The following is a 72,089-nucleotide window of genomic DNA, read 5'->3' as shown; positions in this document are numbered from 1 at the left end:
TCTAGTATTAAACTTTGATTGATTATCTGAAATATGCAAATCAGTAAAAAATACTTTTTTCACAGCTCCGTATCAATGCAACTTGTAAGTTAAGTTGGTACTCACTCCTTCAATTTAAATATTGTGACTTCTGGGCTACAAAAGTTAAGATTACGATGACCATCATACTAAACTTGAGGCTATAACAGGACCAAATCATGGATTTGCGGAAGGTGAAGTAAATTGTGTTAGTATTCCTGAGGCTGTCCTTCACCACAAAACAATGTAGCAGCCATACAAATAAATGCACATAAAATGTTTGCTGGTGTTGTCACCTTCAGACTGGGGTGAACTTGGCATGCTGGGAACCAAGAAAATTAAGCTTTATAACCTATGGTTAACTTTGTAAAAGGGTCCATTTTAACGGTAATCAAGTGGTTTTGGCGCCCAAACCTAACCACCAATGAGTGAAAAGGGAAGAAAAAAAATCTAGTAAAATTGTAAAAATACTTCCAGACAAGACTCTTTGTCCAAAGCCAGGTGTCTTTGTGCCACAGGCAAATTTGAAATGCTTACATGGTTCAAGTCACATGACCATTTGGTATTTCCACATTTGTGTTTGTGGGAGGTAAGACAAACCTAAGCCAACACTTTTGGTTTTAAAAAAGCATGGCACTTAGTGAAGCACTTAGTGAGTTACATGAATATGGTTAGTGAAGTGCAATAGTCATGGGTAGAATCAAGAAACCTTCGTGGTTAGAAAAAAAAAAATCCACGCTGACTGTTGATAGAAGACAGGACACAAAATGTGGTCTTCAGTATCAAAAATGACACATTTATCCAGTCACCTCAACCTCCTCTCAAACTAAAAGTATGTGACAATCCTCGTGCTGTTTCCAAATCCAGAGTGCTGTCATTATTCACATGGCCACAAGAGGTTTCTTGTCAGGAGGCATAAACACAGCCCATACCACCGCTCCAAACGGCTGCTTCGGCGCTTACTTATCAACTGACTTTTCGTCTTGTTTCAGCACTTGTGTAAACTGACATTTCAACAGTCAACAAGGTTTTAACAAAACATCACAGTTGTTTTCAGTGATTATACGTCACTGCTTTGACCTTTCCTGGCTGCTCAGTTTAACTGATGGTGTAACTACCTTAAAAGGCACATTCCAGTGATTTAAGTTGTAACGGATTAACAGACACACACCTCGTTGTAAAGTTATATTCAAGCTGCTTTAAGCACTTAATTTGCAGCCCAATAGAAACTCTTTTATATGCACAAATTTGACGTTTTAAGACATTTTAAGTAGCTTAAGCTGTCTGCATTTGCAACTTTGTGCATACTTGCTAGAATGCACATTTTATATTACATTGTCTGTCTTGTGTGTTTCATTGTCCTGCTTTTATGTGAGGTCACACTGTCCTTCAACTCAGTTAAATGTTTTTTCTGTCACCATCACTTATGCTGATCAGTGTCTGCAGCAAGGCAAACAAGACCGACAAGTGTGTATTTATTACATTTTGTAAATAATGTGATCCTGATTGTGGATTAGAATAGAATCAGCTGAATACCCCGTATTTTACTTAACACATAACACAACACTGTTGCGCTGTGCAGATCTGCTAAACACTGTTTACTTACACAAAGTATACTGATGAAAATAGCAACAGCTCTTTTAGTGCAACATGCAATTATACAGAGATTTTGTTGGATATGCTGGTTGTTTACTGCACTGCATGTTTGAAGGCTACAACAAACAGAGGGCTTGGCAAGGCTTTGCAGCAAACCAGTTAAAGATTCGCTTTTTGTAGAAGAATAAAGGTTTATTAGTCTGAAAGCTGCTATGGAGGAAAACACATCAGGGTTGATTTGCATCGTTAAGTGTCAGTCCCTTATTTAATCTAAACGTTGTTGAAAATGTTTTTTAAAATGACCAATATACCAATCATCCATTTTTTTTCTCATTTTTTTTTCTGTCTATTTCTGGGCCCTGAGAAAATCAATTTGGAAAGAAGACATTTTTTCCATAAAGAGGAGATATAGATTTTAATATTTAATAACTTATTAAATAACTTTGTGGATGGGACACTTTTTTGAGACAGTGCAAATTTATCTCCTTGTCTTGCGTAATATCTCAAATGCCAAAACTGAATTTAATAAAGTAAATACCGCCAACAGTGTCAGCTTGTAGAGTATATTGAGAAATTATTCCTCAAGCTATTTGGGGAAGCCATGCACAGTATTAATTCTAGGTATTTTTTTCTCTCAAGAAAAGCTCAGAGGTACTGTTTAATAATTTGGCAAAAGCAGCGAAATAGATTGTTCTTCTTCTTCTTCTGGACTTGGAGAAAAAACAAGAAATAATGAATGAGGAACAGAATTATTTGTGTTACTGATGTGCTTTGCAGTTTCAATTATCATGAGTTTACAAGTGGAAACATTTCAGGCCATCTATTTAGCGGATTCCCTGGTTTTAGGGCAATGTTTTCTACTATTAATGATACAAAGGTTTGACATCTACCTGACTTGTCTGCTCCAAGACTCTTTTGCTGCACATCATTCCCATAAACAGATAGGAAATGAAGGGCAGGATCTTGCCTGTAGTTTCATTTATATGTTAATCTATCTGTGGACCTTGGTTGGGATTTGAGTGATTCCAGCATAACGTTTGGTAATGTATTCAGCTGGACATATTCTGACAGCAGTGGAAAGCCTATACATCCTTGTAGTGCAGAAGCAATCTATCATTTGTGAGGTTTGGCTGCATGTCCGCCTTCCACTCTCCGTAACTGTTCCACTAGCAATAAATTGTTAGTTGAATATTGAATAGTAAGGGAAGCTGAGGTTACCTTGTGTCATAAATCCAAAATAAAAAGTAAGAGTTTGACTATGTATAATTCACAACACTTTCTTTCCATTCATTCCCATTGAAAACCATAAGTGCCAACTGTAGGCAGGAACGGAGGAACAATTTTTCATAGCCACTAATGCAAACACATGCCTGTTGAAAGTCATGGGAGTAGTCATATGATGGATGGACGCTATTGTCTGATGGGAAAAATAAAGGCTTTGGATTGAGCTGGTCACTCTTTGAAAATGTTGCATATTAAAAAAAATAAATACATAAAGTCTCATCTGGAACACAAGGTAGAATCTGTCTGAAGTGTGTTATAATTTATGGTGGACACTGTAGCATTATGATTTTAACGTGTTAGGATTTTGCAGTATTGCTGTACATCAAAGGTAATGCTTGATAAACCTACATAACAATCCTTCTAGGTAACAATCCAGTTGATTAATGCTGGGAGAAGTATATTTATTGTTATAAATATGAATACTTTGAATGGCTAAATTAATTGAAATATGGTTTTACTTTTTAGTCGCTGAACTCTTTGATGCATTGCATTGATACATACAGTTAGATCCATAACTTTGAGTAAGTTCAGACTTTTATCTTTAAGCCATTAGCCATTTTTATAAATTGAAGCTCAAAATTAACAATGAATTAACAAAAAAGAGAATCGACAGATTAGCAGTTAGGCCAGGTGAGGCCTGTTCCCTTGTGATTTCTTGACAAATGAGGCAAACCCAAAGTCTAAAGTAATTTTAAAGTTTTAAATTTGTATTTTGTAGTTTTTCACTCTAATTTTAAATATGAGACACACAGAAGGGTTCGTGCAATTAAAGAAGACCATTATTTTGACTAAAAAAACAAACTTTAGGGGTGGCCAAATAAACAGTCTGATAAGAATGAATTGAATGGCTAATTCAGCAACACCAAAGTCCTAACGTGCATGATCGCAGAATTATTTTCATGGGTAAGAAAAACAACTTCACAACTTCTAACAAAGTCAGTATCACTTTTTGGGAGATAGATGTATCATTGTCAAAAGCCTAGAGGCACATTGTTAAAGGAAATAGAAAAGATTTACAACACATTGGCTACACTCAAGTGACATATGTCATCTGGAGACAGTGTTGTGGTGCAGGCAATAGTACCAAATCACTGATGTTTTGTGATTTTGTGACTGCTGCTAGAAGTAGCAGGACAAAATATACAGTGCTGTACTCCAAATGCTGCAAAACTTACTGGACTGCACATCACAGTGCAAATGATCCAAAACACACTGCAAAAGCAACCCAAGAGCTTCCCATGTCAGAGAAATGGGATATTCTTCAATGGCGATGGCAGTCATATGATCTCAATCCAACAGAAGGCTTTTAAGTTATTAAATATAAATCTGAATGTTGAGACCCACAACCAAGAAGCAAGTGAAGGTGACTGCAGTAAAGCCCTAGCAGAGCATCTTGAGGGAGAAAACACAGCATATCATGATGTCCATGGGATTTAGACTTCGGGCAGTCAATGACTGCAAAGGATTTTTATTCAGGTGTTTAAAATTATGGTAGTTTTTCCAGTTATACCTGAGCCTATAAAAATGACTCCAAGTTCTATAAGTTTTTTTTAGTATAATTATCTTACCATCTGATGGAAGTCATTGGCTGACTTAAATTTAATCATCTATAGTAGATGATGAAATTTCACAGGACAAACAGAAATTTCGACATACTTGATAAAAAGTCAGTGACTCTTGAATGCCATTTTAAAAACTCTTCTGGGAACATTTGCACTAAACTTTATCCTTGATCCTTTAGCTGAGATGTTTTACTGGATCATGCATTTCATCACTTTAACATGCATCACATCATCAGCTTTTGGTAAATTGCATATGTTTTAAGGAATACATAAATGACATATGTGCAGTACAAATGAAAAAATATAACATAATCCCTTGTGCATCCTGCAATTTTTAGGGAAAGAATTCTTAGAAATATGGGATTATCATTAGCTTTACTGGAGAAACTCTTAGATCTCTTCCTGTTGCTCTATAAATGAGTCCATCCTGCACTCGCACCAGTTCTTCTTGGTCATTCATCGACAGACTCTCTCTTGGCGAACCGCCATGGTTCCTAATGAGGTCAGACTCCTGCCTGCTCATCTGCCCTGATCTGCAATATGTGTGCCATTATGTGAGGGTGTATGGGAGAGAAAGCAAGTAGAAAGCCTTTTGTGTGTGTTTTTGTTTTGTGGCAGAGAAACCCTGGGATAAAGAATTTATGTAACTATGTATATCTGACACGGTGTGCTTTCTGTGCCATAGGTAATGACCTTGAATAGGGTTTGTGCTAATGAGGAGAGGGAGAGAGCGGCAGAGAAATGTGAGGGGAAGTTTAGGGTTGCCAGGTCAGTCCTGATTTGAAATGTCATGCACTGGTTGCGCTGAATAGAAGTTGCTTTCAAGGTCTGGTGTCACACACAAAAGCTTGGCCAGTTATTTGAAGGCGGTAAGTGAATGTCTAAGGGGAAGAACCCTAGCAGCTACCACAACTAAAGCTTGGACTGTAATGCACACACAGGCTGCTGTGAACACCAAGAAGAAGTAGTTTTTATGATATTATGTTCAAGTCTGATTGGAGGAAACATGCCCAGCTGGTGCTCTTGTAGTGCAGGTATTACACTACAAGGTATTAGAGGTATTACAGTAATAATAATAATGGATTGGATTTATATAGCGCTTTTCAAGGCACCCAAAGTGCTTTACAATGACACTATTCATTCACTCTCGCATTCACACACTGGTGGAGGCTGACTTAAATTTAATCCACAGCTGCCCTGGGGCAGACTGACAGAAGCGAGGCTCCCATATCGTGCCATCGGCCCCTCTGGCCAACACCAATAGGCGGGAGGGTAAAGTGTCTTGCCCAAGGACACAACAATCCCCCAGAGACCCCGGAGATTGAACCGGCGACCTTCCGGTTACAGATGTGCTTCCCAACCCCCTGAGCCACGGTCGCACCCCAGTGTCTCTCTAGAAGAATCTACACAGATGCAGTTTGTGTGTGCATCTTGAGAACATGTTGCTATTACTGGATCCTTTTCACCAGGGATGCGTATTGTGTCAGTACTGATATTGCTTATTGATGCAAGACGTACTTTCCTATAATACTCTAACTGTTGGATGACGTTTTTAATCTCACTGTCACAGTAAACAGCTTGGTAACTTGAGCTAGCCACAAAACATTAGGCAAGTTTAGACAGTAGTGTCAGTGCTAAGATAGCCAGTTTAAATATTGCATTAAAGGAGACTTGCAATAATCTTTCTTTTGGTACTTTTTTTTTTTTAAACCTATGGAGATTTTTGTGAAGAATGTTTAGGCAGTGGACAACAGCTTTGGTACCCAAAGCTTTCTGGTTTCCATTTTGAATCTGTTCAAAGTCGCAGTGCTATCGACTAATAAGCCTTTAGACACATACATAAACAATGTGTTTGGAGTGTAAACAAAAATGATGTTTAAAATGCATTGGAAACCAACACTTCTCATATGAACACTGGGTCCATTAAGTCTAATGAACCTTCTTCTTCTTCTTACCTCTATTTTGACCCCTATCAAGTCTGAGGGGAGATTGCATAGGTGGATCATTAGTAACAAAATCCTTGACATTCATTGTTCACTACTTTACTCCAACATATTTCATCTAAATGCATCCCCAGACATTGAGGTACTTCCATCATAATATGGGGAAAACGATAAATTGGCTCTCATTACTGTCGCAAGAGAAACAGATCTGGTATAGCTAATCACTGGTGTTACCATTTGGAACCAAAGAACAATAGCCATTCTAGAAACAGATATCCCCACTACGGAGTGACTTCTATTCATTTTGTTGCATTATTGCCATGACAGAAAGACACCATTGACGTGTTTGTCCCAAAGATGCCAACAAGAAAATCACTTTCCTAATTTTTCACCTTTGTTTTGCTGTGTACACCGCAAAAAACACTATCCATCAAAGTCTTGAGACAGCTGATTAACATCTGCAGCAAAAGTCAAATCAGGTCAAATCTCCCTAGCACTCTTCACAAAACAAATATAAATACTGGCAAAAGCGAGAGGGAGCAAACTGATCGTAAAATTGAAGCCATGAGTCCACGGCTGTGCCAGTTTTTTTTTCATGTGTTCATGTGCAAAACATTGTTGAGCAGGAGCCATTTTTGAAATCATGTGGCATTAGAGTCTTAGCCCATGTTGTCATTTCAATATTTCTCTCCTATACGCCAGTGAAACCCAGAGAATGTCTTTGTTTTACCGTCACTGTTCTCCATCTGTCCCCGGGCCCCGTTACACCCAAGACTTTGATTCAGTCGACAAACGGTGTGTATGTGCAGCAGCAGCAGCAGCAGCAGAGCGGGGGCTTTTGTCCTGAGTTGAACTCTGCAGCAGCCGTGGCTGCTGCTGCTGACGGAGGGAAGAGACAGAGGGAGGGAGGGACGGAGGGAAGAGACAGAGGGAGGGAGAGCAAAAGACAGGGGAGGGTAAAAATCTGCCTGAAAGAAAAGACGAGCGACAAGAGAGCCAAAGGCAGAAAAACCAAAAACAGAATAAACAGCACGTGAGTGAGTGACACGAGGGGAGAGAATGAGCCACAAAAAAGAAGAACAATGGAAAAATTGTATGTAGGCACAAAAACAAGACAGGAAAATGAGAGAAAGCAATGGGACAAAGACAGGGGGAAGAAGAAAATACAGATAGGGACAGGCAAGAGAAAGGGGATGTTGCAAGCAAAGACATGAAAAATCTCAAAGGAGAATGGCCAAGACTAAGAAAGATAAAGCTAAACAAAAGGATGGGGGTAGGGGAAATACAGTGGTCTGGGAAAGAATGGCAGAAGAAAATTCAAACCGAAAGCAAGTGAGCAAGGCATCAAAACGGCAACAAAATAAATAAAAAATTTAATAAAATAAAGGAAACCGAGCCAAAGAAGAGAGAGAGCCAGGTATCCAGAGGGAGAGAAAGAGAGAACCCTTGCCAACTGTGAAATTTCCTCAACTCCTGGCGATAATAGCTCTGCATAATAAGCCGATTTAGCAGCTCAGTACCAATAAAACACCCAGGTGGTGCTCACTTTTCTCAGCTTGACGGACAAATGCTGTGTTTCAAGCAAATCTGCTTCTCATTGTTCTATTTGTGCTATGCTCGTAATGTTCAGCTGCTGTAAAACTGAAGAAAAAGGCGCTTTAGTTTAGGGTCACATGGTGTGAGTGATTTTTGTAGAGTAGATAAAGATTACATTGTCGTGCTGTGTTTATTGGCCTGCGTGCTTGAAATAGGTAGGACACTGAGATGCTGTTTAGAATGGACTTTTAACATAAATTTATGTGGTACTTCTTAATGTCAGCAACTCTAAATCTCCTACTTTTATTCCATTAGCATTATCATTTATGGATGCTCATTTTTGTTTTTTCATGTATGTAAATCTTTCTGTATATGAACTGGATAAAACACCTTTTTGAGATTCTTAAAGATTTCACTTCTGTTGTAAGGAGAGGGGATACTTAGACATGCATACAGTGACATGCTAATGTTTGGCAAGTATAATAGTTTTCATGTTAGTTTAGCATGCTAGCAAGCTAACATAATTGGGAAACAAACCATAGCTATTCGCTAATGATGGAGTCCAATGAAATGATAGTAATCATTTTTGAGATCAGGATGAACGTGTACTAATTTTCAGTGTTTTCCCATAATTGCTGAGACATTAAAATCTATAAATAGTTTTACTTTGTGGTTAGCCTAAATGAGGCAGACGATCACCAGTAACATTAAGACACCAGTGAACTGATTGGAAAGCACTGATGTATGTGCACGGTATTGTGACACTGCACCTAGTTCATGCTTAATGGAAATAGAAATTTTGACTTACTGGTGGCAGGAGATAAAAAGTTATCAAGACATCAAGTTTTTTTCTGAACAATTCGTCCAACAGCTGCAGCCTCAGTAGAGGCTTAGAGTAAAAGTAGAACCGGATCCTGCTTGTAACTGGGAAAAATCAGAGTTTGCTTGGTGACTGCGCTGAATTTATTTGGAGTCAGTGGTTGTAGGGACTACGTGGTTGCACAGAGGTTCAGTGTGCAATGCTCTCAACTTCTGGTGGGAGGCATCATATCTCCAAACAATCACAGTCTGACTGGGAATGACTGCAAATACTTTCAGATAGATCGTCAAAGGTCTACAAAGAATTGTCATCTAATTTATAAACTTTATATAAATTTATAAGCAGACAGATTGTCGACACATTCAATCCGAGTCAGTCTGCGTTGATGAGCTCCGTTCTTCTCTTTGCAATAGCGGACTCAAGTCAATTAGTCGCCAAAGGCTTGTACTCTGGTTACATTTTTACAGATAAATTTCTATCCAGTAGCATCTACCTAACTATTTGGAGAGAATTTTTTTTCTAATGTATGAGGTTCTGGAGTGAATGCAAGTAGTCATCACCATCAGGACTGGACTGGGACAACAAAACAACCCTGGCCAATATCATGCATACATGCATTATGTATATGTTTAATTTTGTTTGATTATTGATATTGAAACAGTTTTTCTTTTTTTATCAGGTTGGTACAGTTGTTGTTAGGTTAGTTCTTAGTTGCACTGCACTACAGCGTGTGACAAATTACACTTTAGCTGTTAGGAGTGACCCGTGATCAAAGCAGCCATTTATTTTACTTTAATCATTGACTCTCTCGCTTCCTAATTATGTCCCTGTTTTTTCTTACCATGGTAATTTCACCTTCCGGTGTCTCTTCCTCGCTCTCTTGTTGGGACTGCGGTCCTTCCTCCTGCGCTTCTCCACGGCTGGCGCTACCAGCAGCCTCCTGTGACTCAGAGGGCTTGTTACTAGTTGTTGCTGATACTGCAGGTGATGGTGCAGCAGCAGCCCCAACAGCTAACATGTCAGTTAATTTGACACATCTGCTGCATTTATTTCTAGCTTCTTTTTCTGTCCCAGCTTCGCAGCTCCACCTTTTCACCACTTCTGCCACACTAAACTCTGTTCTACGAGGTGCATGAGTGCGCAGCAAACATAGGGGAAGACCCGGTTGTGTTAAAGAGATTTGATTGGGCAATAGTGGATGTAATGACCCATCAGCCCAAAAGTGTGTCAGCCCATCTGGGAAATGCCAGATGAATAGTCCAGCCCTGATTACCACCATCACATTATAATCAGATTGCATGTAAATGTCAACTTGACCCCATTCAAATGCAAACTGATAGCAGACTGAATCCCATTTTATTGGCATCTTGAAATACCAAAGTTGCATTGAAGACAGCAACTGACAGACACAACAAGAAGAAGGTTGCAAAAAGTTTTGTTCATGCTGCAGCCTCCAAACCCTGTTTTCTCTAGTGTAACTAACAAAACAGCAGAAATGTTCATTTCCTAAAGAAATAGGGAAAAAAAGTAAGAGGATCACCAGAGTTGTTAGGGTTCATCAAATGGGTACTATAAACTGTGGAAAATTTGAAACAATTGTAGACAACGATGATGCATCAGCTCATTGGCACTGCCTTTTATAGAAAATCTTGCTGTTAACATATGTTAAAAAAAAACATTTTTCTTGCTGCAATCTTTATAAATATTCCTAATAAAAACCTATTTACTGTACCTTGTTCTAAAAATCAAATGTAATTCTGCTTAGCACTGCACACTCTGCCCTCGGAAAATAAGCTTTTAGTTACTTTGTCCCTTAGAAATGGAATAACAATCTGCAAACTGTTGAACTTGGCAAACTTGGTTTCTCACAGTTTGTCTCGACTAATGAAACACAGCCTCAAGCTAAATGTGGCTGAATACATGTTTAAATCCCTTTTGATTGTTTAACATTTATACTGTATTCACTATTTACTTTGTAAAATTTGTTGTAGCTCTCATAACGACGCCTTGTTTTACTAAATATTGTTTCATATATTGTTTCACTGTGTCACAGGGTAGATATTTTGGTCTTACAATTCCCAGCTGTTTCTTACAGATTCCACGTTCCCACATATCACCACTGCCTGATGCAAACCTCTTAACTCCAACAGGGATGAATTGTAACATTACATGCCCCGAGTGGCCTGGGAAAGTTCACCGACCTCCTGGGTTTATTAAACCCTCACAAAAGCACCAACTGTTCTCAAAAATGTCTCGTCTTCATGATGTAAACAATGTCATTTTTCTTACTTCCTCAAAAGCTGACATTTTGGAGATACGCGGTTTGCATCTGAAAGTGACTATGATGGAAAGAGACCACAGAGCTGTGAAATCCTGAGTTCTCTGCTTAACAGACAACTGCTTTTGTCTCATACCTGAGTATCTCAGTCTGTGAAGCTATCGTCTTTTTTATTATGTAGAAGCTCCATTTATTGTCCTTGGCTTCAACCATAATGATTAATGATGCTTAGTATGGTGGCGCACTATTGTAAACTCACCCAAGCTCAAAAGACAGGTTCTTTAGGGTTTTTGTGTCCTCGCAGCCAGACATTTCAACTTTAGATTGTACCATCAGGTGTGTTACTTATCCTGTTCAGAGTTTAGTGAAAGTGGAACACCTGTGTTCACGCTGGACCAGTGGGTTGAGTTTCAAAGAAGAAAACAGGTTTTCCGGCGAGAGTTGATGAAAGCTTTTCATCCACGATCCTTGATGAGAGACTGCGGGGATTATGTAAACAGGCAACAAAGAGGAATACAGTATGTCAGTAATCTCTCATTCTGCAGCTTTGTTGGCCATGAGTTGGCGCATTGTTGTTGAGCGGAGGCTGCTTTGAAAGCTGCCTGTTTTTAAGCGCAGGCTTTTATCTAAAATATTCTAAAATATCTAAAATTCAACTTTTCGGTTGATACTGCGCTGTGACACGTAAAGGAGCACACCATTTTGAAATTGTACCTTGTATAAGACGTGCATTCATAAAAAAATGCATTTAGTGCTTTGCTGGATCTGAGAGCTGTATACTGTATGCATGTTTTAAAGGCCTCAGTTGTGAAAGCTTGATGAATGTATCCGTTGCCCACCTGCTGCTGGACTGTGCTGACACAAATCCAAACTGGAATGGTCTTTTTTTAACCGAAACTCTTCATGAATGAACTGTTGCCAGTAAACAGTATGAAATTCAGCAGGCTTCCTTGTCACAACCGAAACCGGCTTTGCGATTACTGCTTGTTAGCTTTGTGGGAGTATGAGTGAGATATTATACTAACATAGTAGTGCACAGTATGATCATAATGTACGTGCAGGGGGATGATGGGATTTTAGATCCATATCTCTGGCTCAAATACTACTTTCAGGGGTTTAGAGATGTCTGTCTTTCAAACCCACTTGTGGGGTTGTTGGAGCTAAAAATCTTGCAAATTTAAGTGTGCTTCTATGAATTATGGCTGATCACGTGATGTTTGTAGGAAAGAGGAGTGTGAAATGGGCTTACACAGCCTGTTGTTTCCATGAGTTTCCATTGCATACATGGCTGCCAGCAACTAGCCATTAAAGGATGGGTTCGGATGTGTTTTAGGTGTTTGTAGCACAGTAGTAATATGGCATTTTTATAATATGCAATGTATACAAGTTGAGTATTGGGATAATTTCACCTCTGCAGACTGGCTCTGACCCACAAAGAAGTATTAAGCTTGTTTGAGTTCAAATATTAAATCAAGAAGAATCTGCTTTCCAAAGTTATGGTCTATTTATCATGATATTCTCTATATTTGTTTCCATAGCCAATGCTGGCAATAACATGTAGGTTTGTTCATGTGATAAATTGTGGGATTAGAGCTAATGTTTCCCTGCCAAACATTTGATTTGTCTAACTCAGCTCCCTTTGTGACTGAAATGACACATATAAACTAATGCTCACGTTTGCACAAGGGTTTCATTATCTACTGCCCATCTGTGTGTTGCTATTCTTTGGTCTGCAACTGACCGAAAGGAAACTTTTTTTTGTAAATTAAATTTCATGCACTGTTGCTATGTCACATGATTATAATGTAGAATACAGTGTAGGTACAATAATGCAGTCATGACGTTTCTTGCAAAATTGGTCATTTGTTTATTTTATTAGCAAATCCTGTTGTTTGCAGCCTGTTTGCCAATACAAGTAAGAATATTACACATAATATTAAAACAAAATTCACATAGAAACATCTGCAATCACTTTTTGGCACAAAACCTGCAATAAAATCGTTGGTGACAGGAAGTGGGCAGGTCCTGAGATGAACTCACTTTTGAGGCAAGCGATTGAAGTGATAACCGATGAGAGCGCAGGATAACATACCGGTGACTAATATATGACAGGAAAGTAAATCTATTAGGGGTTATCTAGACTAGCGATCAGAGGTCAACTTCAAAGCAATTCATAGAGCAAATTACTTCCTGTGTGTATGCAGCTTAAAAAAAAATAGTTTACAATAGAACACTGAGTGTAAGATTTTATTGATGAGTCAATTATAACACATTTTTTCTTTGTATAGTGTCACTTTCAGGGCAAATTGTTTTTTAAACAAACAAATAAAAAATCGTTTTAAAGCATTATTATTAAATAATAATAATTATTATTAATCAGTTAATTTTTAATTAATAATTACTAAAAATCTTTCCCAGATAATCTAAAAATTAAACATACTATATGTAAAGAACAAGATCTACACAAACGTCTTCAGAACAACATAACACATAAATGTAGCAGTTAATGTATTTAAAGTCTCTCTCTCCAACCAAATTGCAGCCATTTCCGCTTCGCTGCGAGTTTGGAGAAATTCACCTTTATTTCAGGTCATAGTTTTAACAAAGCTCGCAGGCTAGTAGTTCCAGTCAATCTAATTTGAACGCCACTGAGATGAAGGGCTCTGCATGGCTGCACTTGTGTCATTATAAAACTGGACGGACATATTTAAATACCTCATTGTAAAATTTCTCCACAAGTCTGCCACTTGGCTGCTTCTTCACCAAGTCATTTCTGACACTCATCCCAAGATGCTGACTATTTATACTTGTACAGATGCCAGTTTCCCAGAACAACAATTAACATTTGGAGAATAAAACTGGTCTGACATGATGTAGAGTCATGCTTGAAGTCTGATTTCAATTGTTCAAATATAGGTTTGAACTTACACATTCTGTCCAAGAGTCAACGCAAATTCTTCGATGTGTTTACTCGAGTTAATTGATTAGTAAGAATGACTGTGTGGTCATGTTTACAAATTGTAATTTAGCATGTAATTAGTAATGTAATCCACGAAGCAAAATCTGGCACATACTCATTCATCTCGGCACAAAAAGAGGATTTGTTGAATGCATACAGTATTTTCTTTTCCAACAAAGCTTTGCTCTGGCTAAAGTCTCATAATCGAGAATACATCTGAAAAGGCAGCCTTTATTTGTTTTGTCTCACTAAGCTTCGATCAACTGAAAAGGCTTTATCTCGAAAACCCTCTTCAAAGTGTATATTTTGTAAAATTGTATGCAGAAGTTGGAAAATAGACAGATTAAAGCTCAACATATGTGATCACAGAGAAACTTGGAAGTAAGACACCAGCCACACACACACACACACCTGCCAAAAATAAATCTTTTCAGTGTTTGCATTCTTGTGAGGATTGCTGATCTCAAGACAAGCTGGGAAATATGTTCCCCACAAGGACATGAGAATTAACAGCATTTCGTCATTCGACAGTCACCTTGAGCCAGCTTAGATCGAAGTACACACAGGTTTCTGTGAAGCCAAACAAGAAAGCTTGTAGCTAAAGTGCTAAACAGAGATCACATTTGCTTAAATGTGAATTCAGCACACACGTGGCTCTCAAAGGCATGCACTAGTTGAAGGCCATTGGGTTTAAAATACCTCTGGAACAAGCCAGCCACAACTGTCTCCATGTTGTGTATATTGTGAGGGAACTTGTTAGCGCTGTATCCAAAACAAGGGCAGGGGTGGAGAGCAACCAGATGTGGCCACTGGCAGACGGTTCATGAGGAGATCCTCCAAGCTTGGACAGTGCACACTGCATGACATCAGTACCGGATGGTTTGTTCATTAACACCCACCCTCTCAAAACATACAGAGAAGCCTGTGCTGAAGGTCCAAAAGTCTAAATGGCACTTGAACGGCTATTTGGTGCATTTTTTCATGACATTTTGGGTGGTGGCAGTTAAACCTAATTAGTCAATAGAACCACTGTTCAGATTTAACTCTTTGGTTCAAAGTTAAGTCTTTTTGAAACACAGCTGAATGTTTTCACTGTATACTTTGCATCGATTTGGAATTTGAATAGGAGATAATTCATAATCACAGCCAAAATCCAGTAAAAGCATCCAGTTTCTTTATTGTGCAGCTGCGTAAGATTAAATAAAAACGCTATTAAATCAAATCTTTCAGCTACTTCTGTTAGAGCTCTCTTTCAGTTTGCTTTTAACTCAAATGAACGGAGTGAAATGCAGGAGAGGGGGAGGCCGCAATAGCACTTGGCACACTTGTCTGCTCCACTTCAGCGTGATCCATGTGTTGCGATGCCTGCAGTGTCCTGGTTTGGCCCTCTATATCAAATGACCAACAGTGAAGTAGGTATTTACAGCACATGCTGTAGTTTCACAGCTCCAATACAGCAGAGAGAGAGAAAGAGAGAGAGGAAAAAGCTATCAAAAGAATACAAGTACAAAAATATAAGCATGGTGCAGATTTTTCAGTTTTTGGTACATCCCCATAAATCAAGTCTCTTTCCTTTGGTGGCTTTTTTTTTTATTATCCATCTTGTTTTGGACCATTAACGGCCAACACAATCATTTCTGTCGGCATACTGGCCTCAACTATCTGGCACTTTTACTATAAAAGGATGTGAAATGAAATAAGCAAGCAAAAATGTCTGTTTCAGCAGTAAAGCAAATATGTTTATTAAGCACTTTAATATACATCAGAAAATTCCACTTCATAGAATACAGGAATTCTTTTTAAATGAAAGTTGAATGTACATGGTAAGCTATTTACAATCCAATCACTGACAGTCAAATCAAAGATGGCAGACAAAACACAGTCAAGACAAACAAGATAACTGCTTAATAAGACTATACAGTATGTTTTTCCAACACTGTTTCTAAACCCGGTCCTGCTTAGAATCCTTCTACCGTCCCTTCATGGCATACGTTTGAGCTACTGTAGTACTGAAGAGCTGAGAGCTTTCACTAGGGCTTATAAGTGTTCGTGCATGCGATAGGCTTCTACTCCTCGATCCCAGTTCTTGGCAATATATATCTCACCGTTAACATTATGAAAAGCCTGCAAAAATATGACACAGCCTGTAAACACTAACGCAGCTCCATAGAATTCATAAGAAACAGATGTTTCAGTTCCCTCAGTGTCACAGCTGAGCACCTCCTCCCCTCAAGTCGTGTCCAACTGATCCTCAGTGTCTCACAGGGAGGAGGCGGGTTAGAATATACCCATTCAACTTTGGCTTTACAACTTTGCATTACAGACAGACATGTCACTAACAGCTAGTAGTTGTCTTAATGGCTGAAGCCTTTCTGAGTGTGTGTGTCATGCCCCTGAAAAATCCAGCCAGGAATTAACTGAAAATGAACCACATGACGATACGGAAACAAAGCTTGGATTTTGTTTCTTGCGATGCAGTAGGTTATACATGTAACTGTGCTGACAAATGTATTTTTAATCACTTGACATTGCTGCTTTTAGCACCAAAATGGATTATTTAAATATTTTTTTAATGCACACAAAACAGGACTCACAACAACAACAACAAAAACAAAACAAAAAAAATCCCATAGGGACAAAATTATTATTTTTTTGTTTACATTTTCGATGAACCTCCCTCTTTCTTAGATATTTTAATAATGCACAAACTTACATAGCCAACAAATTGGGAGTTCAAAATGACTGCAGGCAACGTCTGAAAACACAGCACCATGATAGAATGTAATGCAAAACCAAAAAGTGGCTTTTTTCCCCCAAAAATAAATACACTTTTATATACTTGTGATGGAAATAGCTATTGACATATCACACACAAAGTAAGTTTAACACGCTGCTCAAAGTTAACACAGATTATTTGGGGTCTCTAGAAAGGCAGACTATCAATGCGCTTACTTCATGCCATGGCATCAGTTACTGTTATGTCCTCTGGTTTGTTACATTGTACTCGCAGTACATTGTTGTCAGTGTTTAAAAAGTAGAACAAACATTAATATAAAATAACAGGAAAAAGCATTGGTACGTTTTCTCAAACAGTTACTTAGATAAAACATGGATGGGATACGAGTGACTAGAACAAATGCATGTCTGTCATTTTACTCTTAAAAGTGCATACACTGTTTATTAAATAGCATTACATTAAATTAAGATGATAGTTTGCATGGATACATGGAGAAGGCTGTAACAGATGTAGGCACATTGAAGTATCAGTTCACATAAGCCTTAGGCAGAAAACAATCTTCCCTAGGTAACATTTTGAGGTCTCCCACTGATGAAAAGTTAAAATGCAAATGAAAACAGTTGCTTTGGCACATTCCCTCCGCCGTCTGCATGACGAATGGCATTCAAGACATCTGAAATGGCACAGGAATGATTTGGGTTAATGTTTTGCTTGGGAGGCTTTCTTCATGCAAGTCTGATTAAATCCAACTAATGGTGGTTCTATTCAGTACATTCCAATAACATCTATGTGCCCATTTTTTGCTCCTTTATTAGTCCTTAGACAAGCCAAAAGCATGTGTTGTTTGCTATGTGCCCTCGCCTTTTCTTGATTTCAACATAAACACATGGTTGCTGTATTACATTAAAATCACATGCTGGAATATTAAAAAAACAAAACAAAACAAACTCTCTCTTACCAGCTATAATGGAGTCTCCTTTTTGTAGTTAAACCCATGGTCTGATCCTTCAATCTGCAGTTTCAGGGCTTGTTTAAGGCTTAGCTCCGTTTCCCCTATGGGATAGTTCTCTAGAACATCCTGGTGGCCCCTGTTTTGAACAGTCCGTGGAACTGATACCCTACCCAAGAAAACCTGATTACCCTGTAGATGATAGTTGGGGTTTGTCATTATCCCATTCCTCTTCTTCTCAGAACAGCTTTGCTGCTGTATGAAAAACTGATCCTGGCACTGTCCCCTTTCCTGCTGAACTGAACCACCAATCATGATCTTACAATGAGGATCTTTCACTGCAATGTTAGCTACCGATTTATTAATGGCAATTCTCTTGTCAAACTGGGTCATCTCATACTCCAGAACCTGACCTTGGGTTGAGCCACTGTTCTTGATTTTCTTCTTGTCTCCCAGTGTTGTTTTGCTGTTTGCTGTGCTATTTCCAGTTTTAGTTCCCTTTGTTGATTTAAGACCGGATTTCAGCTGAGACCAGTCAAAGTCACTGGATGGAGATGATGGCTGCTGACTAATGGACTTTGTCGTAGAGGACGGAGATACAATAGACTGTCTGCTCCGGCTGCGGGGCAGTGAGTGCTGCTGAATCTGTTCTGTAAATGTCAGTCCGTGAAAACTGTCAATGGGCACTGTCTGTGCTGTGGCTGTAGATGATGTGGTTCTCAAAGAGGAGTTTTTTGAACTCTTGAGAGAATTATTTGACAGGGAGGATTTCTGTCTATCTACAGTGGAATCAGGAGACTCTGACGGTGAACTGAAGGCATGAACAGGCCCGTTCTGTAGACCTCGTCCAGATGACTGCACGTCTCCTGCCCCAGTGCTGCCAGAACTACTTGATTTGATGGTGAGGGACTGCATTTTACCAGTCACTGCCAATGGTGTTTTTTCTTCCATGGTATGCACTGGGGAGGGGTTGCAGCCATTTAGAGTTGTAGCTCCATATTTTTCTAGAAGTTTTATAATCATTGAATGGCCACCTTTTGCTGCTACTCTCATTGCCGTTCTTCCAAACTGATCAGCGTGGTTGGGGTCAGCACCGTTTTCAAGAAGTATTTGTACAACATCGATGTGACCCTCCTGGGCAGCTATGCCTAGTGCCGTTGCTCCCTGATTGCATGTGTGATCTACATGTGTGCCATTCTCTATCAAAAACTGCACGACTTTTGTATGGCCTTGCCATGCAGCGGACTGGAGGGCAGATCTTTTTTCATTGTCACAGGCATTCACATCAGCATGGTAGTTAATCAGCAGCCTCACCATTTCAATATGCCCTTGCCAGCAGGATACATGCAGGGCCGTTCTGCCCTCAGTGTCACAAGCTTCCACATTTGCGCCATTTTCAAGGAAATATTCTGTCATGGCCAGCTGATTTTCAAGTGCTAGTATGTAAAGCGTCGGGCGTCCGTCTGCATCTTTGCAATCTATATCAGCACCGTGGCTCAGCAGCAGTTCAACAATCTCCCTGTGACCTTCTAATGCAGCTACCCTGAGAGCATTCCTCCCATCATATCCCCTCTGGTCACTGCATGACTTGTGTTCCAGAAGAATTTGCACACAGTCATAATGTCCCTCTTGTGCAGCTAATATCAGCGGTATTCGACCATCATTATCTACCTCTGTGCAACGAGCACCTTGTTCAATAAGGGCATCGCAAACTTGCCGGTGGCCCTCAAATGAAGCCATGTGTAGCGGGGTCCAGCCTGCATCATCCCTGTGATTCTCATCAAGACCTCTGTCCAGCAGAGTTCTGACCACCTCCACATTACCCTGAGCAGATGCAATGCTCAGCACAGTCCTTCCCTCACTGTCAATACTATCAACAGCAGCCCCCCAAAAAAGTAGTGTGTTGACTACAGATGCATGGCCCATTGATGCAGCAGCCAGAAGAGGGGTGCGGCCATTGTTGTCTGTATGATCCACATCAGCCCCGCCTTCTAAAAGCAAGTCAACTACATCTACATGTCCTTCATAGCCAGCCACGAGGAGAGGAGTCATGCAGTCTTTGTCACAGTGGTCGACCTCTGCACCCCTGTCGATCAAAAGGCTCACAACAGATGCATGGCCTTTACTTGCAGGAACACAGAGAGCAGCGACTGAAAGGGCAGTCCTTCCATCAACGTCTTCATGATTAACTTCGGCTCCATGGTCCAACAGGTGCTCGACAATTTCTCTGTGTCCCATATAGGCTGCAGCAATAAGAGCCGTTCTTCCTTCATTGTCTGCTTTGTTGACCTCGGCGCCATGTTGAAGAAGGTTCAACACAATGTCTTCATGACCTCCCCAAGCAGCAGCTCTTAAAGCAGTTCTGCCATCGGCATCAGCACAGTCCACTTTGGCACCAGCATAAAGCAGAGCAGACACAACTTCTGAATGTCCACCCCATGCTGCTGAACGGAGAGCAGTCCACCCATCGTGATCTGTATGGTTTATGTTGGCCTCACAGCCAATAAGGCAGTTGACCACTTTAGTATGGCCCTGCCTTGCAGCAAGGGTAAGTGCCGTCTGTCCATTGTTATCTTCTAGCTCCATGTTTGCCCCTCTAGATATAAGCAAGTTGACAACATCAAGGTTTCCACTGTATGCAGCGTTACTCAGCAGAGTTTTTCCACTGGAGTCACACTGGTTTACAGATGCCCCATTGTCAAGTAGTGTCCTTATCGAATCCTCTCTTTCTAGGGCCTGTTGTACAATACATGAAGCATGATCATCCTCATTGTTTACGTGTGCACCAGCTTTGACCAGTAGCTGCAGAACCTCCTGTTCCCTTGGTATGGAGGTGCTCAAAGAGTCTTTAGCAGGAGTTCCATTCCAAACCATCCAAAGAGCCAGATTAAATGCTTCAATCTGTAGATTGGAGTTCACAAGATGCAATGCAAATTCCTGCACCTCAAGCGGGTTGAGCTGCTTTGCCCGGCAAGTATAACTCATTGCCAACATCCTATGTCCCTCTGCTGCATTGCACAAGTACTTTTGGGTGCAGTGCTTAACATCTAGTAGCCACTCTGCAAAACTGTAGTGAAAGAGGATTTTAGTGCTCCCAAGGCCATCGACCAATAATTTGGAGAGAATGTCCATCTTTTTCTGAAACTCTTCCATGGTCAGTGTCATGTTTTTGGTCCAGACTGCATGGTACAGTTCTTTGACTGTGAGTGGCCTACAAGTTGCAAGGATTACATTAAGAATTGGTTGTACTTTGGCAAACTGTTTTCTGACAAACAGTCTCTGGCAGAGCCACAGGTAGAGGCCATTAAGAGTGCCCGGGATGTCGCGGATCTCACGAAGCATGATAAAGTTTTCCACCACACCATCCAGGACACGTTCCAGGTAAAGGAAACAACCACTGCTCTTGATGTGAAGTTGGTTAAGCATCTCAGCTGTTTCCTTGGTTAGATGCTGCCTCAGGGCCTCCTCCTGATCCAGCCTGTGAAGGATGTACTGTTGCACGTCCTTGACGATGTAGGCCTTACGCAGATCATCAAGGCTGATTTTGCGGAATCCTGAAACAGAAGGGAAGGACATGAGATGAGACTGATAGCAAATTGAGCTAATAACTTACTCAGTATATTAAAAGATCCAAAAGATTAATTCAAGAATGACCTTTGCTGCATTATTTGCTAATGATGAGTAGAGTTACTCTCCCCACACTGGTCATGTCTGACCTTGAGATCCTGCCCTGTACTTAGTCACTGATCATGTACCTTTGGATAATTAGGTTAAGCCAATCTTATTTCCCAAGGTTCTTAAGATAATTAATAGTAAAGCCAGGTTGTTAAAGAAAATCCTTTCAGAGGAATTGAGAGCATAACCCCTCTAACTGCTGGAAACGGAGACAATGAGTGGGTGTCCACTCTCAGCTTAGCCCATGAAATACTAACAAAAACTAAATCATGTCAATTAGTGGCTTTAGTGTATTGGCTAAAACCGCTATTTCAGCTTAGATAGAGAGTGCCAGCATTAGGGAAAAATGTATAATAATTTAAGTATAAACATGGCTGAAACAATGAATACAGCGTAATAATAATAATAAAAAAAACAAGCTAGAACGCCTTGAAGTAACAATGCAGATAACCATTTAAGAAACAAATCTCACACCCTGAGAGAAAACATAATTTATTTCAACACTGGAATCCACTACATTGGTGATTCAGCCCATTCATTAATTGCAGAGACTAATCAGCTAAAGCATATCTGCTGTAAAATGGAAGAGAGCAAGGGACACATTATTTGCATGACTGTAACACATCAATGGTCTGTAAAACATTTCTCCAATGCCTTACTTATCATGCAACATGCTCCCACATTGACCTTTAGAAATCCTACTGGGGGGAAAATAATCACAGTGGGTCTTAATGAATGATCTTTAATGGGAAATCCTCTCTGAGATGTGGAAAAATGGCTCCATAATGGCCTCTGCTAATGGGCATAAAGTGAACTTTCCTTCATGCTTAAACAATCTGTTCATGGTCTGTGTAGTCTGCAGCCTTGAGGGCAGTAGGAGCATTTTTGCATACTTTTATTTACAGTTCCCATGCTTCTCAGGGTTACTAGGACAGGAAAAAAAGTCACCAGAGTCTCACTCAGTGTTGTTGACATACTGTTTTTTCCCCAACACCTAACAAGCCTCCTACTATGGGAACAACTATCTGGCACTTTCGCTCCCTAAACTGATGTGCTTCTTTGCCAGCCTGAGCATCAATTCATTAAAATAAAGATATTTTACCTTCTGATAAAACAGCTTAAAAGAAGAGAACATTTAGAAAGGTTTACTAACAAGTTCAAAACTTTTATTCTCCATAGTGAAATGTGATTGCCTTGGTTATATAACATCTCTCCCCAGTACGAATCAGATTCTGTCACCAGGCCTGGAGCAGTCCTCTCTTCATCCGACTGCTATTGTGTGGGTAGAAAAGACAGTGAAATCTTATTCCACATAGGCCCAACGGTAACCACACACTTCCAGGCCAAATAGCAAACCTAATGACTTTAACAAGAATTCCCAAGCAGGCACTGACAGTTTGGACAACAGATCCTGGTAAACAGAAGGAGCAACAGGTTCCCTTTATCGCTGGCTTCTGTGTTTGTTTAAGATAAGCAGATTCCTTCAAACAGTATCTCACAATAATTCCCTTTTACTCTGTCCTTGAGGCCCTTCGTCACATTTCAGCCTGTGAAAAACTGGTTACTTGGTGAAATTAAAGCACTCACGCTTCGGATAATGGTTACACTTTATTGTAAGGTCTTACAACCTAAAGCCCACTGAGAAGAATGTTTTAATCAGTACTGTATAAATAAAACTGAATGAAAGAATTTAATCTGTGATACAAGACAAATATTTACTTTGTATTTACTTTTTAAAAGGCACTACTTAAGTGTTATGAAACATCTTATGACTGAGATGCTAAGGAGTGAACAGTTACTGGGATTAAGACAGGACAGGATGAAATAGGATTCATGTAAGATTTCACCCAGAGATGTATTATACAAAATCACGTTCCATTGTTCTTTACATTTGTCTGTATCGTTTTATTTCTCTAGTGATGTGGTGGCCTGTGGTAGATCTAAATGAAAAAGAGGAGACTAAGAATGCTTCTTAACTACAACAAAAAATATATATATCTAAGAGACTCAACAGCCAATCACAGTCCGTGCACTCCCCACATCTGTCTGCATACAGCATTATGTAGTATTAAGTCTACAATCTGGGACAGGATGAAAACCTGAGTAAGGAAAAAACCAAACTCCCATATAAAAAAATAATAAATATTATGAAAATATTAAATATGAACATGTAAACACAGGTTTATGTATGGGGCGGTTATGGGAATTCTTTACACTTTAACAAGCTTTAAAGTAATATTCCCCATCATTATAGCCACTGAAAGGCCCTAACCCACTTCTAGTATGCCACTGTTTTCAGTAACATTTTTGCACATTTTCCACACTCCCTTCAGCCTCTTCTCTCCGGCTCCATGACCTCCCGTATCAACTCCCACTACTTCAGTCCTGGAGGAGTCACTGACATTACAAGAGCCAAATTTATGGCAAGCATGTGATGTCGCCATGTAAAAATCACTTCTGTTTCTGAGCAGTTGTGATGTCTTTATTTCATTCTTTGTTTACAAACCTTGGCTCAGTACTCATTTAAAAAGCATCCAGCAAAAAGTCCTTTGTTATCATGACTCTGGGGTTACTTCAGGGTTTATATCAAAAAGATACAGACTTGACTGAAGGCACCACACGATCCTAATTCACATTCCTGGTCTCTCTGTGTGCTCACAACTCCCCTGGCTGAAACTTCAAGCAGTAAAGATCAAATTTCAGCCCATCATGTTATCATCAGAGGATCTCTCACTCATCCTTATATCTCATTTTGTCTAGTCTCTTGTTTCATGTCAGGTGTCCAGTATGTGGGGGGTTTGTTTTCTTTTTCCTTTTTCCCCTCAGCTTGAAAGCTAATCTAACTGGTGTACATGCTTCCTTTCTCTTCCACTGTTCTGCTTTGCAGGCCAGTGCACAATCACAAGTGCTCCACTTGACACAAGCACACAGTTTCAAATTTACATTTACAGGGTCTCTGTCTTTCTTGCTAACGACAGAGAGCTTATGTCTGGTGCGACTTTCTGATGCTCGGATGTCAGTGATGGGTCCTCCTACTTCTTCTGGACCAAATCCTTCTTTGGGCATTCTGGGTTTGCTCCAGCTGGAACAGGAAACCCACTAGCTTGGAAGGGGGAAAGAGGCCATGAAAGGGAAAAATAAGGACAAAAAAGGCTTCACGCTTTAAGAGACCATAAAATGCATTTGTTTTTTTTATATTATATATATATATAATTTTTTTTCCTCCCCTCCACCCAGCCACTGATTTTAGCAAAGTATGACAACTCATATTTTGTCATGTGATGATTTCTTCTATTCACAGTGGGACTAAGAAAAACATTCAGTATGCATTACAGCCCAATTCTTGAGATGCTGCTCTATCGTGAATATTTTCTCTGGGGAACAGAAGAAAAATGCTTCTGTGCCGTAGTTTATGATAAACTGTTTCTTCTACATTCCACGGTCGCTGACACACCAATTATGAAGATACAGTGAATAGGAAAGCTGGAGGAGGGAAGAGATGGAAATTTGACTGCAGCCACCATGAAATAAAGCACTTGCTCAGATAAGACAAAAAAACCTACAACAAGAACTAAAACAATAGACCTACTTAAGTGCCTTTGCTCACCAAAATTACATCTCCCTTCAGTCACATACTGAAAGATAGCCTACAGTTTCCACTTAAGTCATTAGCAGACATCACTTCACTGGATATCAACTGTGAAGTCATGGCAATATTATTGCCTTACTCCTGCCGATAAAGCAATAAAACAACCGCAGGGGGAATGTCATCCAACCTTCCTTTTGATGACTGCGGTGTAACAGGAACTACTATTAAGTACTACACAAGAATGCATGAACTCTCATTGGCTACAAATACCCAGACGCCTTCCAAGAACCATTTTCTTTCTTTCCAAAACCCAGCAGTCATGAAGGCCTAGATTTTGCACCATTTTAAGTAGGTTACACAAACTGTAGCTGAGCATTGTGTGTGTTCACTCTATTTGTGTGTGTGTGTGGATGGTTCAGACCCAGAACAAAAGCGACTGCTAAACAAGCAACAAATGACACATTCATCAGGGTGAGGGATGCAGCTCCTGAGTGCAGGCCTCTGCTGCTCGTTACAGAGCTGGATACCAGCCACGAGAGACAGGGTCTCGCGTACAAAAGAGTGACTGTTTGCTTTCTAGATTAATTTTTCAAATGACGAATGAGCCGGCGTGTGTGCGCGCATGTCTGTCAAAAAAACTTGAGGTCTAAGCTCATCAACTGGGACTGTGGAATGGCAGCTTCTCAGATTCAGCACGATCTTCCGCGAGACACCATCTTAAGTCACTGGATCCATAAAGAAAACAGAAACCCAAGCCTCACTGCCCTCTCCTCAGGCTCTCCAGTAAACCCGCGCTCAACCAAACGTCTGTTCGACAGCTGCAGCGTTCCCAGCTCCAAAAATCACGAGAGAGCCAACCTCCTAAACACAAGTATGTGGAAGAGAGTGAGCTCCAACGGTCTGCAAACTCAAGTCCTGTGCAAGTGTGCTACTCTTCACTCTTTGAAAGATACTGCTGGATTCTTTGTTTGATTGTTTACAGACTCCAATTTGGAGTTTAACAGTCAAAAGGCAACAACTCTTTCTGTTTTATTTTGGATAAATGTGGCTTATACACAAGTGAGAACAGACTGAGGAGCTGAGATCTGAGAGGTTTCGGCTCAAATCTGGAGCCGATTTAACAGCGCAAAGATGCAAACAGTTGCCATGCTACGCGACCACCAGGCGAGACGCAGAAATGATTACACTTAACAATTAATTTAGGTTTGCTTGAGGCGAGGCACATGAAAACACTCCCGCCCAAACATGCCTCTGCTGACTTTTAAACGGGATGTGAAAGAGTTCCAGTCAAACCTGTTGTAGGGCAGCTGAAGAGAGCTGATGTGTTGGGGGTTGGGTTAACAGGAACATATTCACAACAAGGCCACCTGTGCAAAGAATACTACATCAATCATATAAAAATCTATGCAAAACACAGTAGAAATACTAGGGTTTTTTCCACTAACCCACAAAGAGCTTAGTTATTATTTTGAATGGCAGAAGCTCATTAAGATGGTGACAAGAGGCTGACTCAAAGCAGAGCACCTGTCTACCCCATATGAGATATCTACTTTAAGAGACTTGTCACTGCTATTACAGCCAGCTTCTTGCAGCTGCACAGATGGCTGCAAATTTCATTCATGCCAAAGATTCTAACAGAAACCCCAAACAACAGACATAAATCATAAAAAGTAGCATGACATTTGTTCCAAGTGCACATTTATCCATTACTCCATTAAACGTTCAGACTGTCACAGTGTCCACTGTGAGTCAAATGCTAGTGTTTGAGTTTTAGGGAATAGGGTGATGATCGGAGCACATCAGACAATATGAGCGAGGTGTAAACTAACTGTAGGAATTCTTTACTAGTTTACCAGTTTTGGATGTCATACAATTCTCTCAAATATTTAAAAATGTTAAAATAAGTTGCCAAATATACATTGGCGGTTATGAATATACCTTGGCCCCCAACCTAAATAAGGGCTGTTTGGAAGTGGATATGGAATTCCCATGGAATCTGTTCCAGACTAACTGTCACTGAATCATCAAATAGAACTGATTCTTTCTGAAGATGCAACGTTGTAGCTTTGCAGTAGTGGTAAGCTTCTGCAACACACCTTCTGACCATGTTTTTGTTCATCATTACATGGGTTGACCTATGAGTAACCTCATTTGGCTCTACCGCCACATGTTTCCATTCACCTGCATAAAAAAACTGCTCAGACTAGCTTGACAGCAATCAAGTCAAATAATCCATTATCTACGATCAACAAGTGTTGCCAGGTAGGCCTGGAAGCATTTTGGGAAGACTTCGCATGTACAATTACAGATTCAGCACGAGGAAAGCTTGCTGCGGAATCAGGCACATGCAAAGTCATTCTTGGCACACAAGTGAAGAGACAGTGTGGTATATTTAAAAGATAAAATATGTCTTTAGTTGCAGCAACCAACTGAAAACCATCCCAGGAATTCTTGAAGGGTATTTTAATTAAGGCTTAATGTAAAAACCCTTCAATTAAATCAAAAACCAACAAGTCTTGCTCTGTGCCACCAAAAGACACGTGAAAAAATAAAATAAAATCACAGGTTCATTAAAATCTGGCAGAGGCATGCCACATACCAAAGGGCATCACCTCAGGTAGGAAGAGGCCAGCCAGTTTTGTTCGCCGTGCTCACAGTCATGTGACTGCACTGCAGCACCCAAGGTGTTATAGATACAGACATGGTAGACCTGTAATTTGCCCGGCTGTCAGACGGCATGGTGGTAAAATTACAGTATTCAACAGGGATTATGGTCTCCAGCTCATCCAAAGTGAGGCTCAACATGCAGCCTCACAGACGACAACTTATACATGAATATGGACATAAATCAGTTTGTCCGTGTAAGCCAACTGAAGAAGAAGAAGAAAAAAAAAGAGGGGTAAGCTTATTAATAGCATCTTGCTTGCTTTTGTTAGCCATGGTGACACAGAATCTATAATGAAAACTAAAAAGAGAACAGAGTGAACTTTGTGTTTTAATAGCAGTAGGCATTTGTTGAACGTGATTTTGGTTTAGTGTTGAGCAATTAAGTCTCTTTGGTGAAGGCCGCAGCATGACCAAAATATGTTGGAATCAATTATTAAATTCTTTTGACTATTAACTGTGGAAGTGCTTCTTCTTTCACTGCTGAAAAGTCTTGGCATTGTTAAGCTCCAAATTCACCTGTTGTTTGTGCAACCATATATCCAGTTGTCCAAACTGTGCCACAAAATGTCATTTTACTGTGGAGTCGGTAAGCAAAGCCGTTTTTGCCTCACTTCGGGGAGCATTCCACAGAAAAGAAATAAACTGTCCTCGCTGCTTTATGACTGTGTTTGTCTTGTCAGTTGGCCAGTAAGATCTTGCGGTCCCTCCAGAGAGGTCTTTACATTTGACCAAAAAGAAACCTTACCAAAAAACACACATCTAGTGCGATGTTAAGAGTTTTGCTGACCTTTCTGTGAAGGGATTCAACCATAGGCCTCCAGACAAAGGGCTTCTTGAAGAAGTGCATGCACTTCTTCAAAAACAGAGCTGCTCTTTTCTTTTGTGGTCAGTAGTGGTAAATCAGTTCAGCTTCTTGGCATGTTGGGTTAAGAAAGCTCCATTCATGGAGGACAGAACGAAGGTGGAAGATGTAGTTCAAGCCCTTGCTAGGGTGGTCTACCCTCACCCGAAAAAGACACAAATACAGGAAACAGAAACACAGTCCCACCCCAGAGTAGCACAATTTCCTGAAAGTGTAGCTTTTACTACACAATAGCTGTGAAATCTAATGAATTATCTAGATGCAAGCAGTCCTGCAAATTACTCTTGGTTTTTTTAAAACAAAAATCCTCACGAGCATGAGCAAATATGTCACGTTGGGAAGGAAATGAGTAAACCCACCATCAAAATGTCTCAAAGGATGAGTGTCTTTTTAAAGCAGCCACACACTCCTGTAACATTCCTAAGACTAAGCTGGGGTATAACCGTATTAATTAAAGTTGTGATTCATAACCAAGACAAGCTTTTATGTGAGGTTTTGCGGTGGCTACTTTCCAAGTTTTGACTGGTAGGCCCCCCTTAACGCTGGCAACGTTGCTCCTTTTCACCCACTTGAAGAACTAAAATCGGGAAAGGAGTTAAAATAATTATGTATTTTATTACAGTGGAAATCAATCTAATTGAAGTTGCTGTAACACTCCTGAGCAGGAATGTGCTTGTTTAAGGGGAGTCATTATGTTTCACAGCTTCAGGAGCACACTGATACTATATTATTATAACTATTGGCACTCCATGCCTTCTCCATCCTTCCTCATCCCTCGCTCATGTTGGCTTTTCACTCAAAATCCTAAATACAGCTTTCACGAGGTTTTGTTTTGCGTTTCCTTTAAAACAGGCTCTATCACGGTTATCTTCCTCCTCCTGTACTTGAGGATTAGTCAGAAGATGCTTGCAGACAGAAGAAAAGATTTCAGTAGCAATTCTCTCCTCACTCTGATTATCTCAGATCTTAAAAACACATGCCTTGAGCTCTCCATAAGGTTGACTGTTAGCCAGTAATACTTGAATTAAATTAAAAAAAGAAGCTAAAATATTGACATTAGGTAGGAGTTATGATTTTTGAGTGCAGGAGCTTCAGCAGTAATCATCAGCAAATGAAATATTCAGCGAACAGCTCGAACGTTGCACAGCCCTTTCTGGATGCTAATTGGTGGAGACTTTCACTGTTCCAGTGGAAGTCTTACAGCAAGATTCCATCCACAAGTACTGCCCATATGTTTGTGCCAAGGTTGGCAAAAGAAAGGTAAACAGAGTGAATTTAAGTGACAGTATACAGGACCCAGATACACATGTATCTGAGACGCTGTGGCCTGTTAATCTTAAAATTTTATGTTTGGTTCTTAACCAAAAATGTTTTATCTACATTTTTTTAAAAGTTATTAGCAAAAAGTTAATGATGCAGTTCATTTCTGATAAATTAGAAAACATCATTTTAAGCACTTTGTACCTAGAGAACAAACCAAGACTTTAGATTATCAGACCGAGGCAAAGTGTCTGCTAAAAATACCCCCCATATCGTTTACAAGTAAGAGATGGCAGTGATTACCTTAGTCCAGTTGTATATATTTTTTCATATTTATAGCACCAGACTGGATTTACACTTTGATCTGATGAGTCGACCCTGTCTGCATTTTTGTGTCACTGTCAGGAATGTCGTCACCGTGCTACAACTGTGACCTTAAACGACTCGTTGGCTGGATGTCACACTTTCTGACTGGGAAGAAGAAGGCCATTTTTACTTAAAGAAATGAAGAATGAAGCCTTGCTTTTCCAGAAGTAAATGTCAATATGAGCCATTCGCTTATAAAAAATTATTTATCAGCTGATCAGACACCTTCATGTAGTCCGTGCAGTACTCTCTCAAGCCCCCACACATACATGCCTGTTGAGAAACAGTAACTTTAACAAGTATGAATCAAACAGTATTGTTCAGATAGGAGCCCTTACAGTCCAGTGATGCTTTCATGTGACGGATGGAAAAATCACATGAGTCTGATTCAAATGCTATGTTGGAACTATGATTTAAAAATGGGCTGCAAGCATTTCGATGAGACCAATAGCAAAGTAGGAAGAAAAAAGAAAAAAAGATGGCAAGAGATTGAGGTTTGAGCTGAAAAAAATAAATATATACACACACACACACACACACACACGGGGGGCTGTTTTTATTTAAACACCCAACCCCCACCTTGCACCTTCATACAGCCCTCTTTTCTCTGTCCCTGCTCCACCTTCTGCTGGAGGCCTTGATAAATTGGCACAGATTCTACCCGGCTCCCAACCAAAATCGCTGCCTAAGTGTTTCCACTGCGCTACCGCTACAATGCCCTTACAGTATCACAGCTCAAAGAAAAGGTAAAGTCAGAAAAAGCAGGATTTTTTTTCGCTACAATTTGCATCTCGAGAGTGAAATTTTAGTCCAAGTCAAAGGTAACAAGTCCGAAGCTTATTCGAATCGGAATGATCACATAACACGGGTCTGCCAGAGGGATACTGTGCAAAATTCTTGTACTCCTCACAAACTGACCACTCTTTGTTTGTGAGGCATTAGCCAAGCGGATGTGAGTGAGGCATTCTGCAGCATAAGTCAGTATGCCTTCTTCCTGTTCGGTCTCTGAGGTGCTGAAAACTTCCCAAAGCACATTCCACTCAGAGATAGACACAAGGAATAACAGTTGAGCAAGAGACAAGGAACTCTGAGTTTTGCTCCTGGGGAATAAAGTCATCTCCTTAAAAAAATGAAATGAGAAATTCCAGCTGAATGCACTTGCTGTGAGTCAGACTGAAGCAAATTTTGCAAAAATCAAAGGTAACAGAAAGATTTGAGTGACACATAAAAGGAGTCTGAATTCTTTTAGTCATTTTAGAAGTACAGGACCAAAATTCAGGTCCAGTGAGCTCCCTTCAAAACCTTGTGGTTAAAGGTCATTCCTCAAACTCTATCAGCACTGTATTTACAAAACCACAAAGTTCGCATTACCACAAACCAGAGTATACTGGGAAACTGACAACCTCCACTGCGACTAAAACGGACGCTCATATAAAATAGTAGTTTGCTTTGCAGCGAGCATGAAAGTGGACGCTTTTGGCAGGTCACTGCCATCTCTAAATTGTAAACAATATGCAAGATATTTTTAGGGGACACTTGGCCTCAGTCTGATACTCTGAAGTTCTTTGGTCTATTTTCAGTCCACTGCTGCATGAATAAGGAGCATTCATAGTGCCATATTAATAATAAGGTACAAAAGGCAATAGAATACACTGTGGGTGAGTGAGGGAGTGTGTGTGTGCAAGTCCACATCCGTCTATGTGTGATGAAAAAAAAGGAAAAAGTCAGTCTTGTAGAAGAATTTCCAGCACTGGACTAAAAGCGGAAGACTGGATCCAGACAAAACAAAGACACTGCTAAAAGCATTAGATCAAGGCTTACTGTAGTTCTGCAGGAGGATTTCAGTGCATAAACTAGATAAAGAACTGAAATAAAAGGTATTAACTGTGGAATATGTTCATAGAAATAAAAAGACATCAGCAAGTCTAAACGGAAAGGAAAAACAAAACCAAATATGTCCTTCACTCCCTTCAAGTAGGGACATCACATCTCAGATGTGAGGCTGGCACTCTTTTCAAAAGTAGATTAATCTTTTTGAACTAAATGCTTGGCAATTGGAGTAAGAGCTCAACAAAAGCTTGGCCATCAACAAAGAGGCAGTAAAGAGAGAATGAGCTTCAAAAATGGAGAAAAAGAAGATAACTGCCACTTATCAGATCGTTCCACGATGAAACTCACCGCAAACCATATAAAAAAAACAAACAAAAAACAACAGACAAGTACAAACAAAAGAGGCGCAACAAGCAGAAACAGAACTAACATGTTCCAAAAAAAAAAACAAAAACAAAAAAAACAACCATTTTTGTCTTTGGTATATAAGACCCCTGCTGAGTCCGCTCTGAACATGAAGTGCACACCAGATAAAATCTCACTATTGAAATTAATGATTTGGGCCAAACACAAACTGCTGCCGAAAGAAAATCAAATATAAAACTTCTTCCATCTGTGTTGTCTGTGTACACAGAGTTTTGGAAAACGTTTTAAACTAAACTAATACCAATCCACACGGGTTCCTACACAGAACCTTTTAAGTTGGAGGAAAGCGTGGGTGGGCGTGTTTTTGAAATTATGAAGTGGGCAGCCTGCATCACGGTTGGTTTGTTGAATTACATGCACGATGCCCACGAACGACTCAAAGTGAGACTCTAGTGTCCTGAATTCCTGTTTCCACTCTTATACAAACAATGACTAAGAAACAAACTCACAATGGAGAAACTAGACCCACGGAGTGGCTGGAACTTTTGCACGGAAATAATGATCAAAATAGCTGACAATTCATTTTCTTGCAGGAGACCTACAGCGGGTTAAATAAGTACTAAATGTGTTACCAGTTTTCTAAGTTAATACAATGTGCTATTGAGAAGAAATTCTCACCAGATGTCCCATCCAATCCACACAAGCAAAGAAATCAAACAATAGATGTCCATAAAATTAAGTGTAATAATGAGAAATGACACAGTATTGAACACGCTTACTGAAATGTATTTAATACTTTGTACAGAAGCCTTTAGTGATGCCTCCTGTATAGAGAAATTCTTTTTCATGCATTGCTCAGGGGTGATTTTGGCCCATTCTTACACACATACATGAAGGTTTCCTTGACCCCTTCTATGAACTTTGAACTTTTGTTCTTTCCATAGATTTTCCATTGGATTGAGAGCAGGTGATTGACTGGGCCATTCTAGCAGCTTTATTGTCTTTCTCTGAAACCAACAGTTTCCTCAGCTGTGTTTGGGATCATTGTTTTGGTAAAACATCCATCCTCGTTTAGTCTTCATCCTCCTGACGGCAGCAGTTTTCTATTAGGAATGTCTCTGTATGTGTTTTCTATTTATCCTTCCTTTAATTATATGAAGCGTGCCATTGTCGTATGCTGGAAAACAGCCCCACACCATGATGGTCCCACCTCAAAACATATTTACTTTTGGGATGTTATGCAGTGCCTTTTGAGCTTCTCAGCAAACTTTAAACTTGCTTCAACATGCTTTTTCTTTAGCAACAAAGTCTTGTGTAGCGAGCGTGCATACAGGCCATTGTTTTCTTTAAAACAATTGTTCCTGCTGATTCCAACTCTTTGTGTAGCTCTCCACAAGTGGTCCTTGGCTCCTGGAAAGCTCATCTGATAATTCTTTTCACTCTGTCTGAAATCGTGCTGGGAGAACCTGGTAGTAGCCAGTTTATGGTGAAATGATATTCTTTCCACTCCTGGATTATGGCTCCAGCAGCGTTCACTGGAATCTTCAAGTGGTTTTGAAATTCTTCTGAAACCAATGCCATCAGTATCTGTTACAAAAATAAGGTTGCAAGGTCTTGCAAGAGCTCACTGGTTTTACCCATCATGGGTTGTATCTTTGGTAATGAGATACCTTTTTATAGGGACTGAACCAGCTGTTATTCATTAGCATTAAGTGGCAGGATTGCTTTCTAATTACTGATAGATTTCAGCTGCTGTCATGACTTTCTAGGTCTTTTGCACCTCCATTTCTTCATGTGTTCAACAGCTTTTCCCTGTGTCATCTCTCATTATTACAAACAACTTAAAATATGGACAGTTATAGTTTGATTACTTTGCATGTGTGAATTGGATTGAGGGGTTACCAACATCTGGTGAAAATTTAATGTCAATAGCACCTTTAGAAATATAGTTACTAAGAAAACTGGTGATGCGTTCAATATTTACTTTACCTGCTGTATATATGGAAAACATATTTTAAGAGTCCTGAAAACAACTTTGAGCGTGACCTCTTAATTCTAATTACAGTGTTGCATTTACTTTGGAATATATACAGGAATACTATTTGTATTATCTAAAATGATAAGAGGCAAGCAACATAATCCACTGAAGACAAGCCAGAACATGAACAGACTGCCAAGCAAATTAATTTGCTGCTGGGGCTAGATATTAAAGAAGGATGCTTGTTACCTGTCCTATTAATTCTATAGGATTTTAGGTGCACATTATATTGTTACCATGCATTTCTGTACATATTATGCACAGAGACCTAATCGCGATCATACCCGATTGTGAGAGCTCATCATGAAGAAATAACAGAACCAATGCGGGATTTAAAAGCTGGAGCACACAGAATCTGACATTTTTTTGTTGACCGTCCAGGATTCCAATTAGGGCTGGGCGATATGGCCTAAAATTCATATTGCGATATAATTTGAGGCACGTGCGGTAACGATATATATCACGATATATTATTTTCTTCTGTATAACATATTTTCCACACTATAAGGCACACTTAAAATCCTTTAATGTTCTCAAAAATCAAGAGTGTGCCTTATGTATGAATTCTGGTTGTGCTTACCGACCTCAAACTGATTTTGGCGTGCAGAAATCTGTTAAAAAATGTTTTAGTACAACTTTGGTAAGCCGCACTGCTTGATGGAATGTCAGAGCATTACGGCTGCCGTAGTGAGGAGCTTCGCGGAGTAATCTGGGTCCAAAACTCCGTCCACTTCAGGTCCCAAAGTCAAAGAACACTAAGAGTTAAAAACGGTCTAAATTCTTTCATCTTTAATTAAATCATCAGCATTGCTGCTTTATCGGGTGTAACAATTAAGTTTAACATCCATGCATCCATGAAAGCAGAATTTATTAAATTTAACGGAGTTAGAAGTTAACAGGAAGTTAGCTCGCTAGTTTACACCTAAACATTTCATACCATGTTCTGACAGAGATTTTTGAAACTAATTAAAACGTACAGCTCTGCTACCACTTCCAACATAAATGAAGACAGAAAACTAAGCAGCAGTGGTGTTTGCAGGGTTACTGAAGTTGGACTACCTGGTATATAATGTTGTGCTACGTGATTGCCAGTGACACAGCTATGTTAGCATAACATTAGCACGGTGAAGCTGGAGGATGAACGCCAACTTTTTTTCCACTCGATAAAAGTTAACGTGAGGGATTCTGGTGGTTGGGGACAAATGCAATCACATAGCAGGATGCTATACACGGGGCAAACTTCAGTCAGGAGAACAACAAATTATTCATCCACAATACGAGGTTAGTTATTAATATACTGCAACAACATGGGAATAGAACAGCTGCGAGAGAATTCAACATTAATGAATCAATGTTACGGAAGTGGAGGAAGCGCAGTTTTTGGCTTTCCCCATATTTCAAAACTGTCGCCCGCCATAATTTGCAGATGATACCGGTTTTAGCCGCTGCGATGCTTTCGACCAAAACAGGCGCAGCTTGATGACATCATCAACATGCGCTATCGCGATAGAGTCAAAATCTCTATTGTTGGCCAAATTTATATCGTTTCTATCGTATATCGTTTCTATCGTATATCGTTTATATCGCCCACCCCTAATTCCAATATAAAATTAATAGAAATATCAGCACTACCAAATAGAACTGCTTTTGGAGAATTAGATCATACAAACATAGGCATTTCATAATTTAAGCAGGAACAAAAGGAAGAACGCATGTAGCTTGTTCATCCCCAAACCTGACTGCAAGCACCTCCTGAGGAGGGAGCAGCACAACTATTCAGACTGCTGGGATGTTGTGTAACAGTAAAAAAGGTAAGGTGAGGGCACTAGAAGCTCCCACATTCAATGGCTTTGGAAAGGTAGACGGGGGACACGCAGCAATGTGAGTCTGCGGAGGCAACTTCCTCCCACACAGTTAGGTTTTTGATTAATGTTATGCCAGCTCATCGCCACAGAGTAGGCTGCTGGCCTGACAAGGAGATAATAGCACTGGGTATGGTACAGTGTCACAAGACAAGGAAAAGCTGCATCTCTTACAGAAGTCTGCAGTGGTGACTAATCCCTTCAGGCATGTCATAATGTTAGAAAGCATTCGAAGCAGTGACCAAAAAAAAAAAAAAAAAAAAGAACGATGCTGCAGGCTTTGTTTGTAACTGCTGTATTTTTTTGTCAAAATATGTATTATTAAATCTGAAAAATGGTTGCCATCAAGCGGAACAAGCATACAACAGTACTGACAATTGCAAGTACTTTCTCATACATCAAACTGTCTCTTTTCAACAGCTCAGCTCAGTTGTAATAATGGTATCACAGTGATTTTGACAATGATGTATTGATTTTTAAAAAACTACATGTAACACCCTAAAGCTTTTGGAAAATTGCCTCTACATTGGAGAACAGTTATCTTAACTGACCAACGAGAAAAGTTGAACCATTTACCTGTGAATAGTTTGGTAATGGCTTTGTTCTGTCGTCGTGCGGAGCAGATGAGCAGCAGCCAAGGAGGCAGAAACTCGTGGTGACTGGCCAGGAGCTCTGCAATGGTCCTGGGAGAACCCGGGGAGGACCTCTGTTCCGCCTCACCCAGCTGACTGCCTTCATCAATGGAGTCCACAAGCAGGAAGAGTGCCTGCTGAGGAGGCTTCACACTCAAGAGAGGCAGGAGTACACACCTGATGAAAAAGAATGAGACATGGAAGGAGAAAAAAAATTGTTACAATGTTTTCATCTTTTTGATTTTGTTTAATTGATGACATAAATCATCTTCTTTCAGGGGTTGCCACTGCAGATTCTGGTCTCTAGCATACTCATCTGCATGTTCCCTTTCACTACTTCCATGAATCTTCTAATTTTCTGCTTCTTCTCCTGCCTAGCAGCTTCATATCAAACAGCCTTGGTACTCTACATATGTCCAAACCATGTTAAGCTTGCTTCTTTACCAGCTCCACCTGTGGTGTCCCACCAATGTACACTAATGTAATGTTGTTGGCCACTCCCAGTAAAAATCTTAAAATCTTCAGTTCTGCCACCTCCAGTTCGGCCTCCTGTCTTTTTGTAGCATGTATTTAAAGTCATGTACCTACACTACCTCCACTCTTTGCATCTTCCCTGTTACAACTGTCTCCCTCTCATTCACACACATATTCTGTCTTGCCTCCACCGGCTTTCATTCCACTTCTCACTAGAGCATACCTCCAACACTCCAGACCATCTTCCACCTGCTCCCTACTCTGACTGCAGATCAGGGTCATCTACAAACATCCTAATCCATGTAGACTCTGTCCTGACATCATCTGTCAACCTATCTTGACATAAAAAGTAAATCAAGTTCACCTTGATAGGCCAGTGCATTGTCACTTTTGTTATTTTTTTTATGTTGGTTTAGCTAGCTAAATTCTATATTCACTTTTATTTACCCAGAAAGTGATACATGTTTTTATTTCCCCTTCTAATGAGCTTAGATATTCATGCTTAGGAAATAAAAACTGTTAGTAATAGTAAATAAACATTCTATTGACATTCTCTGCACAACACGGGTTTCGCTCCAAGATGAATACAAACAGTTGGTCTAATACAGTGAAACAGTGGCTTTACAAGGACACAAGAGTCACAACACAACCAATTTCAGTTAAACTGTTTAAATAGGGAGAGCAAGGGTGTTTAAGTACATCTCCATCCAGCTCAAATTGGATCCATTAACAGGCGTGCTACCAATGATCTGCGCTCAAAGAGAGATTTACAGATGATACAATCACTATAATTCGTCTCCCCCCACCGAAAAAACTTTGCCCGACAGCTAGATTTTCAGCTTTGAGATTATGCCAAAGATGTGGAAGGAGAAAAGTGTTTTGCAACTTTAACAACAACTAAACATGGATATTTTCTTCAAGTCGAATCTCAACTGACCTCCCAATAACATTAAAATTGATGCCTGAACATTAACATCCATTAAAAAACAAACTGTAGCATTCAGTAAGAAAGCAAATGTGTATTTTAAGCATATGCCACATTAACCGTTTATGAAAGTCCAAATGCAAGTGAGGCATGATTCTGCTTCAAGGCTAATATGCAGATCACACGTAAATGTACACTGAGCTAATTTTTGTTCGCAGGACTTCTGTTCCACTGTGACTGCAACTAGTTTGAATCCCCCATAAGATGTCTGCCAGGGGAAAATGTCATCTCCTAATACTCACAAAATTGCTTCCAGCTCAGCTGGCTGTGATAAAGGATCTGAGGATTTCATATTAGTGACATTTTACTCTGGGTCTAGGTTAATTAAACATTTAAAGGAAGTTGAACAAATCGATCACTCAACATAAAAACTTGACTCAAGAGTAAACGTGGCTGCGGGGCATTTGAGGGTCTTTTAGGGTAGCTGCCGCGCAGATAAAAATCAGTCACCTTCCGGATGATGGGACGGTCTCTTTAACTACCACTCTTCTGTAATGGAACTGACATTGCTTGTAAGCGTCGTTATAAAACACCAAGACGCAGTTTTAACAAGATGTTTTTTTGGATGTTCAACAGCCTGTCACTAACCCTGCGGCTGCAAAGACGTTCCCTTTTTGAGGTTCTACCATTCAAGACCTAAATTTTACTTCAATTTATTGTCCGTAATGAACATGGGTGCAGGAAAAACCATGTTATTTGGGATGCAATTTCTGTCATGGTCCAGGGCCATATTGTCCCAGTATTCAGTTTTCGTGTGTTCTTGTATTTTGTTCTTTATTTATGCCTTGGTTCCTAGGTTGTTTAGTTAAGATGTTTCTTGTTCAGTAACCCCCTGTGTGCCCCTCTGTCTATCTGTGAATCCTTGTTTCCCCTCCTTGTGTTTTATTCCATGTTTTCCCCAGCCCGTTATGTCCATGCTCTCCCCGTGCTCTCTCTCCTCCTGTCTGAACCTCTGTGTACTTCCTGTTTTATTTTGACAGTCCCTCGTATGTGTCATGTTGTGTTCACTCCTGCCCTGTCTTGTTACGATTATCTAGGTCAGCTGTGTTCCCCATGTGCTCCCACTTCCCTCGTTTACCCTCTGTGCATTTATGTCCACGTCTCCCTCAGTTCAGTGTCGCGTTCTCCCTCATGACTGTGTGCCCCTCCGTGTGTTTCCTCGTGAGTCAGTTCCTTAGTGCTTCCCAGTTTAGTTTCATATTATTTTGTATCGCCTTTGTCCTCTGTCAGCAATAAAGCTGTATTTTGAGTTCAGTCCTGTTTTCCCGTGAGTTTGCGTTTGGGTCCTCTCCTGCCTGCACAGCCTGATCATGACAATTTCAGTCTAAAATACAAAAGACGCCACTTCTACAATTAATTCTTCTTGAATACTGAAAGAACTTTGACTAAATCTCCAAATGTTCCCACATAAAAAAAAAAAATCCCCAAAACTCTGATAGAATAAAAGAAAGACTTTTATGTTATGCAGAAATCCGACAATATGGAACTCGTATAACACCCTAACTTCTAGTATTCAGGAAATTAAAAGCAAATCCAATGTCTATTCTATTCTATTGTTGTTTTGATAGCCTAAGGCAATCTCTTCAAAATATGTTTTTTTTTTCTAAACAGACATAACCTTCAAATTACTGATGTTATAATTGGAAAAGTAGCAATCAATCATAATTAAAAAGTTGGAATTAAAAGTTTGTTCTCTTTTAATCGGTCATTTCAGTACCAGATGAAATCCGTCCAAAGTCAACAACCAATAGTTATACATGTTTCTGTGAAGCTTCAACTTTTGCTGAAGACGTTACAGAGAAATCTGAACTCTCAACAGCAAAAAAAAAAAAAAAAAAAAAAAAAAAAAAAAAAAAAAAAAAAAACAGAGTTATGGTTTTATAACCTTCACACTCCAGTGTGATGCTGCCCAGCCTTTGAGAAACACAGTCAATCACTCCTTCTTATGGTCGCAGCCCGCACAGAACCTGCAGTGCCATCTGGGAGCCCTGCCAAAAGGAATGTCCATCCACAGGGGTGACTGTGTGTGTGAGTGTGTGAATAGTCATGTTTGAGGCCATGTTGCCTACTGAGACAATCAAATCCACAGCGACAGCAAGCGGTCGAAACAAAGAGCCATTCTTCTCTCACTATTCAGCTACTTTTGGGCTGTCAAAGAGTCAAAAGACAAGGACTGCAGACAAAGGAAACTTAGCGGGATGTGAGACATGGAGAGAAAATCAGCTCAGGAAAAGCTGATTTAGTTTGCCAGACAAACCTGCAGCATACCTGGACCAGAAAACCAAAAGCATTTAAGCTTCACATGGTGGTCTCTGACTTTTGCACCAACCTTTTAGTTCTTGTTCAAATCCTTAACATATGCCCAACCCAATGCCAATTGCCATTTAAGTCTAGAGCAAAAAGGAAAAGAAAAAGTAGAAGAGGGGGATGTGAAATGCACCTAACGCAGTCACCATCTGTCATGTTGTATTCGCGGCCGCGGCAGCCGTCACTCCCACCACAATGGTCAAAGCAAAGCTTCCAGTGAAACGTTCAGTGAAGACGTCTGGGGCGACAAGGCAGGCTGGGCACCGAGCCAGTGCCTTGTAAATTTACGCAGCTCATTTTAGAGAGCTAGCCCATACCCACACACTGTATGCACACCAAAACTATGATTAGAAAACAGCAAAAATAAGATCCATGCATGGCCTTGAAGAATAACCAGCAGGTGAGTTTAGCTCTCAGCTTCAGACAGATCACAACACAGAGATACCGACAAAGCTTTCCTCCATAATGGCTTAAAAAGACACAAAAGTTGAAGCGAGGCCTTTGCATTTAAAAAAAGCAAAAAAAAAAAAAAACCTCTCTGTCTTCATTTAGTATTGAGTCAATTTATAGGAAGCCTGCTCAGCATCTTTGCAAAGTCAAGACAATTTAATACCACAGAGCTCAATGACAACAGCTGACTCATACACCGGCTCATCCAAACTGAAAGGGACGACTATCTTGCAGATCGTTTGCTCACAGTTTCCTTTGCGATTCGTACATTATGAATTATATTACTGCAATCATCCTGTCGAAAGTAATCACACTGACAAGAACAATAAGAGTGACTGGTGCTGTGGGCAAAATGTTCTGAACAAAGAGGCTCACACACTTTAACTGTATTCTTCCCATTATGTTGGGATCGACCATATGGTCTTGTTTCCTCCTCAATCTGTTATCATCCAACTCCAGTTTCATCTGATTGGACATAAATTGCAATTCTATGGGTTTATTACAGACTTTGGGAAAACATTTATGCACTGAAAAAAGCTGGACTTTTAAGCTTTAACAAAAACAAAAAAATGTGGTCTGATCCAGAGTGGTTACACAGGAGCAGAACAGCACTTATGTAAGCTTTGGACAGGCATACTTACATTAATTTGAGTTGAGTTTTCATTAGACAGATAATCCTCTGAGGATGTCAACCTTGCAGCAGAAAATTAGTTGCTTTTCAAAAATACTGAAATGGACATGATAATCATTTGTTCAAAATGACTGAGTGGAGAATTAAACTCAAACAACTGTATTTTGTTGAAGTGGAATATGAGCTTAAAACATGTCATGACATTTTTCTGATTAACGGCACCATTTTATTAACATCCCCCCTGACATAAAGCTACTCTGCACACTCTCTATGTGTGTCTCTATGTGAGCTTGTAAGAAGCAAGTACGGCCCATGATTCAATAGCTTGCAGAACCTCATTTCGCATCAATAACTTATTCTCCTCATTTTCTGAATGACTTATTAGTCTCTTATGTCGTGGTGGAGGAATTCTCTTCATTACAACATTACTTCTGTCCGTTGAGGTTCACAGGCATTTAATCACAGTTCTTTTTAGCAACGAGACAGTTCATGATCAACTCCGCAAAAAAAGCCCATCACCAATTTCGCTGCCCCTTGGCCACCATGCTTGACAGGTGGTATGAGAAGTTTAAGCCAATAATGATGACATGAGATAGCCTTTGTCAGTTGCAGTTGCCAACAACCGAGATGACAGTAAGCGTTTGGTTTTTGCCAAAGTGGTGCTATGCCTTAAATTCAGACATCTCCACTTTGGTCTCATCTCTCCAAAGGACACAGCGGTCTATTAGTTTGTTCAGATTCAGCTTTGCAAGCCTTAACTGTGCTGCTATGCTGTTTTTTGAGAAAAGAGGCCTTCGCTTGACAACCTTTACAAGCAAGCCATCCTTGTTGACTCAATTTCTAATCGTGCCGTGATGAACTTTTAATATGCCAATTGAGGCCTGTAGTCTGTGAGACCCAATGCTTTTGGGGTTTACCATAAGTTTGGACTGCATAGTCCAACCTTTAGATAAATTTGTTGGGGACATCCCCTCCTGGGAAGATTGTGGCATTGTGTTAAGACACATCTGAATTCTCCTGATCTGTAAATGGCACAACATCACACACGCTGATGATCAAGTAATCGAGTCCATTTGATTATCAGCACGTGGCTACTACTTACTGATTCTATAGGAATTAAGAGAGTAAGGATATATTTAGTTTTCACAAGACTCTGCAGGACTATATGTTGTTTCCTGGACAGGGCTGAATTATAATAGATTTATAATTTCAATAAAAAAAATTATGACAATTTATTATTTATCCCACCACTTTGCTCCTGACTTGGGTATTTAAATTACTTCTTGATGGATTGCCATTCCAGGTCCCCAAAGGACACAGTCTGTTGACTTCGATGATCCCTTCACTTTTACTCCAACACCACTTTGAGGTTGACATTTCCGGTTTGGAGTAAAAAGCCAACTAAGATGGCTGCTATTAACTTCGGTGATCCTTTGACTTTTCAAATAATGTCATCGTGAACCACATTAGCACACCCACACAAACATTTTGCTTAAAACGCACCACTCTGTTCATGTCTAGCCTGACAAAGCCACCAGTATGTTGCACTAAGTGCACCAGTATGGTACATTTAGTGCTGTCTAATCAGCAAAAAGACATTCGAGTTGTCTCTTAGAAAAAACAGTAAGCATGTCATCTAAATAGAGATACCTGACTGTAAAGCCTCTAAGATTGTGTTTACATCCTGTAAATATATTAAACAGATTTCTTACAAATTATCAATGTGTTCAGGACTAATTTATCTAAAATAGAAAAAAATACCACATCAAATAACAGAAACTGAAATTTTACACTCATCAGCCACAGCAAATAAACCACTGTCAAGAATAGCAAACAACCTTATCGCCTCACAATCCAATATTCAGCTAGAAAACCTTGGCATTCATGTGAATTCACTCCTTCCAACAAATTCTTAGTGAGCATTCAATTTCCAGTGTTACTTTCAGAAGGAAAAAGGTGAGAGTTCAACAGCCTTTCAGAAGAGAGACATTATTTTTGTCAGGTGGAGGAATGGGCTAACTGTGGAAGTGTGACCTTGTCTAAATCTAAGGGTAACTAGCATCTTAACTGAAAACCCCAATCCACAAAGGCTCCAACCATCACAACTAAAAGGGATCAACTGCTGACAAATATTTCCATCCACAAACAGACAGACATGACTACTGCCAGAACTGCAGGTGGACCTGGGGCTGTGTGACCAAATAATTTAAGTATCAGTTCTGCTTTGAATGATTATGGAAGTGGGAATAATGCGAAAATTATTACTGTCTTGCATTCAATTTTGCTATGAAGCACTTGCAGCAAATCAAGCGCACACCTTTCCTTTACAGCAGAGAAATTTAAACCCACACTAAACTCACTTGCTGCTTAGAGCAGCTTCAGCCAGGATGACGGAGAGCCTTCGGTCAACAAGATGCATCTACAGGACGTAAATCTCTCAAAGTTTCACAGTTAAAGCTGTAGGTGGGTTATTGGTTCCTTAGTGTCTCCAAACTGTTCAGGGTCTCTTACCCAATCCAACTTTCAGATGTCTGCACCAGCTCTCTAATATTCACCCACTGGCTGCTGAGCATGTCTCAAGCAGGCATCTGAGTCCACTGCCGCCTGGGGCTCTCTCTTCACCTCATCTGCCCCCCGCAGACATCCCCAGGTGGAAGCAGACTGCCAACGACCGGTGGCTGCCCTTGCGAGGCAGACTTTAGAGTCAAAACAAAGCCTAGTTAGGGCCCAACTCCTCTTCTTGATGAACTTGTGTCCACCACCACCACCACCACCACCACCCTTTATATCTTAATTTATTAATTTTTCAATTGAATTATATGTATATTTTTTAAAAGATTCCCTATAAAAAAGATTTTTAAAGGCAGTTTATGGACAACCATAAAACAATAACAGAAAAAGTATGACAAAATATGTGAGTGTCATTTTTGACAGCTTAATGACAACTCTAAGACTGTAGCTGATCTAGTGTATTTCTTCTTTTACTTAGAGTAATTTGAGACAGCATTATTTTTTGAACATTGTATAGTGTTTACCACATTTGCAATAGGTGGGGGTTTATGTCAGGCTATAATGTGGGCATACAGCGTGAAAAGCTGCACCTGCTTGTGCCATTGGTAGAAAAATTTATTACTATATTGACGTCTTAAGTATTCCAGGATTTAGGAAAAGGGCTCTGACATCTCAGCCACACTCCACTTCAGGCCACGCTTTAGCCTGTGGCATCAAAACAGGTGTATAAACCTTGCATCGAAGGCAGATTATCTGACATAACACAAAAGTAACAAAACAAAAATCATTTTAGAAAAGCCCTGTAAGTATTTAAAAAGTGTTTTCTTCAGCGGTTCTTTAAACCTGCTGGACAATGCAAGAATCTGATCTCGTCTTAATGGATTTGCACGATCAATTCTGCGCTGAATCCCTCAGCAGACAAATGCCTCCTGCTTGACCGAGAAATGGTGTGTTGGAGACTGCTTGGTCAGGGGGAAGTAAGAAGCATATGAAAAGAGATCCAAGTGGCTTTCATGCAAAAACAGCTACAGCTTTCAAAGGCAAGTCCGAAAAGAATCTTCTTAATAGACCATTGCTAAGTGATAAAGATTAGATTAACTAAAATGTGAGTCTTATGACTTTTATTTTTTTATTTTAAAGCATCTCACGAGACTGATCACACACAATGACTACACTGTGTTCACTGTGTGAGAGTATTATAGGCAACTTATTACCCAAAGTAATTCCAATTGTAGTTGTTCAAAATGGACCAATTTCTTGGTAAATTATAATAAAACGGGATCTCCTCATTCAACGTTATGCATCTATATAATGATGCTGTTTAATAATTTGACAAAGTGTAAACACACTTCTTTCGTTGCCACCATGCATACCTCCTCATACCATAACTATTCCAAATCCCCCCGAGCTCTTCCCAACCCAGACGAGGTGTGCATTCCTGGCCAGCTATCCAATACCGTCAAAGGAATCTGAAATTTTATCCTTTTTGGGCCCCCCTCCCCTCCCTCTTGTCCTCATCCAGTACTCTGCTGTGCTCCTGCTCTCCTCACACACAGTTGTACACAGACCCACAGCTGGGTCCATGCAGCTTAAGCACACAAATACACACAATGGGAAGGATTTCAGCACTGACAGGTAAACCTTCAAGCAGAGGTTTTACCTGGATTCACAGATTTCACAGGGCAGCAGAGTGATGCTGAAGCTTTCTGCTTTCTGAAAATAATCTCAATATTCGATTAAAGCCCGAGAAGTGCTCCAATGAGCAAAATTTGTCTTTGTTTTTGGTCCTTAGTTGTTTCGATGGGTTGAAAGTGGGTGTGTCTGTCAAGGTCATTGTAGGCTAAGGAGCTTGGAAAGACAAGCATCTGGACTTCTTTAAGTTTCTTGAACACACTCCAATACAATAGAATAGAATAATCTTTTAATTGTCCCACAAGGGGAAATTTGGTTGTAACAGCAGCCAAAAAGACACATATACAAACAAACAGTACACAGGACACAGAACAGAAACATACACAATTTTTCTTACATATTTACATTAAGGACAATGGTTACTATATACAGAGAGTACTGTACAGTTATTAAATTAAATAAAGATAACTACAGATAAGAGGCAAACCAGGTTGAGGTGCGAATCGGTTAATTAACTTATTGCAGTTTCAGCGCAGATGTAAACATCTATGTTTGTTGGGAGCAGTTCTGATTGTACAGTCTAACAGCTGCAGGGAGGAAGGACCTGCGGAAACGCTCCTTCATGCATCGAGGATGCAGCAGTCTGTCACTGAAGGAGCTCTGCAGTTCAGCAACATTTACATGCATGGGGTTGGAGACTCTGTCCATCAGAGATGTTATTTTGGCCAGAGTCCTTCTGTCTCCCACCACCTGCACTGGGTCCAGGGTGCATCCCAGAACAGAGCTGGCCTTCCTGATGAGTTTATCCAACCTCTTCCTCTCAGCTGCCGATAAACCGCTGCTCCAACATACAACACTGTAAAAAATGACAGATGCCACCACAGAGTCATAGAAGGTCTTTAAAAGCGCTCCCTGTACTCCAAATGACCTGAGCCGCCTCAGCAGGTAGAGTCTGCTCTGACCCTTCCTGTAAAGAGCATCAGTGTTGTGGCTCCAGTCCAGTTTATTATTCAGGTGAACACCCAGGTACCTATAAGAGTCCACTATCTCAATGTCCACTCCCTGGATGTTTACCGGTGTCAGTGTGGTGGGTCTGCGTCTCCGGAAGTCCACCACCAACTCCTTGGTTTTCCCAGCGTTGATCAGCAGGTGGTTCTGCTGACACCAGTCAACAAAGTCCAGAGTCCACTGTCTGTACTCTGAGTCGTCCTCACCTGTGATGAGGCAGACTATGGCAGAGTTGTCAGAGAACTTCTGTAGGTGGCAGCGTGGGGAGTTGATGGAGAAGTCTGCAGTGTAGAGGGTGAAGAGGAACGGTGCCAGCACAGTTCCCTGTGGGGCCCCCGTACTGCAGACCAGCAGGTCAGAGACACAGCCCTGTGTCCTTACATACTGTGGACGTTCTGTGAGGTAGTCCAGTATCCACTGGGACATGTGGTGGTCCCACATGTGGTAGGGCTTAAAAACTGGGACTCTCCACCAACTGCTCTTAGAACTGAAGAAGCTTCTCAGATGAGAGGTGAAACATCTTCAAGAAGACTTAAAGAAGTCAAGACACTTTTCTTCCAAGCTCCTTAGAATTCAAGTAGGTGGGACTCTGCTGGAAAAAGGTGATCTCATATTCATCTCTACCAATCAGGGTTCTGCAGCAAAATGTGATGACAGTTGTGAGATTGTTTGCTTAGGTTTCCAGACCATTATCAATCAAACACACCCACACAATCCGGATGAGCCACAGAAGACTAGTCCAGTTTTTTAACCCTTTTCTTTAAACCATTCAAACACTAGAAAGTCTTGGAAGTTTGCTTGTATTTAATTTGACAGTTTCAAATTGTAACTGATTCATCAACTTTTCATCAATTTTTCAGGGGCTTTAACCATTTAAGTAATATGTCAGGCAAACATTCAGCAAGTCTAGCTTTGCAAAAAGCTAGGATTTGCTGCTTTCCCCTGTTCCAAGCCCTAATAAATTAGAGAATTTTATTTAGACTGTGAGGTCATATGGAGATTTCATCTTGGGTTCTACAAACATTTTTTACATTTTCCACAATTATCCAATATTCTGTAGACTAAATGAACAATCAGAAAGGAGCTCCACTTCATGAATGAGTATAAACTTGCAGCAATGCTGACTGTGAGTGTGTGAGGGTAACAATTACATGAATCAGTTTTGTATGCCCACATGCAGCACGTAGGCAGACATATCCACAAACAAATAAGCTCTAACAAAAAGTACACACATAGCCGGTGGTGTGGAGACAGACGTTGGCATTAGATTGCTGAGTCATCGGTGCAGCCACACCAGTGCTGCCATTTCTCCTCATCTGCTCTACTGGAGCTGATGCGTCACACTGGGAGTCTTTTTTTGGTTTCTAAAATGTGGGCCTAATCGGCAGCGAGTTTTCCACAGCCGTGCACCACATAAAAGCCAGCGAGCTGCTTTCATTTAAGGTCCCTTAACCCCAATAAGCACGGCCGCCCAACGTGCAACAGTCAAAAAGTCAACACAAAGAGAAAAAAAACACCGCAGAGCTCCCGCTTGGTTAGATTTACTTCAGACTCGGGCAACCAATATGGGTGAGGTCACAGTTTTACATTAATTTTATATTATTTAAAGCTTTCTCTTGTTTAGGTAACAATCAGATCAGAGGCCTTTGCAAACGTTTCTACATTTATCTCTCTGGCATAATCGGTCACATGTCAAGATGCTTAAAAAGGAAATCCCATTGTTGCAATACCGTCTAGAAAAATGACTAGGGGAAAAAAGGTTTAACAATATTCATGATCTCACCGGAGGCAAGAACAGCTGATCTAATCTTTCTTTAGCTTTGACTGATGTGACTATTTTTCCGGAGGATCAACAGTTGTTTGGAACAAAGCAACAAGCAAATTTTTTTTACAAAGAACCGTCTGATGAAGCTGCCAGAAAATCAACATTTCTAACCATCTTTTAGGAAAATCTCAAAACTGCATCATCAATTTCTTCCACAGACAATTCTTGAGGGAATAAAACATTGCCAAGAAAGTTCAAATCTTTTTCACCAGTTAAAGCCACAGTCATTCATCATTTCTGAAGTCTGTGCCCTTTCTATAAAAATAGAAACTCATCCAGCAGCAATTCAAACTTAACTCCTGCTTATCGGAGAATAGCCTTACAACAGATCCACATATAAGTCACACCTACACTAAAAGCCTGCTTTGTCCCATCAGGGGAAAAAAAACAAACAAAAAAAGCAACTTTTGCCTGTCATTTGACCAACGCGACTGAGTCAATTCCACCTATTCGAAGCCAGCTCGTTTGTCCTGAAGGGAGAAAGTGACGCATGTTGGATGACGGGAGGCTGACTGGTTGTTTAAAAATCACAAACTGATTCAAAGGGGAGGACTCCAGTCAAAACATGGCAGTGGCCTTTGATAGCGCTAAGACACAGACTACAGAAGAAGCGATAAAGACAGAGGAATGTGCTTTGGCTTTGTCTGGAAGTCGAATCTTTGATGATACACTGCAACTCAAGTGTCAAAGCCTTTAGATAGCTCTGACGGCAAGCAGTGAATGTACCAAAGTTTATTTTATGAAGTTTATTGTCTGAACAAGACACACGCTGGCACTGGCAGACGTGAAGCACACAAAGGGCAAATTAAAAGGTGAAACTGCCTTTTGATGCAGGCATGAATTAAAAAAAGACTTTATAGAAAGTCTGGCTAAAAGAACTAAAGTCATGACCACAATCTAATAAAGGATTTTTTTGTTAATGTTACGATTAAGGCCACAGATTTTCCTTTTACTGACCTTCGGGTTATTTCCTTTTTATTATTTTAGGCCAAAAAAACTCAGAAAAAGCATTTCAGATGTTTGTCTATCCAACATACAAAAATTAAAAAAAATAAAAAAACAAGATCTGAGAAACTTGATAGCATAAATTCCCATGTAAATTTCTGAATTATTGCTTTTCTGTGCCTTTCCCGTATTGCCTCCACTGCTCTCTGTTTCACTACTTGCTCCTTTGCAAACTTTACAGAGCAGTTGACAGACAGGTTAAGATGGTAATTCATCCGATTGAGCAAATTGGACTTAAGAGCGAGGGAAACGAGGAAAACCTCCATCGACTGCTCTTTTCCGTCATCGTCGAATCACCGTTTGCTGTTGAATCGGTAAAGTTACAAACAACTGCAAAGAAATGAACAAAACTTGTTGTGTGCCAGCGTGAAATGCCTCCAAAGTCCTGACCTTTCGTCATTAGCACTCTCCGTGCTCCACACGCAGGTTTACGGATGCACTGCTGACATCTGATCTAGTAAACGTGAACTAACATCAAAACTGAACTGATCTGTCCTTTAGCGGAGATACTGGACCAACAGATAAGTATCCAATCAATGAATCAGTAGATAATCAGGTAAATTTTAAGAACTTGCTTTTATTCTGTTTATTCACTTGATTGACATTTATTGTTAATTTAATCATCATGTCCACAGGACACATCTTAAAATGCAAGATTGTTCTAGTGATACTTAAAAATTAACTCTACTTTGAAGATATCGTTCATTTAAATAGTACATTTTCTTATTATTATTAAAGTCACTGCTCATCTGTTTGTAACCTGACAGCAATAAAACACAGAAATTAAGGATTACAACATGGGGAGAAACTTCAGGTTCATAAAAATGTGCAGGGATTTATTAAAATGTCCAAATTTTGGTTAGTTGTGGTATCGGAGTGGAAGTAAGTGGACGTAAACCCATGTAAACCCATTGTATTAACACAGTGCTGGTGATTACTACCAACAAACTGACTTGTTTGTCTTTGACTAGGCCAAAGAATTTTGCAGGGCCTCTTGCACTCACTCACTAGGTAATGTTTAAAATCACAGCTGGAAGGCAGGGGAGGAGGAGGAGGGGGTCAACAGCTCCTCAAAAAAAACCGTGTTAAACAAGACCCTTAACTAAATGAAACTTGTGTGACTTTTATTGCAATAAATGTGAACCCAAAGGTAGTTGAATCAAAACAAGATGTGAATCCCTGTGTAAACGTTAGTCCTGATGTAGATTACTACTCACTGAACTTTTCTAAATGCCACTGCCAGATGCAATCTTGACTTCCTGAATCCAGATAGCATCTCGATCAGCAGGGGATCTGTTCAGATTTTTGTGTACAACAGCGCCTGGGATGCTTTTACACCCGAGATGGCGATAAGGCATTTACTCAACTGTTTATGTGGCTGACGAACACAACAGGCAGAGATAATAAGCCTTGTGTCTTTGTTGTCTGCAGATTTAAAGCCCGAGGTCTCGAGTGTTACAGAATATTTGCTTCACGAGGCTGGGTTCAGTGAAGTGCAAGTGTCCGCAAAAGGCCCTCAACATTCAGAGTGACACAGAGCAGAGCTGAAGTGAAAAATCTGTCCCTGTTGGGTTCAGTCTCTTTTTCAATGTTCCTATGATAACCTGTCTTTTACCTCAGAGGGGCAAACTGAAGTCTGAATCATTGGTGGAAGCCTTGTGATTACAAGACGATGACAAGACAAGCATTCCCCTAGGAATGAGTGGGCTAAAAAAAAAAAAAAAAAAAGTGGGTTAGGATCTTGACTCTGGTGAGTAATTGAAAAATGATTTACCATGCTGAACATTTGACCTACTTTTCTTCCTGTGTGTGATGCTGAGATGGTACAATAAACATCACCAGATGGCCAGATGAGAAACGTGAGCGTGTGTGTACAGTGCTGCATTCCAGCCCGTGTTGCATAGACGGCCTGACCTATACTGTGTAGACAAGTCGTGCAAGTAACGCACACACGCCGCTCCGTTTAAAGCCCCCGTCTGCAATAACAGTCCATCTTGATCGTGTTACATGTCCGGGCAGGGTGCTCGAATCCCACAAGCCTACTGTACTTCAGCCTTACATGTGCACTTCATCATCTTGCACAGTGTTGGACTGACCCAGGTGAACCTAACAATCACAGTTCAGCGCACCCAGGTCAGTGAGTCAGTGGTACTTCAAAGCTTCTTTCTCATGAGTCTCTCACCTTGTGAGCTAAGCTACAACTTAAAAATATCTGACCTTTCCTGAATCCGAAGACAAGCAGGGACAGTCCCACCCAGCATGTCGCACTGGGGGGCACAGGCAAAACCATGACAAGAAATAACTGGAGAGGCTGCTGGGGCGGAGCTATGTGATGAGTGTGTGCAGGGGAAAAAAAATAAACGGGGGGAGGTGCATCAGGGTCAGGAGGTGGAGAGGGTAGGTTCGGGGGGGGGGGATGGGCTGACTTCACTTTACATTTCTAGTCAAACCAAATTCCTAGATTTCCGATACTACCTGAAACACCGTTTTTTACTATTTCTTTTTTTTTTTAAACTTAAAGTTGCACGAAGATATGAAGAAACACTTAATAGGAAGATTTATATTTTCCAAAAAGGAATCATAATTCAGGTAATTTTGTGCAGGGGTGCAATAGGTAGCTGTTTCAGTAAGATATATAACTGCATCAGTTTATTTTTTTTAATGAATCAACAGGAAAAAAAATGATAGAGACTGAAAAACAGGATGGTGATGTATATGTCTAATCATCCAGTATTTAACAATGAGATAAAAGCTGACAAAAACACATAATAGTCACATTAGGCAAGCTGCAAATGGCAACAATTTGCTTTTAGATGTTGACTAATTGATGAAGCAAAGAATGAGGTCCTGTCGACATGGATTAGTTATCCGTCTCACTGTAAAGAGGTGCTAATCTGTGAAATCATCTGCTTGCAGTCATACTTTAACTGTGTAAGTGGGTGTGTCTTTACCTCTTGAAAGCCTCTGTGGGGTTCCTCTCGCACTCTCCAGGCTGCAAAGTGTTCTGCACAGCCGGATCGCGCACCTTTTCCTCATATCCTGGCAGTAGCCCGCTGCGGCAAATCTGAGCCACCAGACCTCGGATGAAACCGCCGACGCACAGCGTGTCCGAGTCATCTGCCCGGCAGAAGTGGAAAGCCAGGCTTTGCTGGTGTAGACCGCGGTGGGTTCCCTGGGCTGATGTGGGCCATAACAGCTCTGTACACAGTGCAGTTTTCCCACTCCCTGGCCCTCCCACCAGCAACACACCCCAGGAGCTACCCGACTTTGCAGATCCTGCTGTGAGGGTGCCGGGGTTGGACGCACTACCACCAGGTGCCAACGGGGGCTGTTTACTGGGAGTGCTGATTACTCCACTGAGGTTGTTGGTTTTCTCCTGGAGGCAATGCTGGATCTTATGGAACACCCACTCCCGGCAGTAAAAGCGCTTCCCTTTCAGCAAACTGGTTTGGGCCATTTTGATCTAGTGCTGCTGTTCCACCTATTCCTCCTCTTCAGGTTCCCTTCATTACGCCCCTTCACGTTGTCATCTCCAACAAAGGCTGGCTTTAAATTCGAACATCCATTTTGTCAGGTGCAAAAGAAGGATGCACTTTAGCTGTCCTTGGTTTTAAGAACCAGCGAGAGTGAAGGCAAGCTGGGTGAAAAGTAGAGGAAAAAAAGCAGAGTCGCTGTGGATGGCAGGAAAAGCAACTGAGCTATGGAGCGTTAGAGAAAATGTAGGTCAAAATGAAAAAAGGAAGTTTAAAATTGAGGTTTAAACCATAGATTTTCCACCAACTTTTTCCATAGCTTGCCCACTGGTTGAACTGAGTGCTCCTTGCTATTATGAATGTGTTGCCTTAGCATGGCGCTGGGCATGGCAGGGCACTCGGCTCTTGAGTGCATCCACTGGCAAACTCAAGCCACCGCTGCTTGATAGAATTAGCCATGGAAGTTACTGATATATTTCCACTGATGCATTTCAGATGCCACCGACCAAAAGGGTGTTTCCATTACATTAACATGGAATAGACTGCCAGCGCTGAATGGCTTTCTCCAATAACACACTAAGCCTGCCTCCTTCCCTGGAAAACAGAAACAAAATGAGAAGACACAAATTAAAAAAAAAACATCAATATGTCCTAATTAGTCAAGTAAGCAGTTGATGAGACATATTTTACTTTCCTAGAAGCAGACAGTGGAAAACAAGTGCGTAATTTATTTACACATCTACTGCCCTAAAGAGTCTCCATATAAGCTGAAGCAGTTTGACACCATTTATGATCATGCACAGTACTTTTACAGATATTTTCCAGCCTACAAAGAAGAGTGAACTCTATTTAGTGAGCTACAAGAGGTGGGCAAGCTGGTTTTTCGGTGCTTTCATCCTCCACATCCCACATCACTGCCTGCCTGCCCTGCAACTAAAATCTTGGCAGGGGTTCGTCCAGTTTCTCTAGTCTATCCACTGATCCCCTCTTCCTTCCTATGTGGCTTTAAATCCCAAACAGTCCACATCCGTCCTGAACTGTGAGGGGGAATAAAGTCCAAGTAACAGGACCCCCTTTCCTGCACGTACAAACGTCGTTAACATGGGCGTAAATGTAACATAACAGCTCTTTTCTAAGGTTTTGCGGCAATGATTAAACTTTAGAGGGCAAAAAGGCCCATTGAAGCGCTCACCGAGAATATTCTGGCGCTTTGGTGGTCAGCTGCACTTTAACCATCTTCCTATTTAGTTGTTCATCATCGCTGTTGTTTCTATACTGGAGCAAATGCAAATATTCCCCAGTCTCCCCAGCCAAGAAATCACACGCTTACACACACCCAGAGGCTTACACGCACACGTGCGCGCGCACACACGTAGTCTTGCTGGTTACTTTGTAACACTGCCAAATAACAAGGGTTTACACGGGCTGCTATGCATTTCCACATTTCTGTTTTTCTAAGGCGCTCCCCGCCGTCAACACAAAGCCTTCCAAATAAGTGTTCAATACATCAAACCTTAGCTGTCTTAAGACGGAAGGCGACCAAAAAAACAAACAAAAAAAAATACATCCATCAGAGAAAACGACATAAATTCACTTCAGCTGACTGGAAAGGAAGCGCAAGTCTTTTGTATGGCAGACAAACCTCACCCATTTCTAATGGGATACAATTTACACCTATGGGGGCTTTTTTAAAAATGACTAGACCGGCGAACAACTGCATTTATTAAGAAGGGAAAAAAAATCATATAAAGGCTAACTGAAGCCGGTCATGTTCCTGCAGCCCACCAGAACTGTTCCTTCAACTTCAATTGAGCCAATTGTGGAGCGTTTCTCTGTCTTCGCTAGTTTTAAATGTCTCACAGTCCCAAACGGTTTTCCTCTCACCTCTTTCCGATTCCTCTCGCTGTTTTAGGGGGGGTAAAGGGGATTGCCGTGTCCGTAGTCTACACCCTTTCTGTCCAAACCAAAGGCTCCGGATAAACCGCACGACCGTTCCTCCCGGCGTAATTCAAAGTCCAATTTTGTGCATTTGAGCAACGTTCACGTCTTTCTTTGAATCGCTCCTTTCTGTCGGTGTCGGCTCCTCCTGCTGCCCCTACACAGCTCCACAGTGAGCAGACTGACTCTCCGCCTCCTAACACTCTACATTTCTCCCCACTGCATGCAGAACACACGCTAATGAGTGGCGCAAAGCTTTTTGGGATTTGTAGTTTTCAACCTTTGGTCGCTATTCATTGTGTACAAACAGGTGGTTCAATATAAAAGCGGAATAACAACTGCAGATGAATTATTTTCTCATGGAACAGTTATTTCGCTTTAAAGCCAGGGTGTCAAACATGTGGCCCCGGGGCCAAAACGAACGGTACAAACCGGTCCAATAATGTCATTACAAAGACTGGTTCTGCTCATATGCAATCCAGTTTTTCAATATAATGTACTTCCTGTTGTGGAGATGCTAATTATACTAGACAGGTGTGAACACTTACATTTTATGACAGGTGAGCACACCTGTCAGGTTAAGATCCTAATCTTTTTCTTTGATTTATAGTTTATATCTTATTTGTTCATACAATCTGCACTTATCTCTTCTCTTACACAATGTCAGTCTTACATTTACTGTTTTTAACTAACTTCAATGTTTACTTTTATTTGTTTTTATCATTGTTTTAAATATAAAAAAAATTCTCTCACATTGTATAAGGCCCTCACGAGTGCCTGTGGTACTTTTATTTAACTGTGTTGATCACCAAGTTGTTTGAATTATAAAGAGATAAAATATGCACCTTACTTGAAAAAAATGAATAACTGTATTTTGTTTGTAGATAGATAGATAGATAGATAGCAAAGTTGTACATGTACATGATGATGTCTGAAAATATTTCATTACTTGAACATGAGAAAAATGACCCTGCTTTGATTCTGCCTAAGGCTTTTTAATTAAGGACACTGCAACATTTGCACACTTTTTAGAATGAAGTGCAGCCACTGATGCTGAGCAGAAGATTAGCTGTGAACTCATAGTAAATCAACGATGCCTTATACCTGGCTGAATTATGGCTCCAAGGTCTTTATCTGTGGAGTATATGAGAATGTCTTTATAATTACATTATACCGTCTATATATAATCAATCTCAGGTTTTTCCTTTCATTAGAAAGCTATTAACTGTGATGTACTTCCTGCTTCATGGCTGACACACCAGATGCTGTCATTGTCAGAGAGCAGAAGGCAGGTGCGTGCTTTAGAATTAGGTCTTCCTTTTGACTCTGATGAGGCTTCTAAATTTGGCAGCACCAGAGTAATGACAGGAAAAAAGACCGAGTGTGCTCACACCAAAGACAAAATATTCAGTCACTGCATGTGACAAAATGGAAAAGGGCTTCACAATAACCAATTTAATGACTGAATTCTCCAATGATTAAATTGTAGTTCACCTGTGTGCAGACCTTCCGCCGTTTTAGTCTCTGAGTGATTGTTTTTGATTTGTGAACAAAACAACTAATTTGGCTGCATGTGTTTTATAATTCACGAGAAATTCACTGATGAGCAAAACCAGCTGATTTGTGTGTGTTTCGACCAAAGCTGCACAAAGAAATTCTGTTTGTTACATAAGCCACTTTAGAAATGAAATCCGTAAGCGATCAAGATGCAGCAGAAATGAGTTTCCCAAAAGTTTTTTTCTTCCTTCCAGCAGGGATGCACATGGGGCTTTCACGCTGATACTTTTTGATCTAACTGGAGGCTGCTGATCTCACAACTTATTTATCACTCCCTGAAGAATAACTTCAGGGACTTTTACTGTGAGGTGTAGCTGCAGTAGGTTGTAATAGCTGACAGTGTGTTGCCGGCTGAAGCTGACTGTGCTCAAATGAAGATAATTCAGTCTTGTGCTAAAGCGAAGTTCCACTTCAGATCTAATTTTCTATAGTCGTATAACAGCCTTTTTCTTCATGGTAAGGTATTACAGAAATGATTGCTTGGGGATAGGCTCAAGGCTGGGTTCAAGACAGACAGGAAGAAAAAGACAGGAGCTACGATTGGTGGTTAAAATAAGGCAAAACAAGACATGATATAGATTCAGACACAAAACAAGTAAAAATCAAAAAAGTCTGAGGATAATTATGCAAAGTGTGATGATGTGGGTGGCACAGCAGCACAGTGGTATGGTGGTCACCAGTGTTACCTCACAGCAAGAAGTTCCTGGGTTTAAATCCATCTGCCTGTGTGGAGTTAGCATGTTCTTCCTGTGCAGTTTCTCTCCGGAAATGCTGGTTTCCTCCTGCAGTCCAAAGACGTGCATTTTGGCTGACTTCTAGTGAATTAGCTGTCTAAGGTATGCACTGCCCAGTGGCAACTAACATAGACTCCAGCACCCCTGCAACCCTGAACCAGATAAGCAGAAGAGGACTGATGATTGGTGTGATGATGTCAAAACTGTAGACTCAGTATGATGGCAAACTCCAAACGATGTTGGGGCAATCAAGTCAGGACATTGTTCACACTTGACAGTTTTCAAATGATGTGCAAAATAGGTAATAATTCTGTTGTCACTACTGGAAATACTGTACTCACTAGTGAATGCAGGAGGCATGACATTGTGAATCCACTGAATATACCTGTGCTATTCTCACAGTGACACCGCTTGGGCTTTGCAGGTTCAAGGCTTTAATGTCTTAACAATTGCTAAACCAAAAACCAAAAAAGTGAATGAATTAATGATTAATCTGAACAGAGTACATTGCACACAAACAGAGTGATGAGATCATGATGCCATATGGATAGCATCTTAGAAGGTATACTATTAAAGAATAACTAAAAACATTAATAGGCTTAACTCTGAAAAGGTTCTCTAAAACTACAAAGCACAAAGTTCCACAAATACATTAGCTGTATCCTTTGGAATATTGTTGGAAAATGATCTTTGTCATAGCTTTATCTCTTACACAAAATGATTATTCCATCCAGATAAAGGCAGTTTTGGAAAAAATACTTGACAAGTATAGGAAATATCCCATCTTTGGAGAAACAAAACACTTTCTCTACATCTACCAGCTGCTTCAGTTTTTTGTTCTTTCAGATAGCCTGTTGTTGGTGTTACCACCCAGAGCAGGAAACATGGACGTGCCCCCTGTGGATGCAGAGAGGAGATAAGCAAATCCATATATTGAACTCCCCTCCAGAGTAATCACAAACACTCATCTACCTTTCATGATACTCAGTCTGCTAATGCTGCCCCTCAGCACATAAACAAGAAGAAGACAGGAGGCAGATAAAGGACTCAGGTTTTCCATTTTACATCTCACTTTGGGCGATTATAGGGCTGAAACTAATGATGCTTTCCATTAATCTATAAACAACTTTTTTGAAAAATAATTGTTCATCACTGTCCAAAATTCAAAGGTAGTCACTTCAAACACAGTAATTAAATAAATATTTCATCAGAATTGTTCAGCACAACGGCTATAATCCATAGTAAAAACCTTTTTTGTTGTCGCATGACAGAAAAGCTGTATTTTTTCTGAACTCTGGCCCATTTATCTTTTTCTTTTAAGTCTTTTTGTTCACCGCTTCTTTTAAGTTGTTAATTCCAAGGAAAAATCATTTAATGGACCGAAAAAGCAAAGCAAAACAAAGAAACAGCACTCAGTAAATCTCTGCTTTGGTTTTAGTAACACTGCATGTGGTTGCATTATAATGTACATGCAAAACTCTTGCATGACAATAATCAGCAGTTTAGCATGATTATAAAAAGTTTAATTACACACACTAAAGTAGATCAAAGATATATCTTATATTTATGTATACTGAAGCACCAAATGTGCTTTAAAGCAACATTTGTCATATTCTTTAAGGTCACTTATATATTAAATGGATTCTTGTATAAAACACTGTACAGCAAAAGCAGGTAAACTGGATATTGTGAAACACCCTGTAGATTAGAAAGCTGCAAATAAAGCCAAGCTGACTGGGATGTGTTCCACATCAACTCCTGTAATGTCATACTGAAAGATCTGATTCATCTCAGCTTGAGAGTGACAGTGGACAAGGGGCTCCTCTATGAGTCTGAAAAAACAAAGAAAAAAAACACAGCTTGGAAGAATAAAGTATATGAACAACTTGATGCCCTGAGAAAGACACAAAAGTACAATAGGTGCCAATTGTGCACAATCTTAGCCTTTAATACTTTGACAGACTGATGAAGCCAACAATATCATGTTAGATAGTGACAATGGTTAACATTATGCACTAAATATCAACAGGACATTGTCATTGTGAGTATTTTAGCATGCTAACTTTAGGATGTACCTCAAAGCTGGAGACTTGTTTGTGTCAAAATTTGGAATGCAAATTGTCACCTGGCACTAGAATTTGTTACATCTTAGTTACACACCTTAGATATTACAAAGAAAACCTTAGTCCTGAAGTAGCTTAGACATATTTTCTTATGCACAGTGAGCGTCAGGATAATGTGTGTAGTTCTAAGAGAGTGCAAAACACTAGTACTCTCCAATCTGCCTGCCATTCCAGTAACAGCAGGAGCCAAGTTACAAGCTCACTCCTCCCCTTAGGAAAACTGCTATGCTGCATGCCGTTTATTCAGTTTTTTTTTTCACACTGTGCTCCTATTCACACTCCCCGAACTGCCAAATTCAGATAATTACTGCTATTTTTTGTCTTTCTGTCAACTAAATATCAACCAGTCCAAGTCATAGTCCCCAGGAGGCCAGACCAACTTGAGCTGCCATAATTGTTCCCACTTTTGTGTATACTCACGATTATTCTCCACCTTGTTATTAAGAACACGATGACGCATGTTTGGTGATTGGGGCTTGGCTAGAGAGCGTTAGGTTTGCTTTAGAAAATTGAGTTGGAGTGGTCCGTTGATTTTCTGTTTTTGTGTCTTTTCCTCTCTGGAGAAACAGCTTATCTATAAATTCTGGTTATTGTGGTGTTTTGCACGTTTGACCGAAATGGTGTCAGGGGGAGGATGTCAGGAGAATCTGGTCCAGATATTGTCAGAACCTGTCCTTTCTCACATGTGGTACATAACAGGAGATTATCCAATTCAAATGGGTTCTCACTAATGGAAATAGCAATGCTCTCTTTGGTTTAACCACTCACTAGCCCTGAATACACACAATTGGATTCTATACTAGGGAACAGGCAGGTTAAAGGCTATTTAATGGTTCTTTAAATATTAAACAATGTTAAACAGAGAGAAAAACTCCACCAGATGTGCCCGAAAATGTAAGCATCACAATTACAAAATGTCTGCAGTGTAAAATATTTAAATACATCAGTACTACAGCAGAAAATGCGAATGTGTGTGTGTGCATACATATGAGAGATAAATGTGTGTGCCCTGGCAGGGTATTTTGTTTGCTGAATTATGACTGACACCAGAATGAGGACAATAGAAATTACTACTGGGGCAGGGGGCCCTTTTTAAAATTTCAGCCACCACCTCTCAAAATGCCCGTACACGTCCCTGCAGAACAAATACTGTGTAATATTTATGGCCATGATTTCTATACAATGACAAGCAAAATCAATACTTCACCACCCAGAATGATAATGTGGCAATAATGAACAATGAGGATGCTGACCGTGATAACTCATGCAACAGCACTCCACTCAGTCTCTGAATAGAGGCTGAGTAAAACATAATTGGCAATCATGGAACCCGAAGCTACAGGCCTGTAAGCGCTAATTTGCAATCACAGGATGGGGCAACGCTGATACTCCAAGAGTATTCGGGGTGTGTGCTTTTGTGTGTGTGTGTGTGTGCTCATGAGTCACAAACTGCTGAAATAATTTGAATGCATGATCAATTTCTGTTACTTTGAGCGATAATAAGCTGCACGAAGAAAGATTAAACCTGGCATGTACCTTGGTAGCATTCGCAGCCAATTAGTGTGTCCATTTATTTATAGAATAATATTTCATTTAAATGATTGGTGGTGGCACACACTTGATTCATAAAAGAGTGTTCATCTTTCCTTTTATACAATACGTCTTTGTGTAGCACCAGACAAGAAAATTCAGTGGGAAAAATCAATCTAACTTAAACCATTTTGTTGGTAATACGAGTCCCTAATATGGCTTATCAATAAAGAGTGAAAAGAAGACAAGAAACAGCATTATTCTCAGCTCGCCTCAACTTTGACAAAAAAAGAATCCTTTGTCAGTCTTTGATATCGGTCCTCAGTGGCAATTTTATTTTTATAGTTCACGTAAACTGAATGTGGTTAACTTAAAAGATAAAAACATAAAAATGTGACTTAAATTAATATGAAGTACAGGATTAATTTGTACAAATAAATAAGTTAAGATACATACAAACTAACAGGGCTATTAAGTGTAAGACTGTGGGTACAAAAAGGTTTTAGAATTGTTTTTGAATATAGACTTGCCTTTCTGACCTCAGATCAGCAGGCTGTTTACGGAGGAGAAATACAAATTCATCATACATTCACTGAAATGTGTTCTAAATGCATTTTGCAATTATTGTATGTCGGATTCTGTTTTTCACAAAGCTCCGGCATTGTGTTACATCTGGTTTGTGTTACATCCAAAAGTTGTTTCAACATGTGTTCACTGGATTGTTTTGCCAATTCCTGTTGATATCTTGTTTAATTTGAGAAGATCACTCATTTGCTTGAAAATTCATCCAAAACACACCAAACTTTGGAAAAGATGGTGGAGTCCAAAGTTATCAGATAAACTGCTAGCGCTAACTAGCAGGGACAGTCCCTGCTAGTTAGCACCAAGCAAAATGCTACAGATACAAAATATTACACCAAGCTAAAAAACCAAATGATACTCTTCAAAATGCAGCTCTCAGAATAAAAACTGCACAGTAACCTGTGTTATTTGTCAAATAATGTTATTACAAATGCTGTACCAACATCACAACTAGGTTGAGAGGTTTATTTCAGTCACTTGAATTACCTGATGCAGCATCTAGCAAACAGCATTTGATATCAGCCTGTTACCATCTTCCCTCTGCAGGTAAAAGACAAGGAAGATCCTTCAAAGCTGGAAAATGAAGCTGACACGTATGTGAAAATACCTGCAGTTCCTCTAATGTACACTTGAGTTGGCTCCAAAAGTGAATCAGTCCACATAGACTCCTTGTCAACCCTTTGACACACTATTCAAAAGCTGTTTTCTTGTATTTGTGTCAGTGTTGCGCATAAACCACTACACTGGACACTGATGTGTCACTCCATACCCTGCCACCCACTGGTCAGCCAGCTGTCCACCTAAGTGGACATGTAAAAAACTCTTTGAAAAGAGCTTGAGAAAACTTGAGAAAAAAAACCCAGATTGAGGTTGTCATAATTCATGCATGAAAGGGTTAAAATATCAAGTCTACGTAATTAAAAAGTATATATAAACCCTGTGACAAAATGGTTTGGTCTCTATAGATAGTTTCCCTCTTCATAACAACTCTGAATGTGATGTTTGTTTAACTCATCCACCTGGCCAATTGAGGTATTATTATTATTATTATTATTATTATTATTATTATTATTATTATTATTATTGTTCCATCTCTTTCCTTCCGTTTATCTAGGGCTGTGTCGTGGAGACAGCAGCTTAAGCAGAGAAGCCCAGACCTCCCTCTCCCCAGCCACCTCCTCCAGATTGTCCAGGGGTGAGACATTCCCGGACACCTTACCCAGGAGGCACTGTGCAGGCATCCTTGAGAGATGCCCAAACAACCTCAACTGGCTCATCAACTGGCAATGTGGAGCAGTAGCAGCTCTACTCTGACGCTGGTCCTGGATGGAACAACTCCTCACCTTATCTATAAGGGAGAGGCCAGCCACCCTTCGGAGAAAGCTCGTTTCTTTTGCTTGTACCCGCGATCTCGTTCTTTCGTTCACTACCGAAAACTCGTGACAATAGCTCAGGGTAGGGACATAGATCGACCAGTAAATCGACAGCTGTGGTTTTACACTCAGCTCTCTCTTCACCACAACGGACTGTTACAACGTCTGGCATCACTGCAGTAGCAGCAACAATCCATCTGTTGATCTCCCCTCTCCCCTCACTCATGAACAAGACCCAGAGATACTTAGACTCTTCCACTCCGTCACTTGGCTATGCCCAGAAATTCTATCCATAAAAATTATGAACAGAATCCAAAAACATATTTAGGCTTCCTGTGTGTCTGTGCACAAAAAAACCATCAATAATGTTCATATCTCCACTCATCAGAAGTGATGTACAAAGCCACAATTTTCCTCTTCCTGGCACACAAAGTGAAAACAAACAGCTATCTGCACAGTGTCGAGATAACTGGAGAACCATTGTAAGAACTAAGAGCATAACTGTAACTGTAATGAAATAACTGACTTTAATACAGTACATTACTGCAGTACTGAAAAATGTAATGTTATTACATTAATAGTAACCAGCACAGGTGTGCTGCTAGATCCACTTTGCAAGAAATAAATCCAAAAGGTGAGTTTCCCTGAAAGGCCCTGAATAATCTCACAATAGACAATAAATCTGACACCGACAGGTAACGTTAGTACAGAAGAGCTTAACATGGATATCCGTTTGTAAGGTCTGAATGATGTTGATAATTAGCAGCTTGAGTGATACAGCAAACACAGACTGGAAATATGCTTATGCATTAGCACCAAATCTGATATTGTTGATGTTTATTGTTTCTAGAAAATGCATAAGATGTAACAACTCTTTTTTCTTTTAGTTTTGCTGCTTTTAGCCTCCAAAAAAATGGGTTTTTATCAGACTACTTTCTTGCTTTCAAATAATGGATTCACACTAAAAAAAAAAAAAGAAATTGGGTGGTTGTTACATTTACAAAAGTCTAACTTGTAATTTGAACAAAATAATTTCACGTTTCTATCGTGAACGTAATTAAATCATGTAGGATCTGTATGAAATTCAACAACTTAATTTGTTCTTGTTGAGACGACATAATAGGATCTAGTAAGAGTGGTTAGTTGCCTGGACTCACGAAATTCACACGATAACACGAGATTTCAAACTGTAGGAAAATCACTGTTATAAGTTATAAGAGTTATAAGAGGCAGACAACTACACACACACAGCAACAAAGTCCTGGGTTCAAATCCACAATCTGGCTAGTTTGCAGTAGGTTCCCCTGAGTACTCTGGTTTCCTTCTACAGTTAAAAGTCATGCAGTTAAAGTTAGGTTAATTGGTGACTCTAAATTACCCATAAGTGTAAATGGTTGTTTGTCTCTATGTGATAGACTGGTGAGCTGTCCAGGGTGTACCCTGCTTCTTACCCTATCACTTCTTGGTTATGCCCCAGCCCCCCTGCAACCTAGATAAAAATATGAGGATGGAAGTTGTTGTAAATCTAAATAATATGTTAACCAGACTCTAGACTTGTTGAACATTATGTAATATGTAGACAACATGTAGTATTTAAGTGACCAAGTCGTTTTGGGGTCAAAGTTATTGAATAGTGTTGGACTAAAGTGACACAATCGTGAAGGACTAAAATATTCCAAGAGCTCAACTTACTTCATCTAAACATGTTTCAATCATGTTTTATTGATCGTGGCTCAAGAGTTGGGAGTTTGCCTTGTAATCGGAAAGTTGCCGGTTTGAGCCCCGGCTTGGACAGTCTCTGTCGTTGTGTCCTTGGGCAAGACACTTCACCCGTTGCCTACTGGTGGTGGTCAGAGGGCCCGGTGGCGCCAGTGTCCGGCAGCCTCGCCTCTGTCAGTGCGCCCCAGGGTGGCTGTGGCTACAATGTAGCTTGCCATCACCAGTGTGTGAATGTGTGTGTGAATGGGTGGATGACTGGATATGTAAAGCGCTTTGGGGTCCTTAGGGACTAGTAAAGCGCTATATAAATACAGGCCATTTACCATTTATTGACATAAAATGCACAGGTTTATTGAATATGAATAAGTTGTGTTGATTTAACTCAGTTGTTTAATTTCCTGCCAAAGCAAAACAATTGTGTGCACCACTGTCCACTATTGAATTTTTTTTCAGTGCATCGAGGAATGTGTCTTGCTTTGGTTGCTGCAAACATGGTGAAGATGGTACATTACAAAAAGAAGAGCCCAAAGCTTTTTGGGGTGAATATAGTTTTTCTTTTTTTCTCTGTCAGATTGGACAAGTCTTCCATGCTCACTGTCCTCAGGCTTATACACAAACAGCTGACAGGCAAACTGCATGATTCAGATGAGTGACCCCTCAGAAAACGAGGGAGCACACATGGCAGTTTCAAGGCTACTGAGCTGCATGACATTTGAAAGCGGAAAATTATGTTGTGTTTCACAGCACAGCATTCCTCAGATCAGAGGGATATGGTGATAAATATGTCAGTAGCTTGGTAGCATACTTAGGTATTTTTTTGAGGTGGAAATTGCGATATGTCTGCTAAGAAGAAGAGGACGAAATTAAAATGTCATCTTTTGAATCTTTTCCAGTTATAATGCTCTAGGGCTCACAGATTGCATTGCAGAAACATCCATCTTACATTTATTAAGCTTATCCTGGCTCTTTCTTGTTCTTCGCATTAAATTTTTGACATTTTGTCGAAAGTTTTTTAACTTCAGTTTATATTCACACCATACAACGATGAGAAGGATATGCTTTTATAAGAAAAAAACCCCCAAGATAAAATAATTACTGCAAACTGTATTTAAGTAAAGGACAGACTGAGCTGAATAATTACTGAAGCTGTTGTGACTGAACATCTGGCATCTTCACCAAGCTAATGAGGCTAATTGATTTAATTGGAGTCAAAGGTCAAACTGAAGCAGAGCTGAGAAAAATCTACCTTCAGCACAGAAGATAGCAAAAGGAAAAGTTGGCACGTAAAGAAACCAACCTGTCCTGATATATTAAGCTTTTGTGTTTGTTTTCTAAATTTTAATATTACACCAAAAGACTTCCCTTTGATGCAAGAAAACATAAAATCATTAAGCCAGATTGCTTTTATCGACTTTATTTCATCTATATGGGTCATGAACTCGTGTGCATCTACTCTGGTTTATGCTCCTTTGCTACGGGCTTGTCCAGCCCAGCAGACTGAAACTAACAACAACTCTCTGAAATATTTATGTCTCCAGAGACCATCTAAGGGTGTGTGTGTGTGTCTGTGTAGGTCTGTGTGTGTGTGTGTTTAGAAGTGGCACAATAAACTTCCCAGCTCTGTGTACCCTGCATAAAAGAAAAGGTTTTCCCTTGTTTTTTCCCTTTGCCTGCAGGCTGTTTCTTTCTTCGTCACTGTCAGCATTACCTCAAATTCACACAGTTATTAAGGTTGTCAGGTACATAAATTAGTCCTTATACCATTTTGTCACAACCCTTTAGAGTTTGTAGTTTAGGGATTATTTTAAATAAGAAAAACAAAATGCATTTGGAAGTTTTTTCTTTTGTTACTTTTTTTTTTTTTTTTTTTTAGATATTTCCATATTAGTATATAATTTTCATCAAATTCTCCAGAATGATGGCTGCTATCTGAACACAGTAGCTTCTTCAACAATCCTTCACAGTTGACCTAGAAACACAAGCAGTTTGGCTCAGATTACCAGATCCACTTTGTAAGAATTAAAGGCCCTGAAAAATCCCACAATAGACAAGAAATCTGACACGACAGGTGATGTTAGTACAGAAGAGCTTAACGTGGATATCAATTTGTAAGGTCTGAATGATGCTTATAATTAGCAGCTCGAGTGATTCAGTAAACACAGACTGGAAATATACATTAGCGCCAAATCTGATTCTGTTGATGTTTATTGTTTCCAGAAAATGCACACGCTGTAATAACTCTGTTGATCCCCTAATTGCCAGCAGGCTAAAATCTTTGATTCATTGAAAACTATCTGATTTCTTTAATGGATTGGAGAATTTGTTAGCATGGAAGCTAAGAAATTGAGCTTTCTAACACGGGGTTTAACATTTCAAAAGGGGGAATTTCATTCCAAACCATGACTTTTTGAAGCTTTAAATGGAAAACAATGGTGTGGTGACACATTAAATGTGAGTAATTACCATGATAAACATTAGAGCTGTTTAACATTGCCACTGGAAGCATGTTAGCATGCTAGCATATTAGCAGCTAAGAGCACCATGCAATGCTTCCTTATAAAGTCATCTCTAATGTTGTGTTTGTTATGCCTTATTGTGACTATTTGGGATGATGCTAACAAATAATTAAACAAAACAACTAAATGACGAAGCCAATCAACTTAATTATGTAAAGAAGGAGGGTGCTAATCAAAATGAATAAATTAATTTAACCGCCGTCTTCACCAGCCTGCCAAAAGGACCACGGCTGCTCTGACGTGATGATATTACTGCAGTTTCCATTTCATTGTAAATTCATAACTCCCCATTCTTAATTTATTCAAAAACAACAGGAATACATACCTACATGTCATTTCCTGAAATCTGGGACATGGAAATCGACTTGCGAACGCCGTAAAACAGCTCATACAGTTTGTGCATCATTAATGACAAATATGATGAAGGAGACAATAGAAGTGGGTGAGCTGTGTGATGTTTGTTTCTCTACCTCTGCACAGGACTGGGTTTAAAAATATCATCTGGTTGTGCTTCTGTTACATAACCACCACCACCACCACAGCTACAGCCATCCTTTTTTTCCCCTCCTCTGTTCTGAATTCTGAGGCGTTAGCTCTAAATATGACCGCCGAGCACTCGGTGAGATAAAGACGGTTATTAAATGATTCATTTAATAATTTAATAATTTTTATGTACAAAATATGAGTAGCAAATAGAATAAATGACCCAAATATACTGAAGACATTGAAGTCATTCCATCGTTTCTTCACTGCATATTTAGTGGAGTCATGCTGCTTGAGATTGCATTCCTCTAGAATGGCAGTTTTCTCCCTGCAGATGGAACAGGAGGCATTCAAATTAAACTCCATAGTGTCTACCCATTCCTTAAGGAGAGCTCGGTGCAATGTAGTCTCAGAAGTGTCATTGCTGTAGTGTTTATGTTGACAAGTAGCTGAATCCAATGCAGCCCTGAGTAATGAAATGCCTATTTGTTTCCTCTTTTTTGCAGTCATGCCAAGAAACACAAAAGAAGACTTCAAATTGCGAGGCTGTGTAAAAAATAAAAATGGTGGAAATGTAAAATGTTAATTTCAAAAGCTTCCTTTTGATATTTGATATTTATTTCAGTGGTGGTTAGAATACCAACATGTTTACAAAAAGGGGAAACCTAGTGTAGCACAGAGGCTCTACAGCAGCAAAACTGAACAGTTTTAACAGAAAATCGCGTTGTTGGGTGTTTCCTGCAGCTTTCTTCAATGCCATTAGGTGCAGTCTTGGAGAGCAGTTGCGAGTCGGACAAATACATGAGCCAGGTTTGTGCAATGGGCACTTTACTCCCAAATCTGTGCGCAAACTGTATTCCTTTGTAAGTAAATGCAAACAGACAGCGCAGTTTGTTTGTTTGTGACTGTCAGTTGGGAAAAAAGGCTTAATTAAAAAGGATTTTGTGAAATTAAAGAAATTAAACAAAGTTTGCCTTGGATTTGTTGACTTTCACTCAGTTTCCTTCTGTATTTGGAGAGGAGCTGCGCTGTGGGATTTTATGACCCTAACAGTGGTTGTTCAAACTGCAGTTTATGTTTGCAGACGCCATAAAGACAATTACAGCAAAGCTTCTCTCGGCTTTCCTCTTTACACTTTCCTGTTTGTCTGATCTTTTACATAACTGCAGAACACATCTTTAAATGGATGAATCTAAAGTGGAGAGGGGTGTGACACAGGAATATGAAAACTGTGACTAGGATGTCGGTCACAGAGGCCTAGAGACCAGTCCTGCAATGTAAGGACAGGACACTAAAAAACAAAACAAAACACATTTTTAAGGTTGTGTGACTACAAATGTGGCCATTTTGATAAGATTAAAAAGGATTATTTGATTTCTACAACAAACTGTAGGTAAGTGTATTTGTAAAAGTAACATTTCCTATATATATTTCTTATAATAAATATATATCTAGCTATAGTGGAGAGTCTATATGTCATCAAATAGAAAACAGAGTAAGGTAAAATAGGAATTTTACTCTTGAATTTTGAGGTTTTACTGTTTCCTCATTTATTAAAATTGAATGAAAAGCATTCGTGGTGTCACAGTGGTTAGCACTGTTGTCTCACAGCCAGACGGTCCTGGGTCTGCGGTCAAAGGTATGCATGTTAGGCCAAATGATAATTCTAAGTTGACAATAAATCCTTCACTACAAATATAAAACATTTGTGTTTTATATTTGTAAAAAATTACTGTGTCAAAGATGAAAAATAACTTAAACAAATGATTTTTGTACACATGCCATCAAACCCTGGCTTGGTTGCTTTGGTCATGGCTACAGATAACACATGGTTGTTTTTTTTGGTGGGAGGGGCATATGCTCTGCAGTGACCTTGCAACAAATGGCTCAATTATCCAAGGTACCAGCAGACTTCATGCATTCTCTGGTTAACCCCGCGCTGTCACACACAGTCACACTCACTCAAGTGTGCAATGGCCAAAGTTCAAAGGTCACTGCACTCTGAGCAGAGGCTCTGAACTTTTCTTCTCTCTCTTCCACATGGACTAATTTGGTGACTTAATGACCAGTGCCTTGCAGAAAGAGTTGACTTGCATAAAGTTAAAAGTGGTGCTGCAGTAAAACTTCTCATAAATGAATAAGTGTATAGAAGCCATAAAATGCATCATAAATGCTCACCGCTTGAAAAAAAAAAATAGAAAAGAAAGCTTGGGTGAAACAAGGACTTCTTTATATGGAAGCTGGTCTTGGTTCTGTGACAGTCAGGGACAGTGACGACTGTCATCAAACTGTGGGTAAACCAAAATCTCTTTCAAAAGTCCTGCAAGAAGAGAGTGTGAGATGGAACGTGAAATGAAAATCAATCACAAATGCAGTTGCTGTTAAAAAAATCCCCCCGGCCTGTCTCTCTTTCACGCTCTCTTCAGATCTTTTTCTCACAACACTTTGATCATTCCTGGTTGCCCTGCAGTTTTTTGTGAATAATGTGTTTTTTATTGGCAATACACCTCACTTTATCATAAACGGTTCATTGTTATGCTAATTCAACCTTTAAAGTCACAATAAACTCAGTTTTAGTTCCAAGAGCAGTGAAAATGAACGTAGAGCATAGGACTTACGAGTGAACCTCAAAGTAATTATGTGTACATCCTTGAGGAACAATAAGATGTTTCCGAGCAGCAGGAGGAACATGTTAGCACCATTTTTTTGAGATTTACTCATAGATTTTGTGGTTTTACTGTTGGCGCAGCAGTTAGCACGCTTACCTCACAGCAAAAAAGTCAAAACTTTGTGGGGCCTCTTTCAAACAGTCCAAAGATTTGCATTTTAGAGTAACTGGTAAGTTGGCCACTGCTGGCAATGTTAAACAGCTAAAGCTTTGAGTCATCAGTGTGGCTATAAATATGCTATATAAATGTCAGTCCCCCTTGAGATGTATGAATGACTAGTGATTATAATATACAAAATAAATCAAATGCAAACCTAATTTTACACATTTAAAAACATGATTGCTTTTTTCCATTACAAAATTATCACCAGAGAGCTTAAAGTTGTTGTTTTTTTTTAGAAAAACAACAAATAAGTTTCACTCCCTAAACAGTACAATCACAATATGTTAGAGGGTTACCTGAGGGACTAGTTCCTGAATCCTTACAGGTACAATTACCCTTCTACAATTATTTTCAGAGAGTGCAAGTCACGCAAGGAAATTAAAAAAACATTTAGACAAACAAAAACAAAATCTGTTTTACTGTTTTCCATATGGAGGTAATTTAAGGTAAACTGGAGACATGAGATTAGTCCCATCTCATTTCCCGCAGAGCTGAAGTTAATGCTAAGGATTTTTTCTTTCAAGTCGTGACCCACCCACAAGCTGTGGGAGTTTTGAAAGTGTTGCCAGGAGGTCATCGAGAAAAAAAATGAAATTATTAACTGAACATTCATTAAAATAGCTTTCCTGAAACCCCCTGCTAACCACAGAATCTAACGTCTGCTTTTAAAGATTCAGTGTGCGGTAGGACTTGACTTAAGCGGTCAAAGAAGTGCAGGAGACTGATGCTGTCCAGTGTAGCAAGTGATTTATTCACCATTTTGTGACCCAAACAATATTTACAAAGAAATAAAAAAGAAACTCAACTCCAAATTAATTCAGTTCAAATAAACATAACTGAACTTAAATCAACGGAAATTAAGGTCAAACTGCACACAGCTACACTGACCTGAACCTTTTTTTCCTCAAACACCTGAGTTCTTCTGCTTAAATCGTCCACTTAACCAAACAATTTCTCCTCTGGACTATTTCATTCAGTAGGTAGGTAAGATGAACATGTTTATTTTCAAACCTCTACTACTCCTCTTTATTGGCAACATAAACTCTGTGGTGTAATCAATACATATTACAACAATAAATCTATTTCTTCATAAACCCTCTAAAATCAACTTTATTAAATTATAAGAGTTCTTCCCCTTCTGCACTTGGTCTCTTCCTGTGACCTCAGATGAACCCAGAAGCTATAAAGCAGAAAGTAAAACTACATTTCCTCCTTTTGTTTCTGGGAGACAGGTAGGTAAGGTAAGTTCTAAACAATACAAATTAACAGTTGAAATAAAGAACATGTTAACTTAACAAACTTGTAGGAATTGATTTAAACCAAGATGCTATATTATATAATCTGTAAAAGTGCAAAACATAAACAAACCCAGGATAGTAGATGTTTGCCTATTGCAGACTACATATGAAATATGGTTAAATCAAAACAAGAATGTTAACTAACAATATAGACAAATGGTCTTCTCACTCACTTTGTCACACAGTGATATGGCAGCTGTTTGAGCATCACTGCTGCAATAAAGTAATATACAGTAGTCATAAAAAAACAGTAATGTCTCCAATAGACCAATAAC

At 39.9% G+C, this 72,089-nt stretch overlaps 1 protein-coding gene across 1 annotated transcript; it reads right to left on the bottom strand.

Moving 5' to 3' along the window:
* Window positions 1-17,332: 17,332 nt before the first annotated feature.
* ankrd50 (ankyrin repeat domain 50) lies at window positions 17,333-55,289 on the bottom strand. Its single transcript, XM_085178992.1, has 5 exons — window positions 55,015-55,289; window positions 52,609-53,724; window positions 36,774-37,006; window positions 17,692-21,236; window positions 17,333-17,406 (listed from the first exon to the last, which is right to left on the bottom strand). The coding sequence occupies exons 2-4, from the start codon at window positions 53,112-53,114 to the stop codon at window positions 17,695-17,697; spliced, it is 4,281 nt and encodes a 1,426-aa protein (XP_085035118.1). The 5' UTR covers window positions 53,115-53,724; window positions 55,015-55,289; the 3' UTR covers window positions 17,333-17,406; window positions 17,692-17,694.
* Window positions 55,290-72,089: the final 16,800 nt, after the last annotated feature.

This window comes from Neolamprologus multifasciatus, chromosome 2 (genome assembly GCF_963576455.1).
Source record: "Neolamprologus multifasciatus chromosome 2, fNeoMul1.2, whole genome shotgun sequence".
Lineage (NCBI taxonomy): Eukaryota > Metazoa > Chordata > Actinopteri > Cichliformes > Cichlidae > Neolamprologus > Neolamprologus multifasciatus.
This window is presented reverse-complemented; position numbering and strand designations above follow the sequence as displayed.

Coding starts and splice junctions, on each gene's coding strand:
- ankrd50 (XM_085178992.1), bottom strand. CDS start 53,114: ATGGCCCAAACCAGTTTGCTGAAAGGGAAGCGCTTTTACTGCCGGGAG. Junction 37,007..52,608: donor CCCACAGAGGCTTTCAAGAG/GTAAAGACACAC, acceptor CTTTTTCATCAG/GTGTGTACTCCTGCCTCTCT. Junction 21,237..36,773: donor CATTACCAAACTATTCACAG/GTAAATGGTTCA, acceptor CTTCTGTTTCAG/GATTCCGCAAAATCAGCCTT.